The sequence below is a fragment of the Clinocottus analis genome, unplaced genomic scaffold (assembly GCF_023055335.1).
Source record: "Clinocottus analis isolate CAN_PGR_092001 unplaced genomic scaffold, fCliAna1.0.p SCAF_4, whole genome shotgun sequence".
NCBI classification, from domain to species: domain Eukaryota; kingdom Metazoa; phylum Chordata; class Actinopteri; order Perciformes; family Cottidae; genus Clinocottus; species Clinocottus analis.
Genome location: NW_027176153.1, coordinates 6678543 through 6750631, shown reverse-complemented (window position 1 = coordinate 6750631; position 72089 = coordinate 6678543). Strand labels below are relative to the sequence as shown.

The 72089-nt window shown below is 44.1% G+C and overlaps 1 long non-coding RNA gene across 1 annotated transcript; it reads left to right on the top strand.

Moving 5' to 3' along the window:
* Positions 1–47360: 47360 nt before the first annotated feature.
* Positions 47361–69052, top strand: LOC137800803 (uncharacterized). Its single transcript, XR_011079666.1, has 3 exons — positions 47361–47609; positions 48419–48491; positions 68426–69052. It is a non-coding gene; the product is annotated as an uncharacterized lncRNA (long non-coding RNA).
* Positions 69053–72089: the final 3037 nt, after the last annotated feature.

The following is a 72089-nucleotide window of genomic DNA, read 5'->3' as shown; positions in this document are numbered from 1 at the left end:
GAAACAACTTAGTTCAGTTCAGGCAACAACATGACTTAGTTATGTTCAGGGAAAGATCTGGTTTGAGTTTAGGCAACTAAGGAACTGATACTGAAGTATGGAAGTTACTTGAAAGACCATATTTTGTGTGACTCATCCACCTCCTTTCCCCAGCATGTTGGTGATTACGTGGGTTACATGCAACTTAATGTTGTTGCTTAATTTAGTAAATAATGGTCCATTTGGACCATAAAGCAGGGTATGCTTGAGGGCGGGCTGACTGTGATTGGCAGGTTGCTGACACTACCAGAAACAAAGACGGTGTCACTATGTCAGTCCTTGGCTCTCTGAATATGGTAACTTCAGTTCATTGGTTGTGTGTGTGTGTGTGTGTGTTGGTTGGTCACAACATGGCGACGGTCGTAATCCAAGACGGCGAAATGCCCAACCCGAAAATTCAAAACATCAGTCCACAAACCAATGAGGTGACGTAACGATGACCAGGTCCGCCTCTTCTATGCGGTCTGTGTGTCGGATACTGGGCCTGGCTTAGCGGCGCTGACACTGGGCCGCGGCCAGTGATGACAGCCAGCAACTCCGACACGACATACGCTCCGTCCAGATGAACATCTCTCTCTCCGTGTCAGCTCTCCGTCTGCGTCCATCTCTCTCTGCCAGGCTGCCTGTCTATTTATGCTCTCTGCCTGTCACCCATCCATCTCTGTCTCTATCACTCCCGTATCCTCCAACTCACTCTCTCTCTCTCACCCCGCTCACTCTCTCGCTGTCTGTTTTCTGATGTCCTCCACATCTTTGCCCAACTCTTTGTCAAAGTCAAGGTTTTTTCCTGCTCTCGCTCAGTTTTAGCCCTCATCAGTTGAGTTTCATTGATGTTTTCCTGGACGCCCTCTGCTTCCCACCAAGGTCTTCCCTCCTCCGCCTCTCTCGCTCTTTCTCTCTCTCACACTCTCTGTCTTTCTCTCTCACACACTCTCTGTCTTTCTCTCTCTCACACTTTCTCTCTGTCTCTCTCTCACACACTCTCTCTGTCTCTCTCACACACACATTCTCTCTCTCTCTCTCTCTCTCTCTCTCTCTCTCTCTCTCTCTCTCTCTCTCTCTCTCTCTCTCTATCAGAAGTAAACACGCAACATGGTTTAAAAAAATATTAATGTCAACCCATGCACATCAAATAATACAAGTTTTAAATGATTTAAGTAGTGCAGAAAAGCAATACGGCATGAGACACATTTCAGCAATTCATATCAAGTGTTTTATTTTCGCTCACAATAATTGAAGAGCATGATGCATAGAATATATACATCCTACCATGATTACATTTTCAGATGAGCTCAGCTCAGTGAGCTGAAGTAATACGGTGGAGTCTGGTGGTGGTGGTGGTGGTGGTGGTGGTGGTGGGGAGCATGGACGGGGACTACTCCCCATTCTGAATGCAGCTAAACAAACCAGTAATATTGCAAAAAACACAACTTCTGAAAAAGGACTCATGAAAAAACATGTACACACAATAATATCAACATATCTTGCAAACACGTCCTTCAAAACTGCAATAAATCTTCTCTTTTACTTCTAATCACTTCTACAAATTGTCATTTCGCATCACAACTTTATATTTGTTACAAAACACTGTTATCATTACCATCAATCTGTGGCATGGTATTGATATGGAACATGAATGCAATGTGTTTATTTTTCAATCCTTATATACTCATAACAGAATCAGACCCTTTCTTTCACTGAAGATGACAGGAATATTTTATTGTATTGGACTGTAAAGTTTACAGTTTAAAATGTTTTCTTCTACATTAACCTTCTTTGTGGTGCAACGATTTTATTTAATCGATCACAAGTGTTTCACAGGTGCATTATGGGTGCAGGTGATTAGTTATCAAGTTTAGCTATTTCAATGGCAGTGTTTAGCAAACAACACGCCCGGCTTTTACTGTCCAATGACGTGTCTGATGTAGATAAACGTGTGTTTTACAATTTCCAACTTAATGTGACGCAAACAATGTGCTTATAGTTCAAGAGACAGACACACAAACTGTGTCAAAGCATTGTTTAAATATGTGTGTTTGGTTGTTTTTTGCGAGTAAATGGGTCCATGCGGGATGCTCTGTGTTCTCTCTCTCTGTGTGTGTGTGTGTGTGTGTGTGTGTGAGCATGTGCACGCCTCTGGGGCAGTATATAACTGCATTGGCTGTTCACTGCATTGCAGGAGATCCGTCCCTACTGGCGAGGGCCGCAGCGTCCCGTGATCGCCCCGTGATCGCCCCGTGATCGCCTCGTGATCGCCTCGTGATCGCCCCTCTAGAAAGAAGACGTGGAAACCTTCTCCGTCCCGTACGAGACAACAACCCCCCCCACCCCTCCCCCCACCTCCTTCGGTGATTATTAACGGAGGGGTCGAGGTTATAAACGAGTCGTGGTTCCACAGAGCGGTGACGGAAGTGACAGCACCAATTGGCAAACTTTTCCCTCTCACTCAGCGTTTCTTGTGCCTTTGTTGCCTCTGTCTCTGCGTCTCTGTGTCTGTGTGTCTCATGCTGATTGTCTACGCTCGGTTTACTGCACTTGCTCACACGGCCCCGGAGAGGTTTCCCTGTAGTTATCTTTGTTTGCACACACACATTGTCTCTGAAGTAATTATGACAACAACGTGGACTATAAACGGAACACTGTCACAGCTCCTTTGTATTTGTTGTGTGAGCACACTTGGTTGAACGAGTTGTAATGAACATAACTGACCCATTGTTTATTCTCCATGAAATGACAAATAACTTCTGTTCTCTCCCTGAAAGTAAACTGATTATACACTATTATATATTCTATATTGCAGGTTCGCATCTTGGTCACGTCTCACAGCATGAATGCGACTTGAAATATATATTTAGTATTCAAGTCAATTATTTTAACAATATGCATACGTAAACCTAATACTGATGCCCAATAAATAAGCATGGAATACATGTATATCTGTCTATATTTAACAACCTCTAAGCAGAGAGCAGTATGAGCCGTCTCTGGCTTACGATTTCGCGGAGATGATATTTATTATGATAAGTAAAATTTTTAACAACTTTTCTTAACATCACTTTCTCTTGTGTAACCTTCTCGTTATTACAGAAAATCTATGTCTTAATCAAAATAAGAGGCATTTCCCATTCAGACTCGATAAGCTGGTTTGTTGCAACATATGTTGTAAAAATGCAGAAAACATCCAGTCAGCGCATGGAGAGGGACTTGAGCACCAACATCATGGGAATCATAATGACAATAACTGGTTTACATGCCTTGATTGATTTATATTTCACGCTCGGGGTGAGACGGCCATCGATCCATCGATCCATCCCGCTTATCCAGTGCAGGGTCGTGAGGGGCTGCAGCCTTCAAGCCCATATCGGGCTGAGTTAAGTCTTGTCCAGATTAAATGTCATCGCTATTTGGTGTTTGGCGGGACGGTGATGTTGGTCGATAAGTGGAATTGGAGATTTTATTCAAGGAAAGTTGAGAATGTCCTCTTTGATAAAAGTTATAGTTAGGGCTAGCTCAGGTTTACCCTGGACCAGAACTCACTATACTGATCTGCTCGACTGCTGCAAGACTTCCAATGATACCTTGAGTTTCTCCCTCTCTTCCTCTCCCTTTCTCCTTCATTTCCTCTCCCTTTCTCCATCACTTCCTCTCCCTTTCTACCTCTCTACCTCTCCCTTTCTCCCTATCTTCCCAACCGTCTCTTCCTCTCCCTTTCTACCTCTCTCCTTCTCTTACTCTTCCTCTCTCCCTCTCTCCCTCTCCCTCTCTACCTCTTCTTCTCTACCTCCATGCATTCATGTCCCATTAATTCACATTACTAACTTGGCCTCTTCCTCGGAGTCTTGCTGCTCTTTTGTCTCGCAGGTCTTCGTGGATCCCGGTTCCAGCTGGTCCGTGATAGCATCTGCTGCCATGGCCCCGCTTGACACTCACTGCTACGATCATCATTATCATTTACATTTCTATTGTTGCTACTGCTCTGTGGTCGTTCGGACGCAGCTCTGTCTTTTAAAACCCAACCGGTTGAGGCAGAAGGTTGCCCACCAAAAGCCCGACATTGCCCAATGTTTCTTCCCATTAAAGGGGAGGTTGCCGCCAAGTGAAGCCATTGCGGAAATTTTTCAAAACATGCATTCTCTCTCTTTTCCACCAGGGGGCGACTCCTCATGGTTGTATATAAGTCTATACAAATTTACTCTGCTTTTCTCTTGATTTCTTCCCTCAATAAACATTGTAAACCTGAGTTCATGTCTCAATCTCTAGTTTCAAGTCTTCTTCAATACAGCATGATGTTCATTTAGTAAATTATGGTCATTTAGATTCAAATAGATATGTTTATAGTATACTTTAGGGCGGGGCTTACCAGAGACTCATATGATGTCATTACATCACTCCTCCACATTCCATATATATATATATATATATATATATATATATATATATATATATATATATATATATGTGTGTATATATATATATATATATATATATATATATATATATATATATATATATGTATATATATATATATATAATTTCTGTTCATTAGTTGTGAAAAAACAAGATGGCAACAGTAAAATCTGCAAACTGTGGCAGTCCACAAACCAGTGGCCAATGACCACGCCCACATCTTAGAAACAGTCCACGCTTTCGGCCCAGTGCTCGCTCGTGAAGGAACGTACAGTCTGTGAGATTTGACCTGCTCGATATGAAAAGTGTCTTCAAGTAGCTGCTGTGAAGAGAAGTAAATAAATGTAATTGACAAAAGAATGACCTGGCAACTGATTTTAGAGTCATTCCATTCAATGTGTGCAGCTTTCAGGGAGCCGTATTTGAACGCTGCATTGAAGACGACACAGCAAAGAGAAGTCTTAAGGGCCGATCACACCAGACGCGAGTTTTAAAAGTGTAGCCGCTTCAAAAACTCCTTGACAAAATGTGCCGGGCAACACAGCCCAGTGCGCCTGTGGAGCGGGGCTGCGCGCGCAACCGGGAGATGAGACTTAATTTACAAAATGGATTCAAGCAGACGTTGCGCTCTTGCCCTTGATGTGTTGTGGGATGAAGAGGAAAAAAGAACCAAAGCGGAGGTTTTGGGTTCAAAATATTAAAAAAAGAAAAAAGGAAAGAGTATGGTAAATACCACCATCTATTCCGCAAATTGTGTCTCGATGACAAGTATTTTTAGTTGTACTTTCGGCTGGGCAGGAGTCAGTTTGAGCGCCTTTTGAGCAGTTGAGTGGTGTTTCGATCTAGAATTGTAAAGCTCTTTGTAATTAAATGCGGCTAATTTTAGTGCTTTGTCGGAGGTTTCCATTTGCTTTTGAATTCCCCGCTGTTCATACCACACAAAAACAGGAAGGAATAAAGCCCGCCTCTTGCTCGATCCGATTGGCAGCCTTGGCCGAGCGTGAAATTGATGAGCTATGCGACTCCGCGCATTGCGCTTAAAAGTTAAGAAAATTCACTTTTAAGCGCACCTAAAGAATGCTTAAAAAAACGCAACGCGCAGCATTTAAAAGGCATGCATGAAAGGCCGTGCCGTAGGAAAACAATGGTTTTGCTAGCGGCGCGTTTTTGACAGTCGCGTCTGGTGTGATCGGCCCCTTAAACTGCTGAAGAGTTACCAGACTACAGTGTTTGGTTGATGCGCACCATTCCCACCAGCTTATTAATTTTTGTAGTTTATGTAGCATGAAACCACCTGGGGACAAGGTCACATGGGCTTTACCAAGCAGCACTTTACTTGGCGCTTGGCCCTCTTGGGCCGTTTTCCTCCGACTTGGCACTCTGGAACGGGAGCAGCCGGATCGAAGCATTAACATTCAGAGGGAGAGAGAATGTGCTGCGTGTGCGCGGAGGAGAGGAGCGCCGCTGAAGGTCTGGTATCAGTCAAACTGTCTTCTGCGTGCATGAGCGATCGACCTCGCCTACAGGCCTAATGTGGAAGACCGACAGAAGGAAAGGGAGCAAAGGGATGGAGGATGAGGACGCCGGGGTTTGAGCGGAAGAGAGAAGAACAGGGAAGCAGAAAGAAGAAAAGGCGGGGGAAGTCCACTCCGTCTCATCACCGCCACAAGGGGACACGAGTCAATTCAACAGCAATCACTTGGCTGATAGCAGCCGCCCTGAAACCTGTTACTCCCTCAGCGACTCCCTCTCCTGCCCTCTTCTCTCATCCCGTCTCTTCCCATCTCATTCTCTTCTTGCCGGGCCGTCCACAATCAGTGCTGTTTCTTTGTTTTTCATATTTCCTGAAGTTTCTTCTGCTGTTTTGAAACCGTTTTCTTTCCACTGTTTGGTGCAGTCTGTTGTTCATCTTTCATGACTAATAAGAAGAAGAAAAAAGGGTATTTTTTTCTCTTTTACACACACAGACACACACATGCTCAAATTATTAACTCTACCAATCGGCAGGACCTATTTTAGTCTCCTGTGAAAGTTTAGTAAACTCAGCTGGCCCTTTGGCCCATATCCTCTTGCTGCCTTATCGTAGCAGTGTGTGTGTGTGTGTGTGTGTGAGAGAGAGAGAGAGAGAGAGAGAGAGAGAGAGAGAGAGAGAGAGAGAGAGAGAGAGAGAGAGAGAGAGAGAGTGTGTGTGTGTGCGTGTGTAACACGGCCAGCTACATCACACAGGCTGACAGAGCCCTTTCCTTTTATAGCATGCCCCCCGAGTAACCAGCCCAGAAAAGGGAAGCGGACAGGGCGGGGAGGGGGGCGGGGGACTCAAACCGTGTCACATTTTCACACACCTGCTGGTTAAGACGCCCCGACACACACTGACACACACACACACACACACACACACACACACACACACACACACAATCTGCAGCGCACTTGGATACAGATATCGCTTGTATGCGCACAGCAATTCAAATTGTGCCCGCGTGTACAGGAATATTTAAACACAGATGCGCACGTAAATAGCAACATGTAAAAGTATACTGTAACCTCTTGCTGGGATACACACACACACATACAAAGGTCACACACATTTGTGTGGCCATAACAATAAAGGTGATCTCTGCTCTGCATTAAGCTGAGATATACGGCTCCTCTTCGTGCTGCTGATCTACATGTTTTCTAATTAACAGCGATAATTCCTACCGCTCCTCTGTTTACTGCTGTGGTAATAGAGGATATCATGACAGGTATTAACCCAATTATCATGAGAATTATAGCCCCCTTCATGCCCTAGCTGTTTTCCAGTGTGGAACAGTTACCATCATCATCCATCCTGCCTCGATAACAAAGCCTATTAGAATGCTCACGGCCACAGTTATGGCCCGGTGGATGTTTGCATGAGAGGGATTAAGCTTTGCCTAAACAGCTCATGTTGAGTTTGGAAGTATCTAACTTTTATAAGGTGTTCCTGTCTTTTATTATGCCTAAATAACCGTTAAACCGTTAATATAAGAGTAATATATATATATATATATATATATATATATATATATATATATATATATATATATATATATATATGTATATATATATATATATATATATATATATATATATATATATATATATATATATATATATATATATATATATACGAAAGTCAGCAACAGGTGTCTATTTCCTCATATCCAGTCTCTTCAAAATAAATATCCGTCTTGTGGAAGTACTTTGTTCACTTTAGGTTTTGGAAACAATTGGGTTTGATTTTAGTGAACAGAACTTCAGAAGTGTTGTTACTGAAGTACATAAGTTAGGTGACAAATAAATGTGCGCTGACAAACAGATGGCTGCTTGTGGCAGCCAGCCTCCTCCTCTCTCCCTGTGTGGGCTTTGTTCTTCCTCGTTCATGATTACATGGATAATATCCAAAAACATTTAGTGGAATATATGAATCATGGCGTAGGTAATGATATGATGAGACCAGCTTGTGCAGGTAGATGGTTGCTGGCCACACTGATTTGACGAGTCGGCTCATCAGCCTGTGAACATTGTTGCGTAATGTGTTGCTAAAGTTCAACCAAATAACAAAGCAAACTGAAGGTGGACGGTTTGAAAGAAATTGGCATTCATGAAGCACAAGAGCCTCTAATGGGAGGGGAACTTTGATAAAAAAAACAACAACCCGGACCCTATTTTCCCATGTTTTTGTCTCTATGGGAACAACAATCTTTGAACTGGTCCAGTATTGAGTGAGAGCGCTGCATCCGGCAGCCGCTAAGCAGGTTACAATGTGTTCCTCACCGTCAATGTACGTCCATTCATTCCATTATCCAAACCGCTTATCATTTTCAGGGTTGCGGGGCGCTGGAGCCGATCCAGCTGACATTGGGTGAAGGCAGGGTTCACCTGGAGAGGTGTCTAGTCTATCTCAGGGCTCATATAGAGACAGAGAACCATTCATGCTCGCATTCACACTTACGTGTAATTAAGAGTCACCGATTAACCCGGCTGCTGTTTCTGCGAGGTGACAGCGCTCGCCACTACAGCACCATGCAGCCCAATCATAATATACATGTATTTTGTTTGCTGTTGATAGGATGAGATTGTTGTAAGTGTCTGACAACATTATGGAAAGGACTCTATGCTGTGTCCTTACCTTTCGCTTGTCCAATCTGTTTAGTATTGTGTGAAACTCAAGGAGAAGTCTCGTTCTGAATTCTTGCAGGAAGTGACATGTTGGCTAAAGATAACTAGGTGAGAGTTGTCGAGAGTGCCAGGAAGAGTTTGAGAAGGCCTACCCTAAAGGTAAAGAAAAACCTTGTATTTCTCCGTTGGGTCCTTTCCATACTGTTGTCACGTATAATAACCATCAGTTGCAAAAACCCAAGTTACCCTTTAACTGTAAAACATTGTAAGTTGATTTGCCTTAAATATTTTATTTAACTGAACTGCTGTGGAGAGTTTCTGAGTTATTGTAACAGAATGTTACATTTCCAAACTTTAAAAAAAGAAGTAATTTTAATTGTCCTACATCTGTGTGACTACAAAACGACTTGCTGTGTTTAGCTCGACATGTAGTTCACGATGCAGTTTTGTTGTACGGAAAAGCCCTTTTTAGTTTGAGCCCATATTTGGGGTTGGTATGTCATTCAAGTCAAATCATCTCAATTGTTTTTGTTCATTGAACAAACTGTACATATTAACTTTGAACTGAACTGTACACAAAACATTTACATTTCCACTTTCAGGTATCTCTTCTATTCTATTGACTTGAGTTATTATCACCATCCATCACTGTCTCATGAAAAGCTCATGTATGAACGTATGAACTGAGAGTCAGCTCACACTGTTGAGATACATGGCATCCTGTGTGCCTCCCCATCAGGGTTTGATATATGTACAGGCCTGTGTAGTGCATGACAACATTAGTATGAACAGTAACATCAATCTGGCCTCTCCAACATATATGAGCCGCGATCCGCTGTAACATATGGATGAAGGGACAGCGAGGGAAGAGGCAGAGAGAGAGGAGGCAAGTGAAGGATCTGATTGTTAGGAGAGGATGGATCTTTAGAGGAGAAAGTCAATTACGGCCCACAAAGCACTTGGTTAAAATATCAAGGTCGCCATACGGTGATAGAACCTGTATCCGTGCCGTGTCAAAGTGCCATTTTTCATTGCTTTGTGTCTCTGCTGGAGGTCAAACCCATTTAGGGCTTCATTTATTAACCCTAAAGTGCTGCTGCTGGCAGGAGCCGGCCTCTCAGCGCTCAGGGGGCCGGGTGGTGTGGGGGGTGGGTGCAAGGCGGAGGTCGACCCGCACCGGCGCATCCGTGCGAGTACGTCTGCATGCAGCAGCCGGTGTAGGCGAATGTGTGCGTATGCGCATGCACACCTTAAGTGATACTTTCTGTATTGGAGTAATTCTCGTGGCGATGGAGCGAGGGGACACTGGCATGCACATGAACTCAATCTCTGCTTATTGTCAATAAACATGAGAGACATCATCAAGGAAAAGCAGGGGACTTTTCTCTTTTTTTGTTGCAATAATGACACAGTGCTTTAGGAGATCAAAAATCAATGGGGCCCTGCAGCTCGCTGGGACGCTGTCTTTAGATGTAGAGTGCCCACACGTCTTTTACATTCCCGCCACGCAGGTCAGAGGTCAAGGTGACTCCATTGCTCTGTCAATAAGAAGCAGCACTGAACAGATGTGAAAAGCATTCGGTTCATATATTTATATATATATATATATATATATATATATATATATATATATATATATATATATATATATATACTAGGGCTGGGCAAGTTACCGCGTTAATATCGAGTTAACTTTTCAATCGATTAACGGTGTTAATTATTTGATCATGCGTTTTTTTTAAAATGTTTTTTGGGCTTTTACTTTGAAGGCGATTAATTTAGGTCCGCCCTCACGCTTCTGTAGCATTATCGGGCTATTTGCCGACTTGAGCCAGACACGAAAGCACTTATTGTTCTGTAGTTTCTGTCCTTAATGAGCACCGCGCGAGTGCGTTGCCTCTCAAAGCTTCACAAGCGGTCACCGGCAGCGTCCCCGGATTGAACATTAATCGCGCAAAGCCGCCGCTGATACCTGTCAGCTGTCCTTCACCTCTCCACCTCATTCAACCAGACGTCAGTGCACTTGTTCAAGACAACACAGACTGGACTTTTCTCACTGAGGAAGAAAATATGAACAGAAAACATGAAAAGCACTTATTGCTTTTGTATAAAGTTAATCAACTGCTGGTCTTCAACATACATCTTTAAGGTAAGCAACAGACTGAACATGGACAAAAGAAGGAGTGGCTTGTCCCTCACAGGAACCCTTACTACTAAACAGTACCTGTTCAGAAAAAAGCTAAAAATATTTATAAACTAGATATGTATGTATGTTAACTTGCTGTTGCTCCAGAGTGCTGTTGTTATGATAACATTACTTTAAAATAAAAGCTGCAATACACTAGTTTTTACTTCATTCTTGAATTTGGCACATAATCGCAGAAAAATCATGCGATTAATAAGTTAATTTTTTTTAACTTTGTCCAGCCCTATATATAAATGCATTATGGAAAGGCTAGCAGGCAATCAGATTAGAATTCGTTAACAATGTTAAGTTAAGTGTTGCAGATTGACCTACAGGTGGTCATAAAAGCACATAACATGTGTATAGAATACGTCACCATTGGGTTTGTTGACTGCCTTTATGAAAACTCCAATTTAGAAATGTTGATGTCACCATCTTAACTTTTTTGCAACTGATAACCAAAAGTTACCATATTTGGAATGTGGAGAAGTGTTGTTGTAGCAGCAGCGACCTGTCAATCACAGTAAGTCACACCCTAAATGTGCTTTATGATTTATTTTTTAAATGGATGATAATTTACTCAATGAGCATCATGCTGTATTGAAAAAAAACCTAAAACTAAAGATCGAGACGTAAACTCATGTTCACAAGTCATTGCAATTCAACCTGGATAGCTGTGAATGTGGGGGTCAAATCATGGCTCTCCATCCACTCATTGGCAAGAAATGTTAGCTTCATAGCGGTGGTAGAAGAACCAAGAAGGGATCACCAAAGTACAATCAGTAGAATTCCACCTCAAGGGAACTCTCCCAAGAGTTAACGACGCTCCCGCACTGTTTCATGGCAGCTATAGGATTTACGACCCCCGACATGCCGACACGGCTTCTGCAATCAAAAGAACCGCTGCCCGTTCCATCTCCATCTCCAAAGTCTCCAAAGTCAAAAGAAACTCAAGTTAAAAACTTGACATTGTGTGTGTGCATGCTAGCCTCTTTGTGAGGCTATACCTCGAAGAGCTAGTTAAATGCGAACAATGTCAGTGTTCATGCTGATGTTTAGCAAGTATACAGATGACCATAACCATGTTCCCCATCTTGTTTTAGCATATTAGCGTGCCTACATCGGGACAGAGGATGTTGTATGTGTACAGATTGTAAAGCCCTCGGAGGCAAATTTGTGATTTTGGGCTATACAAAATGTTATGTTTCTGGGGTTCAGGTGTAGCCAGCTGCTATCTGGGCCAAGACTTCCTTTTCTGTAAGCTACTCTTTGTTTACACTCTGATTAGCAACTTGAGGTGCAAGATGTCATGTTTGACCACAGGATTTCACAAGCAATCGGTTAACAAGCAAAGTTCGAGCTAATGTGCTCGTAGTTCAGAACTCGGACCGTGAGCCTGCATTCAATTGTCAATTGTACTTTGACTTCAAACAAAAAACTAAATGGAAAATGGCAATGCAATGGCAAATGAACATTTCCAACTTGTTTTGAAACTTGCCCTCAGATACTACAAAGCTCCCAGTAAAGCTATAAATCAAACCTACCTCACACATTAGCTGCATTGTGTTTATTTAATGAACCGGTTCATTGCCACAAAAGTGATGACAATAATGGTGACTCCTTTCTGTTTGACTGCCAGGGGAAAGTGTGGACAAATCAGGTAAAAGTCCTTGTATCAAATCAGGGAATTAGCTGTTGATAATTGATCCGGTGTTAATGGTTCGGCTTGCTTCAGTCTTTTGTGTTCATTGTGAGTGTTGGCATGTTTGATTCATGCGCTGCCAGTCTTTGTTGTCCGATACAAAAGTATACATGAGCTCACCGTAAGGAGCTGTGATTGATCAGTCCATGTACTGTAGCTTGTGCTTTATTGGAGTGGCACTTAGTTTTTGTGTATGTGATCAATGTATATTTGTATTCAAGTGTCACCTTGAATTTCTGGCATGTCGGTATGAAGTCTGAATTGAACAGAGTCCATTAACACCTTTCTGTCTAAAAGGTGATCCGCTGCTGACTCAGGTTCCGAGAGGGAGGAAGTGATTCTTGAAGGACAGTCCAACGATGATCAAGTCTCCATTTTGCAAACCCATAACCCCTGGAGTGAGGAATTGTGGGATTGGCACTTCAACCCCACCCCTGCCCCCTCACATAGTGAAACTGAACACCGTAAGGGAATAAAATGCTGATCCAAAAAAAATCAAGAGGATACCACTTGGGGGTCAAGGGGAAGAGAAACGCAAAGAGAGAGGTATGATGGTTTAACTCAACTATGGAGCGTAGCATGAGAGAAAGAGGGCCAAAGGAACGAGTGAGTTGAAAAAAATATGGTTGAGAGAGGGAAGAAAAGAGTCATAGGGAGCAAACAGAAGACAAAAATAGCCAGGAAGATAGATGAGTGTATGAACAAGATAACACAGAGAGTAGAGGAGATAGAGAGTGATGTGTATGAGCAAGAAATACCCTGATATTATCCCACATTTTATGTCAGTTTTTCAGTGATAAGGGCAGATAGTCGGGGTCTAAAAGGTGTTGGCTTGAGGAGAAATTTAGAAAGAAAGAGAAAAAGAGAATATGGAGGGATGGCGCAAGAGATACTCGGATTAAATGGAGAGGGAATGGTTGACATCACTTAGGAGATGAAACCAGCCAAAGAATAGTATGTCCTTCAGGCTATAGGGAGCATATTGCCACACACAGATTGACTAGTATTATCAGTAACACTGCAGTTCGACCATACATTGTAAATGTATGTTAAATAAAATAACTGATTCTGTAACGATGTATTCGTCAGCATAGTTCCCGCCCTCAGATAAGCACTGTGAGCTCTGTCCATACTGTCGCTTCTAGCCTCTGAATTCACAGTCGCCATATTGAGAACCATTGAGAGACAATATAAATGCTCACATTCTTGTTTACCATGTTTAACAGATATACACATTATTAATAGATATGTAATGTATGACGTATTTCTGTATGATCATTTATAAAGCATTAAGAAGGATCATGCACCACTTGTATTCATTTGTAGAGGAAAGCACCTCATTGCAGCCACTAATACTGATAAAATGGGATCACACATATCAGCACTCATTTTGTTTTGTTTTGCACAGGTTATTATTATTATTATCTTGAAACAATATTCTGTCCAAAACAGGTTAATTGCAGCCACAATAAGCTATTTTTAGTTTTTAGTTTATTTGCATTGTTCTAACAAAGTGATTACACTTTTTATGTTTTTGTCTGATGGAGCAATCTCGTTTACTTTAAAGTGATTGCAATTTTTTATTTATTCCATTATTTGAAAAACCAGCGATAGAGGAGTCATAAAAAGTTATTAAAAATAAAATTAAAAAGACGATTATTAACTGGACCATCAAGGGGCACTTTTCAACACTTGCACAGGTTGTCTGTAAAAAAGAATCCACACACAGACATAATTCACTAAATGTAAAGCTTTACAGAATTTTGTTGTTTTTATGAATATTATTTAAGATTTAACAGCTTTTGCAGACACAGTTATTAGCATTTAATATATATATATATATATATATATATATATATATATATATATATATATATATATATATATCAGGAGTAGGCCTATGATTAAACAATTGGAATAAAAAAAAGAATCATAAACGTACGGGTGGGAAGCAGCTTATCATGCTCATTGAAGTATGGTACCAGCGGTAACATCAGCTAATGGCAGCTGTCCATTCTCCAGCACTGTGCCTGAAGAACGTTGAAAGATAGCGATTGTTGAAGGAAGCCATGCAGCGAGGCTTAAAACTGCCACAGAACACATTAAACCTTTAAGGGGCAACGGGACGCTAGTTGTCATCTTTGTGGAACCAGTGATTTGGAACAATTACCAGTTCAATCAGGCCTGGACTTCATTCAGCCCGTGCCACAAGTGATTAGAGGTGGGACACTTCATGCATTCACTACAACGTGTTCTAATCAGAGCACTTTATTGGCCAGTCAAACTGCATTACAGTGGTCACAGTGATAATTACATCTTTACAAATGATGTTCTCTGCTCATTTACATGAATTGATAAAGTCATCTAGAATATGGATTTGTGTAGATACACGAGTAACAAATTACAGAATTATAAAAACGTGCGTTATTAATTTGAACTCAACTTAATACTGAATCAAGCAGCACATGAATCACTTTCTCAAGATGGTTCCTCCCCTAATAAACACATGCTAAGCCACTTGGGCCCCAATCCATTCCCACCCACAACAACAACGATGGAGACTTCCGATTCATTCAGTGAAAGTAATCAGTCACTGTGAACTTGCATTAATTGGATTTTGAAAACTGCCATATGGACATTAATAGTATATCTGGCTGAGCACTTTGAATGGAAGTGATGTCTTTCTTTACACTTCTCTGATTTCTGGCAGATTTCTGGTATGAGACATATTTTTTCCTTGCTGCGTTTGTCTTCTATTTGAGGACGATTTGCTTTGTGTAGACTGAATACTTTTTACTGGCTTGAACTCAAGACAACAAACCAACAGAAACGTTTTTTTTTGGTTGGAAAGTAAAACCAAAAAACTAGAGTAAATGTTTTCTATCACTTTAACCACTTTTGGTTGATCAGATTCTGGGGCAGTACAGTTGCATCGTGGGAAATCAAAAACCTTGCACTCTCATATCATGCTGCAGTAAGAACAGGACTTTTTTTATTTTTACAAAATTATAATTTAATTGGGTGAAGCAACTATCTTGAAAAGACACTTTCAGGTGAGGGGAATACTAATGTTATATTAGTATTGTTATTGTTGTTGTTATACATCCTATCTTGTTAAAGTACGATCAAAGCGTATGTATATTCATTTAGTTTTCTCTCAATTTTGAGGCTTCAAATAAGCCCAAAGGCGTTTCTGACTCCTTCTCCACTGTGAAATGATTTATCTCTGTTATGTTTGTGTATTTTTTTCATTTAAATAACGTAGACTAAAAGAGGGAACGATAACATGCTGGTTAAACGGTAACTTCTCCAAGTTGCCTCTCAATTTTTTTCCGATAAGACTCCAGGAGGTCACTGGCTCAGCCGAGACGTAGCAGGTAACTCCCCATGCTGGGAGGCCACATGTCTTCACCCTTGCAGAGGCTAATGCTAACTGGGGCCCCTTGCTTCCTGTTTGTATGCTAGGTTTATATGGAGCTAACCGGCTTTAGCTCCATATAAAGGAGAGTGCTGTCGACCCCCTCATTTAACTCTCTGAATAAGTTCCAAACATGTTAAACTATTCCATTTTAACAAGTAATGTACAGTACTGTAATTTAGTAACTAGGTCCAATTTAATTGTATGTAATACGTAGAAAAACTTTATATTTGAGAACACACTCACGAAACTGCCCAATCTTCAGGACCATCGATTACATCCTCCTGTGATTGTGATCTTGTAGTTTTAATAGGAGAAACTAGGAAAAGTGTTCGGTCAGTTGTTTTTATAATGGAACTTGAACAGAAACTACAGCAGAGTTTATAGCAAACACGAAGGCACTGATACTGTATGTGATGAACGCATCCAAGGCCAGCAACACCAGCTCATCTCCTCCAGCCTTGTTCCTCTCTCTCTCTCTCTCTCTCTCTCTCTCTCTCTCTCTCTCTCTCTCTCTCTCTTTCTCTCTCTCTCTCTCTCGTGATTTATGTTTCTGTTTTTCTGTACCCCTTTGGTTAGTAGCTCCGGTAGACCTAACATTGACATTTTTCTCAGGCCTGAGGACTCCGATCAGAATATTCATAGACTATTGATTACTTCAGCTGAGGAAATGCCGACTGCCCCTTCGCACTTATGTGGTTTTACACACCCCTTCCTCAATCTTCTGTGAATGTTGTCTGTGAAGGGAGAGAGAGCTTAAAGGTTAATTGATAAAAAAGAGCGGAGGCTGAGAAATAAGTGGATGAAGCTGGTTGCAGGAGTTTATTAGTGACTCCATCTGTCTACTGAACTGATTCTGTTTGTTGATGTTGGATTTCAGATTCAGTCATTGTCTTGACCTGCATCCCATTGGTCAAGAATAGCTCATTTCCATATATTTATTTGAAAAATTGTACTACATCTAACTCTAATCAAAACCCTCATCAGTCGCTTCCCTTAACCAGGAACCATTAACTGAAATCACCTCCAGGATGACTTTTATTGACAACCTGCAAACACTTCATGGCAGATCAGTAAAAAGCTGTCAGGTGGCGGTTTAAAGGATGACTCAAACGCCGACAACCGTATAAAAAATATTTATTTGTCTAATGAAAAAACAATGCAAGGTTTCAGCAGACGGGATCAAGAAAGGGAACAGGAACTAACAGGGTACACACAGACTTATGCTGTGTTCACGCGTATTTTCCAGCGGGCAGCATGAACAGCATGTCGGCCACGGAACTTCCAACGCGCGTGTCGAAACAGCAAACAGTGTCCGGCAGCAAAAACGCGTGAGTCATTTCTTCCCGTTCGTAGCGCTTATAGCGGCAGTCATTCATGTGCTGTTGTGGGACTACGGATAATATTATGAACCCAGACGCAATGGAGTTTGATGTTCAAGTGTCGAGAAAAATCTTGACGCCTTCGGTGTGAACACAGTATAACACGCAGTAACACACAGCAAGAAACAATCAGGGACCAGGGCAGACACAAGAGTGGTCTCCTGAGTTAAAGTCTCATGTTTGTTTGCCCACCATCCCTCTGCAGACTTTATTGCTCTTTACACTACATCAGTTTCCCTGAATGTCTAAAAATAATGCAGTCGGGTTTAGATTGGAGAAAGCCCAGTGTGTCTCATACAGACGCCAAAGGGTGCCTCCTGCATTGTATCAGAAGCAGAAATGCACTGACCAATCATCGATAGCTGACAATGACATGAGTCTATGTTCTCAATCTCTCGATTCAAGTCTTCCTCAAAACAACATGATGTTAATTTAGTAAATTATGGTCCATTTAGAGTCAAATAGACCATAAAGTAGATTATACTTTAGGGCGGGCTTACAGTGGCCTCACAGACATTCCTGCCTCTAACCGAGCCATATCCGGTGTCGTTACGTCACTCCTCCACATTCCAAATATGGTAACTTTCATACATCGGTTGCAAAAAAAAAATATGGCGCCGGTGGTCAACAGACAAGACTCCTGGTGTTTACTCCAAGATCACTCCCACCTACATCAAAACCAACCGGCAGGAATCAAGGAAATGATCTCTCATCTGCTGCCTAGCACTGCCAATTGTCTACATTGGCTCTACTATCATGGGTTCACCACCCACATCTCTGAAGTTGGACCGGCAAAATAGAAATACAAAACCTGTGCCCCACCTTGTACCCAAACACATAATGTCAAGCTGTATTATAATTATGAGGCATAACAAAGCAAGAGACAAGAAAACTTGCGGAACTCTCCCCGTGCTGACGGTGGAGTCTGAGACACACAATCTCACATACACACACTCCACCATTAAAACAGACAGTCTTTTACAGCTGTAATTCTGACCAGCTCTGTGATTATAGTTGACAAACCGCTTTCAGATGTCAGAGAGCAGTGTAGCATGTGACAGGAAGACTCCCAATGCACTCTGGGATCTTGCAGAAGTCCTCTCCTCATTACGCCCATCCCTTGATACTGCAGGCAATGTCAATAAGTCCATAGAGTTGTCAGAAATGTTCTTGCAGTTGTGGTTTTGAACTAAAAAGAAGGGATCTGTTCCAGATTGTCTCCAATGGGACATTTGGTTTATTGCGTTGTACAGTTACAGTAAAATGAACTGCCTTTTTGATTGAGCCAGTCCATCTGTGACCTGGACGCATCAATGAAGAGCAAAAACAAGAGGAGGGCGACCGATCCAAAGTAGTTTTCAGATGGATACATAATTGCACAGCGATAAAGAATTAAAGCAAATATTATGGGGCAGTGGCAACCCAAATGTACATTGCATGAAGATAGAGTTAGTATATTTTATACTTAGTGGAAGATATCAAGCATTTCATTTAAAAGCATTCCTAAGCTCCAGTAATAAAACACTTCCACTTCAAGCCATAGTCTGGTGTATGTCCAGTATAGGTACGCTACTTAGTCAATCCTGGGTCATTTTCTCGATTTTACATAATTTCTTTAATTCACCTTTTAATGGCACTCGCATATTAGATACGTACCCCTGTTTTACATCATGAACTGCAGAACAATTTCAGCTCTTTATATCACGAGGCAACGTTGTCATAAGGCAAAAGTGTAAAGAGAAAAAAATATGACTGAGGCTTAGAAATTTAATTTAGATTTTTGGAAATTCTTCATCTTGTAAAAAACATAACTTTACTCAGCGGGTCAAACGGTTTTGGTGCTTGAAATTGGTTTACCAAAGGTGTTAAGTTCACAAAAGCATTTAAATATATGAATAAAATGGTAGATACATGAAAATGGGCGACTGTGGCTCAGTGGTGAGCAGAGTGGTCCTTCAATCAGAGGATTGGTGGTTCAATATCCCTAAAATTGCTCTTGCAGCTGCGCCTATGGTGTATGAATGTTTGATAATCCTGATGTGGCACCTTGCATAGTAGCTCCTCTCGTGAATGATGTCATGTAGTGTTCAAGCACTTCGAGTGGTCGGAAGATCGTGGTGGTCGGCTCACCTCACACAGTTCAACAAGTGTACATGTGCAGCTGAGTTGTGTAGCTGGTGAGCAGTGTACAGGTCAGTCTTCCACGGCAGTGTAGGTGCTGGTGGCTGGAGCTAAGCTGCATGTCGTCCACTGCTGCAGAAGTGAATACTCAGTGTAAACAAAATAACTACTGGGGTAGTTATTTACAAGCAGGGAGTCTCTTTTATTCTGTTAGACGTCAAATACTTTTTCTGCATTACTATTATTGCAAAGATATGAATATTTAATAAACTTAATCACCTTGCGTCGGCCGTGTCGGAAGGGTTCAAGTAAACCAATATTTTAAGGATTTAAAAAAATGCTGGAAAATTAGGATTCGTGACAGTAGGGCTTCTCAACATGATCTACTTTGAGCCCACCGACTCAAACACATAGCCCAGATACATTTGGTTACTCTTTTATATTATTCTAATCTAATCCGATTATTGAACTGTATTATTAAATCACAAAGCTACTCCTAGAGATACATCAAATTGGATAAGTAACATAAAAACAAAATGTTAAATGTGATGAGTGTGCAAGAAGCCAACATTAAAGCACTAATGTGGTTCACGTCCATGGAATGATCCGGTTGTAAAGAAAACATTGGCTCCTTTTTATTCTTGAGTCTGTATGTCTCACACTGTACATGAAGTGTGTTTGTTTGTTTGCCAACAGCAGCCTCCACAATCATCTCCAGGGACATTTCCACAGTGGCCAGTGACAGAAACTATTTTCTATCGGTAAGGCTTTTGGGATCTGTGGTACATGTCTCGCTACCAAGTAACCGTGAATGCATTACTGAACCAGCCTGGGCAAAGGCTCAAAGGCCAAGAAACCCAGAATCCCCACAAAAAGACTCCAAAGAGACTCAGAACGACTTGGAAAAGGGTCAAATAAAGAAATGCAAAGCAACTATAGAGAAACTTAACAGTGAGTATGAAAAAAAAAAGAATAAAACAACGAGAAAGACACAAAATGACAACAAATAAACACCAAAACTACAAAGAGACTCAAAATGACCACAAAAAGAAAAAACAATGATCTAAAAAAGGCTTAACAAGTCAGTAGTCTTCTTATGTAGGAGAGGATTTTGGTAACGGCCTGATTTTAGCGCAACCAAGCGGTTGACATTTTGTGGTTTTGACTTAAATATCTTAGCATTAATAACTAACAATGGAATTCTGTGAAGGTATTCATGTTGCCCTGATGTTGAATTGCAATGCTTTTGGCAGGCCCTGTCAAGATTTATATTTTTTTTCCTTAAATGCAAAAGTGAAATCCCTCTCCTCTCTCCCTCTGCCCTTGCCCCTTTCTCTACCGCCAGCTTGAATACACTGTAGACAACATCAAGTGAATTTCTTAGCAAGTTTCCCAAATATTCCGGAGCTGGAGGACCAACTCCCCCCATTTGAGCGGGTCATAAAATTAATATGAATCTATGTGGGGGTTGTTTTTCTTCTTCTCTGACCCTAAAAAGAAATTATTACCCAGAAAGCAGTTTGTGCAGAGCCTCTCGCTCTTCTCCGAGCCACCATCTCGGGAAGTGGGAGTGAATCAGTGCATGAGGGATGGTATTCTTGACACAGCTGTGTGAATGGTTGTATTGTCGATTTATGAATATTAATTGAGGTTTGACACTATTATTGCCTGAAAAGCAGGCTGAAAGATGGCATCTTGCCCGAATCATCTACACCGCAATAAAAACTTAAATTAGAGTGCCGCATCGTATTCTTTATCTATGATTTACACACTTTGCTGTGACTGAAAATAGAATCTAAGGATCTCAGGACAAAACCACCTGAGTGAAGCATAACGGCATATCGATATCAATCAAGTCCGGCAGTCTTCTTAAGTGTTTTTATTTTTTTTATTTTGCTTGATTCAGAGATGCCCCTTTATTCTTCCAACTGGCATTAAGCGCTCAAGGCATGTTGCTGCAGGCACTGGCTGGACAATGCTATATGATCCAGGGAGTCCCGTTTGAGTAAGAGATCCACAAGTTTCAAGGCTTATCTGGAAAGATAGATAGATACTTTATTCACTTTATTATTCCCCAAGGGGAAATTTGTTCACAGAAACTAATTCATCTTCCATCACGACAATCATAAGGTCAACCGTTGAAATACAGCAGTCACGTTAATCCAACAGGAAGAAATCCACCAGGAAGTTAATGGTAGTGGATGATTGGCGACTGGCTCAGGTCATTGCCGCAAAAGCTTTATCTGTCATAAGATTCCGAACAGAGGCATTTTTCCATCTGAATGTTCACGCCATGGATGTATAAAGTATAAACTGGTTCCAGCATTGGAGGCGGCCACCTGATCATTCGGCTTAGAAAATCAAGCAAAACATGTTCAACTTCCGATTACCAGAACCTGGTGGCATTCTCCAGCGTCCATGGACCCATGGACCAAGCGCCCCAGTGTTTCCTTTAGCCCCACCTCCCAGCCCCTTGTCCAACCTCGTTCTTATTCACTTGAACAGAGGACGGAAGATAATTCTTCATTTAGGACCAAATTATTGAATTAATGGCTATTTGTGTGTTTTTTATTAGTTACAGACATCTCTTTCCCAATTTAAGTCAATGGGGAAAAGTATTTATGTGTCACTGGAGAGTGGACCCAAATGCTGATGCGTGGAGCAAAAGTACATTTATTCTTTCCAAATCTCAAAAACCGAAGCAGGATTCCAGCAGAACAGAACGACAGAAACAGGAACACACAGGTAAACACACGGTTTCATACAGTACAACCCGACAAGGGGACAGGAGACAAACAGGGTTTAAATGCAAGGGGAATGTGCGGGTGATTGGACACAGCAGGAAACAATCTGCAGACAGCACAGACAATCAACAGACAAAATTACCGGGGCAGGAAGTGCAGGGGAACAGGATACAAGAGGTAACGACTTTCAACATAAAACATGAACCCAGAAAAGCCCAAACTGTGACACATGACAGACCTGGAAATTGTTATTCTACTGTTTGGTCACCATGTAAAAAGCCTTGCGGTCTCCTGGGGCTCGGTTCTGGCTAAAAGTGGCTTTTCTAAACAGTAAGCAGACATTAGCATTTTTTTTGATAATGTTTTTCAGAAATGTATTGTCTAACTGTCCTTTTAGATTTGCTTATTGCTCTTCACAAAATCTTGATGGAAATATCCATATCTAAGCAGCGCAAATTGAGTTTTAGCTAAACATTTGCAGTTTACTGTCATCCAACATGTCATCACTTCATCAGCTATCTGAGGCAAATTTCTAATTTTGGATCTTTACAAAATACATGGATTTTAATTGAATTTAAAAGTCCAATATGGGCATCCTTAGAGATGCACTGATTGCCCTGCCAGGTCTCACTAAATGACATATGAATGTTGGATGTTTATTTTATTTGTTCAAGAAATTCCCTCTCATTTTTTTCTGAGATCTGTCACGTGGTAATTCACTATGAGCAACTCCTTTCCGTTACTTAGTCATTTGATCCATTGTTAATATCAAGATTAGATTAGCGTAGCCTCAATGTGGGAAAGAAGTGTCTTCAAATGCATTCAGAACAAATCCTTCACTCTGAACCAGTTGCCTCTGGAAGATACAGGGCTTCCCAGGGCTGTCAGTGAAACCTACAGTATTCACAATCTGGTTCCTTGCTTGACATGCATCTGTGAAGGAGTCGGGCCTGATGACGCCTTCATTTTTAACAGACATAAAAAAGTCCATCTGAGGCAGCCCAACAGGCGTGAAATGTGAGAGGAAGACATCCGAGGGCGGAAAATGCGGAGGACTCGAATTACACCCCTCATCGCTCCGCTACCTACCACTCCTTAGAGCAGTCACCGCTCTCCCCAGACACCAGAATGCTTTTTTAAACCGTCATTTAATCCCACCTAATGAATTAGGATCCCCCTTTTCTCTTTGCTGGGCAAGTAGGGCTTAGCAGTAATTGAATGGGTAGCAACGCAGCTCTGCATATTTATTTATTTTTTCCATGAAAGAAAAGGGAGGGGTTTAAAACAGAATGTTGAGTGAAATGAATGAGCTCACTGAGAGGAAACTGGCCTTGAGTCCACAAAACGATCCAGGGAGGAGGGGCGGTGAGGTGAGGGAGGGCAGCGCTCTATTCCTGCCTGTGGCACTCATTTGCTGACCTTTATGAAATGGACTTTAATGCATAAAGTGGAATAAAGCGGAATTAATCATGTGCAGGGACTAGGTCATGGACAGGGGTGTAACAGATGGCTGAGTGGCACTATTGGAGTGTGCGTGTGTGTGTGTGCGCATGTGTTTGTGGGCGTGAGTGTGTGTGTTTGTGGGCGTGATCACCCACTATACGATTTGCATTCTTTGTCAAACAACGCTGCAGACAAGGTGAATACACACACACACACACACAGCTCTTCCCTGTCATCGCCCCGTTCAGCTTGGAGCTTCAAAAGATCACGACAGCCGCTGTGGTCGGCTGAAGAGCTTTGTCTGGCAGCTCGGACACGCGTCAGACTGTGGCCGTATATGGCGAGAGTTAGAGAGGAAGTCAGGGGACGGCGTCTAAAGAGCGATGTTGTGTGAAGATGAGTTAAGAAAGACTTTCACTTTGGAGACTGCCATTCGTGTTCTGTATAAAAATTTAAAAAAATAGCAAATCTGTTTTGTAATGTACCGTTTAGTAAGCTAAGTAACGGACTTAGCTTGTAACATGTACGTAACGTAGCCTACTGCACCACGTAAGAAACATCCTTGTTTTTATCCAAACCATAATCTTTTCCGGAGCTGAACCAACATCCTGTGAAGTTTATCTTGACAGGACAGTGTATGCATGTAACATGCGGGAAATGACACTTGCAAAACTGATTTGTGAATCAAACACAGAACCAACTGAGCAAGGCGCCTGGGCAGGCCTCACCAAATGACAGAAAGACAACAATATATAAGTCTTTTAGTGTGGAATAACAACAGCATTTGTGCTTTTTACACAAGTAGTCTGTTCGTACTGCGATGTGAACTCACATGAATATGCTACCCAGTAGTGGGTCAAACCAAACAAACACGGGACTTTCAACATGGAGGCGGCTGTTTGAGTCCCAGTGTGTGAACACGTAAATTTGAAGTGATATTAGTGATGAACGGTTCGCTACCTCGACGACTAAAGTTGCTCTGTTTGAATAAACTGATCGTGTCCCAGTTCTGCTCTTTGACTCAGTAACTGAGTTAAGTTTCAGATCAACCTGCTTTTTCAAGGCAGAATTTTACAAAAATGTGTAACAGATGCAAACAAGAACAAAAAAAAAGGCCAGGGTCACACAGAGACCTTTATTTAACTTCCCAGTTTAACACTGAATGCTGGCTCTCAGGTGAGTGTGTGTGCGCTGCTGTATCTGTGTGAGTCAGTGCTGTCCGCGCTCTCAGTATTCAACAGCAGAAGTCGGTTGGCTCTGAGAGCGAGGAAGGCTTTCAGGTCTATCTCTCCTGTGATCCGCCGAAGCCTCTGGGATAGAGACACGAGCGGCTCGGGATCGCCGGGGCCCGTTCGCTCTCCATGGGCCAGAAGAAGGTGGACTCGACCTGGCGGGGGAGGGCGAGAGGGCTGTAACACTTCAAATAGCGTGTAAGGGTTATACGATCCTCTCGACACAAAAGAGCCACTCTGGTGTGAATGTGAGTGGCTGAGTAAGGGAAGGAGAGTCAGGTAAGGGGGAGGGGGGGGGGGTGGAGAGCGAGAGACAGAGAGAGAGAGAGAGAGAGAGAGAGGGAGGGAGAGAGAAAGATAGAGAGAGCTCATAATGAGAACAAGGAGGGAGAGAGAGTGGGGAGAACTGGAAGTCATGAAGAATAAATCACTGAGCTAAATGAACAAGGGAATGAATGAAAAATGGGAAGGTGAGAGAGAAGAGAAAGTCAGTCAGATAAAAAGGAAATAAGATGCTCAGAGAAAGGAGGAGGAGGAGGAGGAGGAGAACCAAGTGTGTGTGGGGGGGAGGGGGATGCAGAGAAGTGAGTGCTCAGCGTTGTAAGTAATGGCAGCATGGCGACCTTACTGCGGCGCTGCTGCGCACCACGTGTGTGTGTGTGTGTGTGTGTTTGAGCGTCGGTGTGCTTCGTGTGCACTTATTAGTGTGTGCTTGCATGCCCGTGCATTTGTGCACACCGCTTGTGTGTACGTGTGTGATTGCGCGTGTACCATATAAGGGCGTGCGTTCATGCATGTTAGTGTACGTGTGCTCATCCAAAGCAGAGGTCATCCGGGTGTGTGCGAGCGTGCGAGTGTGTGTGTGTGTGGAGTCTGTTTGAAGCTTGAAAGCAGCAGTGTAGTAAGTGTGCAGAGGGACGAGAGCAGCGATCAGCGCCTCCCTCGGCATCAGACGTGACAGCTACAACCAGTCGGGAGTCCGCGCTAAAATAGCCACCGTACGGCTGTTAGAGCCCCGGTGACGGAGCTCTGCTTACAGCCGCTGACAGCATCACATTTCAGCTCCGGCTCCGAAGACGCAGAGGTGGGGGATGAGGGAGCTGAGAGGGAAAGAGGCGGACTAAAGAGATAGGAATAGCCACAGAAGGGTAAAAAAAAAGAAGAAGAAAACCGAGTGTAGGAGAATGGATGAGTTTTGTTGTATGTCTAACATGATCACCTGGCCTGACTGTCTGCAGGTCATCGAACGCGTGTTACGCCCAAAATGAAGGCAAACAATGTCAAATGTTTCAGTTTGGAAGTTTAAAGTGAAAAGCCACAAGCCCATCTGTGCGCCAGTGGGCGTGTTGGTGCATAGTTTGTATTACATTACATTATAGAGGACACTTTTATCCAAAAGCGACTTACAATAAATCCATGTAAGAAGTGGACGTGGTCATTGGGACTTCCGACCATCGGTTTGTCGACTACGGTTTTCAAAGCATTGAGTTTGGCATTTTGGCCGTCACCATCTGTGATCCAGAAGTGATAATAGAGGATGGACAGAACATTTACGAGTCGAGTCAAATGTGAAAATGAACTTCCATGAGCTGAAAACAGAGTTCAGAGACAAGAACAACTCAATGATCAGACAACACTGTCGTAGCAACCTGTCACTCGCTAGGTAACCCCGGCCTAAACATTCGAATGCTGCGCTCGATTTGATTTCACAAAGAAAATTCCTTCCTCAGTCCGTAGTTGTCGGTTTCAGAAGCTGCAGAAAACCTCTTGCTTCTCTACTCTTTCAAATCTGCCATTTCAAACCGCAATGTGCCGGCACACTGAGCTTTTTAAGGAATGGGAGGCGACACTGATTGATTTTATCCATGTCAGGTCCAAAAACACTGTGATTAATTAAGAAACTTACACCTCATAACGTCTAACTTTGCACCAGATTGTGGTGCACTGTTTGACCAGCAAAAATGCAGTTTGACACTTTAAGTTTAAACCTATGGATCCTTTAAATAGGTCCTCAATAAGCGGAGTTATGGTTTAGTTAGGTCAAGTGAACATCCGCTTGATGCTGCAACAGGGGTCAGAGAAGGAGTGGAAAATGAACATAAATACTAGCTGAAGAGCAAGCAGAAATGATATTTCCCAAAAAAGAGTATTGCACAAGATTGTGGGTGGTCCATGAAATGTTTTAAATGGTGGCGTGAAATACAAATTGCAGTCTCTCCTTTAAAACACACACACACACACACACACACACACACACACACACACACACACACACACACACACAGAATATATTTCCAGCAGAAATACAGTAGTATATTGGCTGCTTCAGTAATGCAGTGGATCAGACGTGCTGTGAGCCGATTGTCAGGAAAACTAAAAAAAACTGGCTCAAAGCGCCTCTGAGGCACAGCAGTAATGGGACAAACACAGTTATTGTGGCTACCACTTTTAATAAGGCATCCTTGCGTCTAATGACTTTAATAATGATCATTTATTATTCAATATATCTAGTTTTTTATTTGATAATAAGTTGGTTCAGATCCTCAGTGGTCATTAACACACCTGTTAGACCAGTTCGAGAGATATTTACAAGCTTGCATCCACATGTTGGGCTTATTTATGGGTTATAGTCAATCTATAAAGCATTGCTCAAATATTAAGTCAGCATTAATAAAGCCTGGAGTTACATGCAAATCCATATAATAAAGGGTCATTAGCGATAACACTTTGGATAACACCCATAATGTTATGAATACAGTTAGACTGCATTACAATCTTTTTATAGTACTTCACAATAATAGTTGTAAGCACTAATTATGCTTTATAACAATGATTACAACACATCATAAATAACTTTATAATGACTCACAAGGTCAAATGTCATACAACTTCATCATTGCCACTTATTGCCCTTTTTTTGCAGGGATCCTATTTTGCAAGTGTTTTGTAATGACCCTTTCAAACAATTGAATCTCTATAGTGCATTGATGTTAAAATTAATTCTAATATGATTAAGTGAAACATGAAAAATTGGCATATTGTGTTGATATAGATTCAATAATATGTTTTCATAGGGTTAGGGTTATAATGATTATACACTATGGTCCTTGCACCAGATGATGTATCCTGATTCTTCACTGTATCAGTCACTATACAATGCTTTAGACTGTGTTATGATTATTGTCATAAAGCATCGTGGCTATTTATGAGTTATATAAACAGATTACAATGCATGATAATTATTAGGCTCCATTAAAAAGCTCCAGCGTGGCAGCGACCAGTCTTTTGGCTCGCTGGCTGACATCAATGATAATTTTGACCTTAAAATATTGAGCAGTGGATGTGATCCAGCGAGTTTGATCAGGTCTCCTGAGAGAGAGAGAGAGAGAGAGAGAGAGAGAGAGAGAGAAAGAGAGAGAGAGAGAGAGAGAAAGAGAGAGAGAGAGAAAAAGAGAGAGAGAGAGAGATCAAACACGGCTGAAGTCGCTTAAACGCAGCCAGCGAGATGAAAAACAGTGGGTTGTTCGGGCCCGTCTGCAGCGCCCGACCCTTGACCTTTAAAAGCCTCCTCGGAGCCCTTCTCCCACAGCGGAGCCCTGATAGCTCCCTCTCCTCTCCGGGGGCCTGTGTGCGCTGCAGGCGCACTCCGTAACTCCTGCAGCCTTTATTGCTCCCATACATCCCGACCCGTCAGGCCGCCAAATGCTGCTGATTCGAACTTCCCCGCCTCACATGTCCCACGCAGCGCAGCAGAGCCTCCTCTGCAGACCTTGTGCCCGTGACGCTGAATTATGCTGGAAGTCTTCCTCCCGCCGCAGCGCTCACTTCCTCTCGTCGCGGTCGGCTGACTTCACTTCGCTCGCTGTCACTTTTGTTAAAGCACCATCACGGCAGCACTTTCTATGACACCCATATCTGTCATGCATTATAAACATACTTGAAGCATAATATACGTGATAGTCCTGCTCATAGCTCTGTATGAATAGAGTTCTAAGCAGTGCTTCATAACAATTCTAACATGTATTATTGTATCTTAGAAGTTATTTGTATACATTATACAATGTGTTATAGTCATTATAATTGTAGTTATAAGCACACCTAAATATTCAAATGTCTGCATAACAATAATGCAAACACATGCTACTTGACCTTGTAAGTCACTATACAGATCTTTATATGTGTTCTGATTATTATATTATGCATATGAATATCTTAAAGGGTAAGACTTTGTCTGGCTAAAACCTTATTGCTAAGTCAGTAAACCTTAAGTTAAATGTATTTGTGTGTAATAATAATTGGCATAGTGGATTTTCATATTCAGTAAAAAATCATAAACATGAGTTTATTTCTCAATCTCTATTTTTAAGTCTTCTTCAATACAGCATGATGTTCATTTAGTAAATTATGATCCATTTAGAGTCAAACAGACCATAAAGCAGGGTATGCTTGAGGGCGGGGCTTACTGTGATTGAAAGCTGGCTGCTGCTACCGGCTTCCTTGGCTGCAAAAAAACATGACGATGACGGAAATCCAAGATGGCGACTGCGTAATCGTGGAATTCGAAGCTTCTAAATGTCCCAGCGGGTGACGTCACCATGACTACGTTCCCTTCTCTTTTACAGTCCATGGATTTGACGTAATAATTTACAGTACCAGTCAAATGTTTGGACACACCTGTTTTGTTGATGTTTTTTTCTTTCCTTCGATGATGATTATGAGACAACAAGAGTATAATTCAGACACTAAATGTATTATTTACAGTTGGAATAGTTTTGGCCCCAAAGCAAGAAGAATTACTTAAATAAAACTTGTGTTTACTCAAAGTCCCCACAGTGTTACATATCAGGGGAGAATACTGTTGTAACTATTTCCTCCATAATAACCGTTGTTTTTTAATTTGCATAAATGACCCGAGCTCATTCTTGAAACTCATCAGTGCTTTTGGGCTCTAAATGTTTTGGTGGACTAAGTGGTGTTAGAATAGTTTTACACTGTGATTTGTTTGTACATGTTTTGTACATCAGATATTCATGGGTCAAATTCCAATACTGCTAAACCTAACTTAACCTTTTATTTGTATTGTGATGTTTAAAGAATAGCTATTAATATTATCACACCTGTTATTATTCCATCTTTTTCCTGGCATCTGTGTGCACTTCAGACAGAAACAGGATCTCATTCCTTTTTGATGCTAATCTTCCAGTTACCAGTAACCAACAATTCCTTATACTCTTACTGGACTGTGAGAGGAATGTTTTCTCTTTCTGCCCTTTCACGTGTGTCGTGGTGTAACCCATGTTTTGTTCTGCATGCTCAAAACACAACTTTTGTTTACAAACCCTTTCATAAAAAACAAGATGCAATTGTGAAGATGACTTTCAACAACCTAAAAGCATGACAAATACAGAACAAACATATACTTCTAAGAGATACATGAACACTGGGAAAGTGTACTTTTTGTTTCGCTCAGATTTGAAGCATAACTTAAAGGTTTTGAATTGACTTTTAATGTTACTGTATAGGGTTGAATATTAAATTAAAACCATACGGCTGTAAAACAATATACAGGGCCCCAATTCACAGGTTAAGCTGGCTTTGAAGTAAGTAAGCAGGGAGTACAGTGAACACAATGGATGTCTTATAAGCAGAGCCTTATGCACCAAAGAGCCAGCAGTAAGAAAAATATGAAAATATTTCTCAAATAATATGTCCGTGCAGCCGAGGGCATTCGCTGAGACATTGATCGCTCCCTTTTAAAGAGCTGCACTCAGACCTGCTCAGTTATCACCCAAATCCCCTGAAACCTCCCCACCCTCTACCCCCCACAGTGCTGTATCCTCTCCCACTACCAGTCCTGTAAGGTTATCTATAATGAATGAGGTGTGTGGGAGAGACACCGCACATATTAATAAAGCTTTATCTCCCATACATGGAGGGGAAGGAGAAAAGAGTCTACGGCGGGTTGTGAATAAGTAAAAGCTCAATTAAAACCAATTAAGTATTATATTACAGGCGTGTAAAGAGCATGCATCGTCTGTGATTGCTGTTTACCTTTTTTTTTTACTCACGAAGGTTCCGTTTTAGGACGGGAATTACATGATGTGAGGAAACCGTAAAAGAAGATTTATGGAAAAGTTTTTCCTTTTTTTTCTTTCCTTTTCCCCTCCTCTGCTCTCCGTGTCTCGCGGGGTGCGGCACTCGCAAGACAGAGTGTGCGGCAGAGGAGGACTCGCTGTGCCGCCGCGTGGACACGGAGAGTCCATGAAGAGGTCAAAAGGTTCCTAATGAATGTTGTTCTCCGTCCTGCAGCCCCGTCGTGTTTAGAGCTGTCAAGTGGCCGGCACAACCATCGCGGCCTTGGGGATAAATACAGAGCACTCACAGTAGTCCTGTCTGTGTGTGCGTGTGTGTGTGTGTGTGTGTGTGTGTGTGTGTGTGTGGTGTGTTGTTACTGTACTGCAGAACCCTCTGTAAAGGGGCTGATGCTGTCAAAGTCACTGGGCAGCATTTTGAGGGCACAGAAATTGGGTTAAGTCAGGGGAAATCTATGATTCACAAGTACACTAACAAACACACACACAAATACACACACACACACACTGCAGATTCCCGCTCTCCTGCACAAGTTTGTGTGTGTGTGTGTGTATAAATACCCACATCATCAACAGTGCTGGAAGACAGTGTCTGAGAGTGTTTTGGAGCTCTGGGCTCGTAAATCATACGACCGAGAGGCAGAGAGAGAGAGAGAGAGAGAGAGAGAGAGAGAGAGAGAGAGCGGTGGAGGATATGCTGAAACTTGGCAAGCTTTTTTTTTTTTACTGTTTCAAACCTCCCCCGTATTCTACTTTTCTCTTCTTCCACAACCGTCCTCTTCTTCCTCCTTCCCTTCCCTTCCCCCTCCCTTTCATTCCCTCCCATCCCTCTCCTTGTCCTCTGAGCCTCCTCTAACTCTTCCTCGCTCTTCCTCTCATTGTCTTCTCTCCAAGCGTCCACCTCCTCTCTCTCTCTCTCTCTCTCTCTCTCTCTCTCTCTCTCTCTCTCTCTCTCTCTCGGCCCTCGTCTCACAACTGATAGCGGGTACAAAGCGGCCCGGCCAGCGCCGATCCATCTCCACACAGAACCTGCAATCTCTGATATCCGGATTTACCCCCACTGCACCTCGCCCACTGCACTCCCCCTACTCCCACAAGCCGCTCCCTCATTTACCTGCCCCGCCCGTCCTTCCCACCCTCCATCACTACACCTCGGCTCTGCCCACATACTTCTCCGCACTTCCCTCTCCTGGTGTCCATTAATCTCTTTCTCCCAGCACCCTCTGCTCTCGCCCATTCCTGTACAGCCAGGCGGAGAGAGAGAGTCCGCACACATCGTCCGCACACATCCATATTTAAATGTTGTGTTTTAGTTTACAAACGAGGCATGATTCTGTCACATTTGATGAAGCCAAATGTCCTGACTGATCCACGTAGTTCTGAACATGTTGTCTCTGCCGCTGCAGCTGCACCTTGTATGTGAAACAACTGCAGGAGGAAGTTACTGTGAGGTCTTCTGTCTGTAAAGTGTCCTGGGAAACTTCATTGACAATTAGAAATGGAATGAAATATAATGCAGTGTCCTGCATTTTTTATTTTATATAGTTCTACTTCTCTCTTTTAGCACATGTCGTCATGACTCCTTCTTCTCTTCTGGAACTACTCTCTTGTGAATGTGCTCATGGCAGCCGCTCACCTCCATGAGCCGTGCTTTCCTTTTGATTTATTCATAAACGTGTGTTTTAGTAAGATGTCTGCTCCTATTGTGTTTTCTGTTTCTGTGTGGGACAGAGAACATAGATCTGTGATCTCTGAGAAATCCTCTGATTTAAACAGATAAGTGATATTGTGATGCAAAAAGTTGTACATCAATGTGAATAAAGTAGTGGTGGGCCATCAGGGCCTGCTAAGCCTTCTCTGGCCGCCTAAACAGAATCACAAAGTTATAGCTATATATTTTGACATTTAAATCTTTTTTTATAATTAAGTTATATGTATTTGAACAGCTGATCGACTGAGACTGAATCGCAGGTAGAAAATCCCAGGCCCGCCACTGGAATAAAGTGATAATATTTCAAAACAAATATCGAGCTGACATCATTGCTCTGCTGTGCTCGCGTCACACACCCTTCACACTGTCACACACCCGTTGGGGACTCGGGCTCTCCATAGGACAACCTTAATGCGAGCAGCTGTGTGCTTGTCTTCATCAGAGGTGGTAAAAGACATTATCTGTCTATATCGATGAATCTTAGTTAGTTATGTTATTGTAAATGTAATTTCAGGCTGCCATCAAAAAATCTGGCCAGGGGCAACAAATCAAAATTAGCCTCTTTGGCTCACTAACAGTTTTACTGTTCATCGTCCCTGCGAAATAAACAAGTAAATAAAATAAATCTGAGCATTTGTGCCGATTCTGTTTCTTCCTAAATGCTCTGCGGCAGTCCAACCGCTGCATTCAAAGGTTGGGGACGGAGCCCACAAACAGCAACATAGAGAGCGTTGCTCATCCAGCGGGAACACGAGCAGAGTTGACCTGCTGAACGCAGGAGGGTCCGTCTGGGCCGGGATGTTATTGTGTGTTCAACAGCCGGGACAGCCATGCTGGTATTGGTTCCACCTTTTGAGTCTAATTGTGAGTCGTCATGACGGGGTACCGGAGGAACCTCCTGGTGCAGGAAGTTCGGCCAGAGAACTTGTGTTGATGAGAACATCAGCACGCAGCAGCACGGGGAAACATGCGTGGATCAAGTGCCGCGCAAACCACCAAACATAATTTTATTACATATTGTAAATATGTATGTTATAACTATTTACTGTTTGACTTGCTTCCCAGAGGAGCAGAAAGTGAGCGTTGGACATAAATGTAAGTGGGAAGAATCTTGCACTCTTTTTGAACAATCTTAAACTTTTTCATGCGAAGGATCTCAATAATAGTTGTACAACAGACCACAGACCATGGATGCATATAAGAGCCTTGCTTGTGTCCAGTGTGTTCATGGATAACCTACAACTGATAATGGTACGTTCAAATGTGTTTATGTTGTGTTATTATAGATGGTTGTTTTGGAACAGAAACGTTAATACAGCTTTATGACACAGAACTCCTGTGTATTGTACATAAATGTATCCAGTAGCCGGTATACAGTTAGTGTTCATTATGCAGAGCGAGATAACTCCTCTGCTGTTTGTGAACTTTACAACTTGCATGACATAATGATTGAAATTAGGGTTACTTAAGTTTTGTTCTGATATACCGCACACAAATTGCCGAAAACGCAGAAAGAAAAAAGCTTAATAAAAACCTCCAGATTCACTTTGAAATCGAGATCAAATTAAATAAATACATATATTTACAGTGTGAGCATGAGACAATCGATTTTCCTCTGAGATCGTCCGCAAGAACAGAAACAACTCAGCATTTTATTTGTTGACAGGTTAACCAACCTCGCTGAAGAGGACAATAACTCCGGATTGGGCGACAAGTGCAATTTACAACTTTAAGGGCATAATGATGAGCACAAAAGCTCATTTGGCTCAATGACCCCCCTCCCCGCTACACACACACACACACACACACACACACCACAGTACCCCCGGTAGCGGAGAGGAGTTCAGTCTGTAGAAAGGCACTTTATATTATCTCACGGCCTCAGCCCCGGCAGCGTCCGCCCTGAGCCTAAAGGCCTGCTGTATCGCACCTATATCTCAACAAATTCTCCCAGCCAGTACCCTGCAGCCTTTTCATCAGCGTGCCCGCTTCCACATAATGTCCTCAGGAGCAACACCCCCGCCCCCAGTCCCCCGGCGCTCTCACCTTTCTCCTCTATAATAGCCTCAGTCGGCTTCGCTCTGTCATTCTGTTAATATTTTGTTCGTCTTCCGGGGAAGTGGATGTGTGCACCTTGAAGAAACTTTTGTTCCGTGGGTAAAAAGTGTTTCCATTAGGTTTGTTCATGGCTGCTGGTCTGGCTGCACTCCTTCGCCCGGCGGCAAGCGTTAAGAAAACACAGCGAGACTCCCGCTGCATGCAGACTTGAGCAACCCACGCGCGATGAACACATTAAATGCGTGCACGTAGAGAGAAGCGCTGGACACCCAGTTTGTCACCATCTCTGAAGTCGGGGTTTCCGTCTCGTGGAGCGACTTACTAATTTCAGGACCTTGAATAAAGTGTTGGTGATAAATCAGGGCTGCCAGCGCCAAAATACACACAGATTCATCACTGGATTAGCGCTCTACTTTTATTCATCTCTCTTTCTCTGTCTTCGTCTCTCTTTCTTCTCCCCCACACAGACGCACTCAGGCACATGGATGTAATTAGCCTCTCCCACTGTCCGTTACCTTCAGGACATTTGAACAAAGTGACATTTGTTCAATTGCAATTTGCCCTGAACTGTGCTGCAACTGAAGAACCTGGGATTCCAGTGAGAATGTGAACTTTTTCATTTTGCTCTGCTAAACACTTGAATTAATGTAAACATTTAAATTATTAGCTACCTATAAAACTACGATGTTCCATTATATCTATAAATGCATGTTGGGGAAAAAGAAGCTCAACATCAGTCAACTCTAGAACATTCTCGAGTAAGTTAAGATATTTAAAGCTGCACTAAGATCTATTTGTAAATAAGTGTTTACTTCGGTTTTGCAACCACAATTTAAATATTTAACTATGTCTAATTAAGTTTTTAAACTCCAACAATCAATTAAATCCTGTCTTCCCAGCACCGCACTGCGAGCAGACCAATTTTGCAAGAAATTGGTTGACGTGTTGCATTTCGTAACTAAAAAGCCACATTATTTTCAGTTGGTGAAAACAGATCAAAAAAGAAAGTAGATATCGGACTTATTGATCATGTTAATGCTAATGAGTATGAATATTAGGCTAAGCCGATCAGAGGCAGTGTAGGAGGGTCAAGGCTTTGCCATACTAGGAACAAAAATACTGCAACCGGGAAGGTACGTCGATGTCATCCTGCATAACAATTAGCCATTAGATGTTCCGATGTTCAGAAAACCCATTGATACGTAGAACACCGGTAAGGACATCTCGGAATAATGATCTTTCGGTCCATTCGGGACATTTATAGAACTAATGGTGTTTCGAAATAATCGACCGTCAGAACAATGGCATGGCACCGCCGGAGGTATTTATCTGATGGAACGTAGGGCTGAGGAAACAAAGAGTTCAGAAAACATAGGGCTGTGGGAATTAACGCCACAGACCAGTTTTGTGTAAGACAATATCTTCAGCCACCGGCCTTCACGGTGTGGTCGATTAATATGACGTAATAAATATGACATAATAAATATGACGTAATAAAATGATACGACCGGCATAAAAACAATTATAAAGTGCATGAAAATACAACTCACAATTATGCCAAATTAGTGGGAGCCCTGAGCCGGTTTCTCTGCTACGAGCCGGTCTCATCTCGGTGTGATGGGAGACAGCGACCCCCGGCGAACGGTCTTCCCTTCGACTCCGTAACGTAAACCCAATTCACCAAGACAGGATATTGAAAATTGAGGCAGGTTTTCAATGTTTTTTTGGCGATCTTAGTATATTCTGCCTTGATTTTAATCCAGAACACCGGCATAGTTGAAACAGACTTTTAAGTTTTATTTTTGGGTAACATATTGCGTAACCTCTTAACAGAAAAAAACAGTAAACTGATTTATATACTATATATGTATGTATGTCAACTTGCTGTTTGTCCAGAGTGCCTGACATTTTGTTCTAATAACATTACTTTAAAATAAAAGCGTGCAATACACTAGTTTTTACTTCATTATTGAATTTGGCGCATAATGCGATTCATCGCAGAAAAATCATGCAATCAATCAGTAATTTTTTTTCAACTTTGCCCAGCCGTAATTTATTTATTTTGTTCATTCATTCTTTTTGCGTGGGCCAGTACCAAGGTACCCACGGACCGGCCCGGTGAGAGGCTTGTAGAACCTAGAATTGAGGCAACGTATGGCTGTGGGAACATAGACACCCTCCGGTTATCGTTTTGCACATGGCGTTGCAAGATGGCCGACTCCGTGGAAGAGGACCCGCTTCCTATACATAAATGGCTTTTCCTGAGCTAAATAAAACACAACGATTCTTAGTTTCAGCTCCATAATGAAAACATAGTTTTGCATATTATTCCTGACAATTATTTTCCCTGAATGTTACACACTATTCCTAAGATACTTAAACATTCACGTCAACGGGACTATAAAGCCTTGCTTCAGTACTTACCAACCAACCAGCCTACCAGTTGAAGACGAGATACCAAATGCCTCGGTGGTGCAAAGTAGCACAAACAGGTACAGCTGACACTGGTGGATATGAGGGAAATACAGCTACTATGTGTGTACAGTTTTTTTCAAAATGGTCAATGTAAAATTACAACATTTATAGATTAGAGCAAATACATAAACTAAGGCCAAAAAGTACACAACAAACACAAATTGCTATACGGCATTTTCAATCAGTGTAAATTGGCTAACTAATGCAATTGCTCTAAAGCAGCAAGACGTGGGAAAAAAACTAAACAAGCATCACATTTGTAGAACGCCGCGCCGGCTCTCGGCGACAGCCGCTACTTTGTGTGCGCTCGCTCTCTCACGCTCAATTGGTTGTGAGAGACACTGATACGCAGCGATCCGCCCTAATGGACTGTACTCTGCCGGGAGTCCTAATTCACAGAGAAAATGATCACCTGGCGGCGGCCCGGCTGCGAGCGAAAGGGGAATGAATGAACAGATGTACGAGGGGGGAGCGCGGTAGCGTGTTAACACAAGCGGTGCTATCGCGAGGCACAGCTGCGGCTCTGATCTCTACCAGCCCTCGACACGCTCAGCTCCCTCGGCCCTTCTTTACAAGCTCTCTCTCACCCTCTGACTTCGTGCTCTCTCTCCTTCTTCACCGTCTCCCCCTCTCCCTCCCCGTCGCTTCGTTCGAGTGCTTTGCATCGCTCAGCTCTCTCTGCTCTTCTTCCCCCCCCGGAGAATAATGCACCGCTTGGCATTCTGGCTTTCTCTCTGCTTCTCGACCGTTTTCATTCCCTACCTCCCCCTCCTCTGTTCCCCCACTCTGGCTTTCTATTTCCTCTGTCCGTCTCTTTGTCTCCGGCCTCTGTCTCTCTCCCTCCCTCTCTCTCTGTCCCCGAGTGGCCAGGAGAATGATTATGCGAAGCAGGAGCGAGATCCATCAATGTGTCACCAGCTTGTTCCCCAAGTCCCCTCTGAGGCCCCCGCCCGCCACCCCCCACTCGTCGCCCTCCTCCGGCCCACCGACCGGCGGTGCATTAGCATAGCGGTGCATTAGCATAGCGGCGAACGGCAGCGAGAGAGACAAGGCACACGTTCGCTGACATCAGGGATAATTGAAACTTGCCTTGATTTAACATTGTTCTCATTGGTTGTTGTCCTGCCGTAATGCGACGGCACAGCTGAGATCGAGCGAGGATGGGCCCGAAGAAGAGAGGCGCCGCGAAACTGTCACATGACCTTGGCATTGAGACAGTTATATATCTGGGTGAAACAAAGGGCAAGTCAATGCTATTCTCAGCCTAAGGAAGAAGTCCTTGTAGACACACAAAAAAAAATCAGTTTGGCCCAAAGCCATGGGCCTCACCTGACTGTTCAAACCATGTTTCGTGTGTGTGTGTGTGTGTGTGTGTGTGTGTGTGTGTGTGTGTGTGTGTGTAGAGGGAGGGATATTCCCTTTATCTCTACCTTTCTGAGTGATGGCTCAGTCAAAACCCAGCAGTGCAGCGGCATCATGAACGCTCATCGTCGACCCAACTGTCTCTCTCTCTCTCTCTCTCTCTCTCTCTCTCTCTCTCTCCCTCACACACACACAGACACACGCACACACATTCTCTCACACACACAGACACACACACACTCTCACACACACAGACGCTGCCGTCGGATGGCTGGATTTTTATTGAAAAAAATAAAACGGGATGACAATTTTGTCAGCGTTACATGAGACAAGTTTATATTTAGATGTGTCCATCGATTCGGCGCTGACACACTACACTGGGGCTGTCTGCGGCCCATAACTCTGCCTGTGCCACAGAGATTGGCCAAATCCTGCAGCCACTAAATCATATGGCCGGTCCACGGCACACGGGAGGACAGAAACAGGCTGATTTGAAATGATCTAATTTAGCTCGTGGTGCATTCGCTGCAGTCTTAACGTGATCAAAAGGTACTATTGTTAATTATAGGTCAAAGAAATTTTCTTAAAGTATCCAAAGTAGTCATTATGTAGCAAAATCATTCTTGTTATATTAATGGATTGGTTGATTTTTTTTTGTTACTGATGCCTTAATGTTTAATATTGTAGCCAGGAGGCAACCTCTGGGTCTGAAAAGTGCCCTAAACCTGCATTCTCCTTACTGACCACCAGGGGGTAACTCCTCTGGTTGTATGGAAGTCTGTGGGAAAATGACTCTTATTTCTCTCTTGATTTATTCCCTCAGTAAACATTTTAAACATGAGTTTATGTCTCAATCTCTAGTTTCAAGTTCTTCTTTAATACAGCATGATGTTCATTTAGTAAATGATGGTCCATGATAGACCATAAAGCAGGGGATGCTTTAGGGCGGGGCTACTTTGCCAGAATATCGTTAAATGCTTTCTCAGGCAAACAATGTCCAACACAAAACATGTTTCACTGCATAATGGAATTTAAAAAGTCTGATTGACTGCAGAATTGATTTTGCAGGGCTTACCATAGTATGTTGTTCTGACCTTTTGCAATTTTATTTGACTATTTGAACTATAGGCGTTGCAGTTATGTACTGCAACCATTCCGCTATTCTTTCAGCGCTTTCTTGTGCAATACTTAATCATAACCTTGAGAAGATGTTAGTTAATGGCTGAGACAGTTTCAAAATACTTCTGCCTTATAATTAGGGATTGAGGAACTCAACCTCATATATTAGACATACACTAACTAACAAAACACTGACCTAGTGTATTGTTGCTCTCATTAAAGTTTCACTATATGATTGACACTTCTGAGACAACGTCAGTGTTTGTGTTCATATGAGGTGTTGGGAGTTCTTCAGTCTTGGAAGCCATCGGCTGAAGACAAATAAGCATCTTGGGGCAAGGGACTATATTATTTTGGGTTACGGTGAAGCGACAAGCCTTTCATCCTCCTTGGTGTTGATATATAGTTTGGTCTTTTTTGTCAACCACATTTTGGATCTGCTCTAATTATCTTTGTTACAATTAGGACCCGCCCCGCTTCGTCCCTTTCAGATAGACTCTCTTTTTGAGACAAAACATGTATGCACATCGGGTTCAGGGATGTTTCTCATCCTGTGTGGACCTCCAAATGACAGGCCTCCAAATGACAGACCTCTGGCCACTAGAAGGTCCTGTACAGCACCAGTCTCCTGAGAATAGAGCTTTAGACTTATTATCACATAATTTAACAGCAGCAACGGTCTACTGTCCACTCCCAGTTCACCAAGCCTGCGTCCTTTTTGACAGAATCACTGAACTTTTATATGGGAGGTTCATCAAAGAGACTCATAAACATAAAACTGATGGGTGCTATCCTGTTGGGAAAAAAAAAAATATTTACGCTTAATCAGTTACTGTTTCACTGTTATATTCAGACTTCTCATTGAACTGTCTCTGTTTAATCTTACACACAAACTCAGCATGTCTCCTAATCGCAAAGAGACTGGAGAATCTGTAGGTTTCTATCTAAAAGAACGTGCAGTTCCTTTGTTATATGACCATTTCTTACAAACCACTCTATGGGACGAGGGGAAAGGTTCACGGTTAGGCCAAAGACGTCATGAGGGTTTCTGTTAGTGGGTCATGATGAGTACTGTGCCATTGACTTAGTAACCCAACTAATAATGCCAGGTTGATGTTCTGTTGCAGGATGCTATTGGGACGTCCATAGTGCACTCACTAACACAAGCTGACGTAGATAGTTTGGATGTGTGGTTGTATGAGGTACTTCTCACTAAGTCAGAGTATAACTGACTATGGAGTCAGTCTACAGTAGATTGGGCAGCAGCAAAAAAAAATTATGAACATCCAAGTGTACAATATAGTTTGTATATTTTCAGATTGTGAACTAAACTAAAAGTGAATTGTATACTTTTACAGGATGACAATCGTCAAAACCGTCTAGTCAACATAAAGTAAGCACTTTGTGTTCGTTGCTCTTGGTTTCTTTCTGAAAAGCAGAACCAGACCAGGACTAACATATGATATTTATGAACCAGATTTAAAATGTCAAAATACACAACATTTATAAGTTGACTGACCAGTGGCACCAGAATACTTTTTCTGCTTATGAATCGTCACAATCAATTGTAGTAGGCATATGATCCTTGACATTGACTTCAGAATGCCACACATCCATGCTTACCCTTGTTTATTCATGTCAATCCCACAACCTCCGTAGCCTCGCCATTGAAGAATGGACCACCATACTCTCCTCGGCCGCCTGTGTATTGGGTGGTGTAGTAAAGTTCATCAAGCTCATCAAAAAAAGCTGAAAATGTGTATAACTTTGCAGAGCAGAGCAGGTTTGTTGATGTTGCATATTGTTCTCCGTCCACAATGAATACCAATCAGCACTCTGGCCTGCACCCGCAGGAGCATATTTTCTCCCTCCATAAACGGAAGATTTTAATTCAGCCCGAACTTCAGAACCACACAAGGTCACTGGCTGCTACACAATGGCTGCTAAGGACAATATGAGCATCATCCATGAGTCTATTTGCTATTTAAACCACTACTTAACCAATTGAGTTGGCCATTGACCTCTGAGAGCATCTGCTTCCTCTGGCTCCCGCTCCTCAGCATGGACGAGGACCGTTGTTTGTGGGCCCCCTCGCCCCCGGTCTGGCCCCCCCCTTGTTCACGAGGTGCTCGGGACAGACGTCCGCTGTCCAGCACAATTTAGTGTTGCAGCCAAATTGAGAGTATTTTTCATTAGCATGAAAAACCTGTAAAGCATCATCCAAAGTCATACGTTCAACTTTAGTCTCCGGTGGTACTAATTAAAAGTATAATAGCACATCTGCCGTCCCTCTTTCTGTCTTTTTTTTTTTCCGTTGCCTCCTCGTCTTCTGCCTGCTAGCCCCTATCCTCTCTTTTCACATTTTTCAATCCCGCCGCTGGGTCGGATCAGAGAGCTCTCTCTCTCTCTCTCCTCCAGATTAAAAAAGCGTCTGCAGGATCTGTACACTGTATCCATTGCTTCTCCCCTGCCACCAGGTAATGCAGAGAAAGCATTCATCTCCGAGACCATTTCACACGCCAGCTAAAGTAATGGTCCCCTGGGAACTTTAACTGCATCACGGGGGCAAAAACCGTAGGTACAAAAAAACTAACGTGGAAATATTTTTGGTGTTAGGTCTCGGCGGCTTGCAGTTTGTCTCCGACGGGACCGCCCCGTCACAGAGAGACGGAGTTCGAAGGGAACTTATTGTTTTTTCGTCCTACAACACAACCTCATTATTCTGTCTGCTCGCCAGGCCGGATCAGATGAGCGTACAGACTCTAAAGTGCAGCGCGCTTAGACACACACACACACACACACACATGCGCACACACACACACACACACACACACACACACACACACATACAGCACTGCAGGTAGGACTGGTAAGAGGTAGGCATGCAGCAGAACTGCTTACGTACACATAGACACACACACTCACACACACACACACACACACACACACACACACACACACACACACACACACACAAGCATAAATTTAAAATACATGCGGTCTCCAACACTTCACTCACTGGGTGTTTGTGTTTTCAGAAATTGACTGGCAAAGCACCTCACCTCAGAGTTTACAGAACCCCCCCAACCCTCCCACACACACACAATATATATGACTTTTATTTTATTATGAATGTTATATATTGACCCTACATAAAAGATGAGGACTATTTAGGACGAATTCTCGCAAATTCAAGGACTCAACATAACAAAGTTAAAGATGCAGATCAAGGCGACAGTGATAACTAACGCTAAATAACAATAGTAGTAATAATAATGTTTCTATTTACATTATTGCATACATTATTTGTATTATTATTTTTAAAACTTTGAAGGCATTCACAAACATTCAGGGATTACACAATTTGTATGTCCTTTTTTATTATTTGTGAATGAAAAACACATCCATCACTCTGTATTCTTTCTCTTTCATTCATATAAAATGTGCGTTTGTTGTGTTGTTCTACACTTTAATTGTTTACCCACATTAAAGCCCCAGCCAGTTTTCTCAAACATTCCCAATGGTTCGCATGCTCTTGGTTTCTTTGTGAAAAGCAGAACCATACCAGAAGTAAAATGTAAAATTATTATGAAACAGATTAAAAATGTGGAAATACCCTACATTTATAAGTCGACAGTCATGACCACTCCCAACAGAATGCTTTCTTTTCTTTACATTTTTACATTTTTGATAGCTTATACATCATCACAATCAATTGTAGTCGGCATTTGATTCAAGTGCAGTTTGTTTGTGTGGGGGATGTTATTTTTTATAGAAACAGGATTTGTTTTTTGTTTTTTTAAGATGTTTGTTATATACCAAATAGGATGGATGAATAGGTTGATGGTGTTCAAGAAAATGGATCACCAAACACACAATATCTCCTTAACCACAAGGGTTATTTGATTCATTTTTCAAAGGTGTAATATACAGAAAACACTTGTGAGACCAGTTAAGACAATAAAAAAAGTGTGTTGTCTGCATACAACAGAATACAAAACAATAAATATTTAAAAACTCTTGTGTTACTGGTTTATTGGTTGATGATAGAACACAGAAAACAAAATAAATTCTCTTTTTAATTATGCATTTCATTGCTTTTTATTCTATAAAATAGCTCCATGTGTTAACAGTATCTCTGCAAAGTTTGACGTTGAATAAGTAAAATTACAAGATTTTGTATACCGTAGATTTATGTCCACTGAAACAAAAAATGCCCTAACTTTCTTCCTGGCCCTTAAACACCTCTGGTTCCACGACAGAGGGGCTCTGCTCAAGCAGATGCACCAGTACTTACCAATCAAGTATCATTTAATCCATAAGTAAGTCATATTTCAGGTTTTGGGCTGGGAAAAAATGCGATGTGGTTGATATCTTGCTGACGCTTTGTCTGATAGTGGTTTTGACGCATTTGCTGGACATGTGTGACATCAAGCTAGGGATATACAAATTATTATTCCATAACTTAGGGAGCTCTCTCAAGTCACTTTTGAGTCCTTCGAGTATGGTGCATGTTAATATTTAATATGCTCTTGTAAGGCTTTGCGGGTTTTTTTGTGCAATGTCACATCAGTGGCTTTGGTATCGATTCACGGGAGTACGAGGACTTGGAGAGTGGGAAAGACCTCCTAATGAAGAATTCTACCCCCCTTTTGGGGCACCTGCAGCATTTGAGATCTGTAAGTCTCTGACTTACATCTGAAAAGCAGATGAGAAGTACAGCTGTGAGAAGTCTCTAAAGAAGCAGAGGAAAAAAGGAAAATAGGACTAATTGGAGTGATGGGACGCCTGTGGAGGAGCCCGACTGGAAAAGTTGTTAAATTTTGTCTTTTTCTCTGCTCTCTGTTTTACTTTTTTACACCATTGACATTCCAGAACTCTGAGTGTGTGTGTGTGTGTGTGTGTGTGTGTGTCTATGTGTATGTGCGTGTGTGTGCTTGTCGTCTCCAGTCTCAGCGTTGATCCCAGGACAGATCATACACTCAACATACACACACACACACACACACACACACACACACACACACATACAGGAGCGAAGACACACACTTTGGTCCCCGGAGCTCCTGAGAAGCGGAGATTGCCTCTTTAAGGTGGAAATCAATATCCTTTCTTTCCCCGTCTCTCTTCCCTTCCTCCCGTCCTCTCAATTCCCGGGTCCTCTCGCTCTCTCTCTCTCTCTCTCTCTCTCTCTCTCTCTCTCTCTCTCTCTCTCTCTCTCTCTCTCTCTCAATCTCCACGCAGATACATTCACCTCACCTGAGAGTCTTCATCAGCTCTCAGAAACACATACAAAGTGAACACCTCTCGCCATGCTGTCTGTATACCCTCTCTCTCTCTTTCTCTCTCTCTCTCTCTCTCTCTCTCTCTCTCTCTCTCTCTCTCTCTCTCTCTCCCTCTGGGTTATGCTTTCCATACATACACAGCACCACTATGCTGGTGGAGCTAGTGTGTGTGCGTGTAGTAGGGCAGCTGTTTGACTGGAGAGAGGCCTGCACCTCTTTATTTGGCCGGGCCAAAAATACAGAGTGGAAGATTCGGCGGAGGGCCACCGACGGGTTGGGTAGCTTGTTCAGTCTTAAAGAAGCTCGAACCAAAAAACTGTTGGACTCTGAAGGGCAAGACTTTGGAGGTGGAGTTTCAGCTCTCAGTCACATGGGTTCAAATGTGGACGTCCACATGCATTTTTAATCAAAGGCAAGAATATCATAAAATGTGTGTGTTGCTCTATGTTCACCTACCCACTACCACAAACACCTCACGAAATATTGAGATGAAAATAGATCATTTCTTTCCATCCATGGCTATGTATAGAATATCTAATAACACAAAGAGCTAAGATCATTTTTGTATTGGAAGCATTCGTGTTTCCTTCCGTAGCCTGAGTCGTACTAGTATTGATCGCATTCGATCAGTCTCTCGTTGAATGCAGATAAGAAGTCTGTGCGTAGAGCAAAATAAGCAGAATGCTTTGGCCGAAATGCAATCTGGGATCCAGTTAGTGGCTGATAATGATTTGACTTTTTATTGGTTCAAAATTCTGGATGACTCACATCTCAAGTTGCGAATCGGACTGTCAACATTGAGGAGCATGTTTAAAAAATATCCACCAGATTTATGTACATTCTGTATACAATATAAACAATAACGAGACAGAACTATTAGCAATGGCACACAAATAAAGAAGTGAATAACTTGGATTACATTTTCATTAATTTGTGATCTGATACTTGTGAAATCCACCAATGCAAATGCAATCAAAGAAACATTTGTCGTATGGTTTTTTTGGATACTTTTTAAACAATTCTGCACGGTTTTATTCTACTGCAGATTATGTTATGTATTTCCTGGCCACGAGCAGGGTTTCCTGAAGTCTCCACTATTGATGCACAACTTGTCTAGCCGCGTTGTACATAGATTAAGCAAATATAGAACATATAATTAGTGAGCTTTATGCTAGCACATTTGCTTAATGCTCACATGACACAAGCCAAGGTTTCCTGGGTGAAAGTCCTGTGTGTGTTAACAATAGATATTTGTCATATACCAAATTGGATGGATGAATAGGTTGAAGGTGTTCAAGAAAATGTAAGAGATGACCAAAATAGCAACGATTCATCCTAAGTAAGAAATAAATGTCTGTACTAGTTCATGGCAATTCGTCCAATAGTTGTTGAGACATCTCACTGAGAACAGCAGATATCGGCCTCATGGCGAGCACGAAGGTCAGGCCATCCCCTTAAGCCGAGAGCTTTCATCCTCTGGGGATCACGAATGTCTTCATGAATCCATGGCAAGTCATATCATGCTTATTGAGATCTGAACCGGCCAACAGACCAACATAGCCAGTCCTGGAACTACATTGATTGCGTTGCAAAAAAAAAGAAGAGATGCATTAAATGCAAATACATTCATGACATTTTCCTCTCACACCACTTAAAATCAAAAGAGCCTCGTGGCGCCTTTTGGAGTTTTGGCAACCACCACTTGCTACTCCACCTCTGTTTGGGAACCAGTGTATTCTCTTTGCTAAACGCAGACCTATTTGATTTGGTTTCTCCAATCTGGCTTGGATTCTAATTTCTTACTGCTGAGAAAGCAAACAAAGATCAGTCACAACATCCTACATCTGCATTGCATGAATATGCAGAGCTTGAGATTGACCTCCAGAGTTCTATTTTCAAACAAGGACGATTTGACCTGTCATTTACAGACCTGACATATGCATGCAAAAAGACTAATCTTGGATCGTTGTCAAAGAGCTGAGCTCAGGGAAAAGCATGGTGGTAGAAGGGGCGCTGTGCAGATGGACTGTAAGTACAGTAGATTAAGTAACCGAGGAGGCAGAGGAGGACATGGGACGGTAACGTGACACACCGAGCGGTGGCAGCAGGAGAAAAAAAGAGGGAAGTAGATGCATGAGGAGGACGGGTAAATCAGGCTCAAACCACACTAGTCAATTGGTGGAGAGGATGATTAAAAGTGACAAGCATCACCATCGTCGCCGCCATCCCCGACCTTCCTCGACACCTCCCCGTTCTGGCCCTCCCCCCGGCAGCACTCGGGGAGGACTATTTTTGGCCACGCTTCACTAAATAAGGCCGTGGAGCATGGCCGAGCGGGCGGGCCGGTGGAGTGGCGCGCGTGTCCGGTTCTTACCTTAGTATAAAAACCCTGGGATGGAGGGGGTTTCCTGTGATCGCTCTGAACCTTGCGCTCGCCAACCCCCCACCCCCTCACGGTGCTCTGATTTGCTCTTGTCTATTTTTTGACACTTTTACATAGCCAATGCACAACCACTGCCGGTGTATTCCAGAAGCTTCGGTTTGATATGTAATTGCTCTTTTTTTTTGTAGTCTATCTTTCAACTCCTTTGATTTTTGGAGGATTTGCCTTTTTTTCGACTGCTGGACGACATATCGGGGGAAGTGACTGAGTGGAATATGGGGGCGAAAGGACAGGAAAGACGGGAAAGAGTAAGAGATAATTCAGTTAAAAAGCTCCCTTTATTTCCTTGTTCTTTCTTTCTTTTTTGTCTTTTATCCATCCAAACTTTCCACCTCCATCCTTTACCTTTTGTTATTTTCCTTCCCTCATTCTTTCCTTCCTCGTTTCCAGCATCCTATACTTGCTCTCCTTCTTTTCCTTCTCATCTTCGTCCATGAACTTTATTTCCTCCCCATCATTTCCTTCTTTAATTATTTTTGTTCCTCCCGCTACTCCCCATTCTTACTTCATTCCCACTATTTGATTTGATATTTCCCCTGCATGGTCTTCCCTCACCCACTGTCTCCCCCCTCACTCTTCCATGCTCTCAACCCTTCCCCCGCCCTCCCTCCCTCCCCTCTTCCCGATTTGTCCTTCAGCCCTGTCAGCACTCACTACATCGCTCCATCTCCTTCTCGGGCAGTCTGATCAGCTGTCTAACTTTACATGGCCCGGCGTGGTGCCGGCTGACGCATCCCGCTGCCCAGTCATCACTTCAAATCCAGTCCTCTTACACAAAGCCCCATTCTTTTTATCTTGGCCACTATTTTTTGCTCTCTACCTGCACTGGGGGTCCTTTTTTTCTTTCTTAGGCTGCCTGTTTTTTTTTCCCCTCCTTTTTTTCCCCCCTAACCAGTATGAGAGAGAGAGAGAGCGAGGGAGAGAGAGAGAGAGAGAGAGAGAGAGAGAGAGAGAGAGGCAAGGCAAGTCCCGTGACCCTCTTCTTTTCTCTCCTCCTCTCACTCCTCCTCTCCACCTCCTCCTCTCCGCAACCTTAAACTCTCCATCGCTGATTCAGCTCCCAGGGAGGAGAGACTCTGCCTGCAGCGGCTGCTCCACTCCGCATGGGCCGCCATCCCCTCTGCTCTACGGTAGGTGTCCTGAGTCTTTTACTGGGAATCACCAGCATGCTTACTACTGTACTATATATATATATATATATATATATATATATATATATATATATATATATATATATATATATATATATATATATATATATTCTTGTGAATGCGTGAATGCATAAGTGTGCTTTGTCCCATTCACCTTCACACACACACACAGACAGTTTGTTTCATCAGCTGCTCTTTTGACACAGATTGAGTTTTTTTTTTCGAGGAAATACTTCTTCTCATGTATTCATCACTCCACTGGTCAGAGTTGTGAGTCACACGTTGGCAAAGAACCATGCTAATACATTCACCCCAGGTGAAAAGGTCAAGGGTTATCTGTGAGGCGCTCCACTCCGCAGTGTTTTCTAATCAGCTGGCTGCAGTTATAACCAGTGAAAAGCAATTAGAACAATAATGTTAAGTAGCTGAATGTTTCCTTTTAGTTTTTTTGACTGAAAATAAGATAAAGGTCACATGAATGTACACAGTGCGTGCGTTAATTCAGTAATTTAGATTGTTGCTTTTTTTATGTGCAGGCTACATTCATTATATATATATATATATATATATATATATATATATATATATATATATATATATATATATATATATATATATATATATATATACTTTTTTTGGTGTAAATATTCAAGGCAGCATATGGGCCACTACATTTGTTCTTCCCATGAGGCCGCAGGAGAAACGCATGCCGTGCTCTATATGCAGCGCAGGACAGGTGTGATTCATCAGCAGAAACACCAGCATGTTCTAATGTGCAGCGGCGCTAAGATGCAGCGGGACCTGGGCTCTATCTATAGACGGGACACACACACACACACACACACACACACACACGTGTCACTCCAGAGAGAGAGAGAGGTTCAAAGGAGGGGCGAGTTTTCTAAAAGTGTCACGCATGTGCTCCTGTCCCTCCATCCTGCTGCCCGGGGCGGGTTTCTTCATCCCGTTAGCAGATACCAGGGGGATCAGGGGCGCTCAGCTGTCACGGCAGGCGTCCGGAGAGCCCGAGGGCCCGAGGTGTTGGGTGTCCTGGCCCCTATAGGAGGTTGTGGCGGTTACAGCAGACACGCAGCTGTTTCAGAAGAATCTATCTAAGACATCCCGTCGGGTGTGAAACTTTTGCTTTATAAGGCATTAGCTTTATAAGGTGTTAGCTTTATAAGGCGTTAGCTTCACTGCAGCGGCTGTGAGAGTGGGACCCGGTTTATTAGAGAAGGAGAACTTATACGATCTGGTTTGGAGGGATGCTTTTCCGATACGGCGCCCAATTGTAAGGATTACTGAAGTTGCGCCGGATGTCGGCCAATTCCATCCACTTCCTGCCCCAATGCACGGCGCCGCGTCTCACCATCGACAGCGCTCGTGTCACGGGAGAATTGTAAATCCCGTTCGGAATATCTGGGGAGTGGATGGGCGGCTTAATTCCTTGCAATGTGCCAACGTCTAATGCTGGGCTGGAGTGTGTGTGTGCGTGCGTGTGTGTGTGTGTGTGTGTGTAAGTGTGTGTGTGTCCCTCGTTTACCAGCCGTGTGATTTACAAAACCTTCCTTTTCATCGCTGGGAGAGAAAAGAGGGGGGGAATAAGGGAGAGGGGGAGAGAGAGAAGGGACGAGTGTGATTTATGAAAGAGACTTTTAGTTTAATTACTGGGCGGGCACGGGCGGCGTGCACAGCCCCCACGGCGCTGGTTACACGGCGGTGGGAGCACGCATCAGGGCTGCAGAGCGCGACATATTCGTGTCGGCTTTTCATGCGCGGGTGCAGTGGATGCACTTGATGCAGCGGTTAGAAATGCAGCGCACGAGAAGTCCAACGTGTGTGTCATGTGGGAAGCTGTCCAGCAGCGGCTTGAAGAGCTGCGATTGTCGCTCAAGGTTAAAGGTCGACAGCCAAAGATAAAAAGGAAAGACACTTTTGGCAAAGCCGGTGCTTCCGGGTGCAGTGCATGCTGGGGAATGGCTTTTCCCACGACTTGTTCATATGAACAGTTTCCGTTCTTATAACTGGTTTTGTATTTTTTTGGGCGATTTGTTCATTCAAAAGGGGGACATAAAGTATTTGCTGCTCATCCGTAAACACACACACACACACACATACACACATGCACGCGGTAACCAATAACCCTGACGTGCTTCCTGCCGGTTTCCCTCAACGCCTCTCTCAGAGTCCTTCGTTAGTGGCCCGCCGTTAGCGATGGTTCAATTCATTAAAAGCGCGACTCAGCCTTTGTGCATTTGCTTATAAATTGGTATTGATCTCTGGGAGGGGAGAAGAAAGGGGGTGCCGGGAGGAGGGGGGGGGGCGGGCTAGTGGATCAGGGACTGAGGCTAATGGGAGGGGGCAGGGGGTCTCAGGTGAACGGGGTTCACTCAAGCAACAAGGGCGTTTGAAGAAGCACATGCTGACACACATTTACACGCACACACACACACACACGTATCGGCATTTCTTCAGTCTTGGGTGGCTGTGGCACCTGTACATTCACCCTCCTCATCTTCATCATCATGACTGCCGTCCGCTCAGTGTGGGACGGTAACGTCGTCGTAGTCTGACCGAGCGAGAGTGTGAGCTGAAGAGAGAGAGAGAGAGAGAGAGAGAGAGAGAGAGAGAGAGAGAGAGAGAGAGCATGCGCTGTATGTGGGGGGGAGTGGTAGGGGGGAAGTCGAGGGGGGAACTGCATAAGCATGGTAGCCTATAGACTGCATGGTGCACAGTGAAAGAGAGAGAGAGAAAGAGAAATGAGAGGAGGAAGTCCTCTCAGCGGTGAAGGACCGGTGGGACGGGCGGCTGTGCACCGGACTAAAAGTTTTCAGTGTGAGCATGAGGGGAGAGATTAAGAAGAGGAGAGGGAGGGAGGAGGATCCGAGTGAGAATGTTCGAAAGGGAGAGTGTGTGTGTGGCTGAACACAGAGACTGCAGAGGCAGCACCTGGGACATAGACTATGTGAGAGAGAGAGAGAGAGAGAGAGAGAGAGAGAGAGAGAGAGAGAGAGAGAGAGAGAGAACAGAGTACTTCTTCTTCTCCTTCCTCCTCTTCTTCTGCATCTCTCCTTTTCCTTCACCGCTACTCGCTTTAGTGCTCCTCTCTTTGGTGCATCGGCCCGGCTGAAGCAGGAGAGAAGGGGAGGTGAAGGTGGTGTGTGTGTGTGTGTGTGCGTGTGTGTGCGTGTGTGTGTGTGTGTGTGTGTGTGTGTGTGGTGTCGGGAGGGGGGGGGGGGGGGGGTTCTTCCAACATCTGCCTGTAGGTAAGTGCAACATCTCCCTCATTTCCCTTCACCCCCCCCCCCTGTCCCTTCCCCGCGTCACCCCTTTCTCTCCGCCGCTGCCTCTGAACCTGCAGCCTGTGACACTCAAGGTGAATTGCGTGCTTGGTGTGTGTGTGTGTGTGTGTGTGTGTGTGTGTGTGTGTGTGTGTGTGTGTAAAACTGCTTCATAACGTACAGTGTGTCAAAGCGGAGCGGACACATGGCGGCAGGAGTTCTGCTGTACTGCAGCATTTCTCTACACGTCTTCCTTCAGGAGTGAAATGTGACTTTTTCAAAGCAGCTTCTTCTCTCTCAGCTGCTTTTTGTACAACAACGGATAGAAGTTTGTCCGGCATCACGGCGTGATTTTGGAATTTTTTTTATTCCAGTTTTTAATGGTTAGTTGTATTTTTTTTTCGCGGTGCAAACCGCTCGGATGCTCACAGGAACATGCTGGGCCCATATAGCAGTGGGAAAAGTGCTTTCGGGGCGCCGTTTTACTGCAACTTATTATTTTCAATATGTGTGTACAGAAATGACACAGGAGGTTATGTACATTCTTTGGTCTGCGCGGATCCTGATTCAACATTTTTTCCTTCTCGTTGAGTGGGCGTGTGCCGGGGGGAGATGTTGGGTGAAAGGGGGGCGGGGCCTGATGCGCCACCAAGGACAGTGGCCTGCTTGGGGGACATACTTCTTTATATGCCCATATGAACACGAGCAACTATGGAATGTAAAGAAGTATGTATCCCAGGTTGGGAAAAATTACAGCGCAGCATCTGCAAACAGCAACAAAAAAAAAAAAGCAACCCGAATGCAAACATGTAACCGCTCTGGACCCCCATTGGAGAAGACCCTCTATGTGCACGCCGCGCTTCTTCTCCAGCCCCGACGTGGCCCGCTTGAGTCCAGTTGGCTCAGCACTGCAGACGGTAGAAAATTGTGGATGCAGCCTCGACTCCAGTCAGTAGTTTTCCGGTCGGCCGCCATAGATTTTTAGGATATCGCTTTCACTCTGTTCTTATTATTTATGTAGGCGGACGTGTTTCCTATATTCTGATGCCGATGAGTTCAAGTCCACCTTCTGCTTACTTTGGGCGTATTTTTTTGTTTGGGCTTTTTGTACGGGACAGTGTGAACTGGCTAAAAGTACACACATGCACAGATACACACACACACACCCACACACACACACACACACACGCACACACACACACACACAGACTGACTGACAGACAGCAGTTTCCAGTAAATGGTGCAGTGATTAAATGCTGGCTAATGGATAGTAATAGGTCCGAGAGTATGGTCAGAGAGAGGAAGAGGAAGAGGCAGAGACCGGCCCGCAGGACTCTCCCACCGATTGTTGTGTTCTTGGACGCCTGTGTGCAGTCGTGCTGTCTGGCTTCCAGTTGTGAACGCTTCAGATGTGATTGTTTTGTCAAAATTTGGTGGAGTGAAAAAATATGATTTTATTCATTTTCACTGATCAGCTGTTGTTTCTTTTCAAAGACTGTTTATAAGGAAAGTAAAAGTGGAACATTGGTTTGTGGACTTCGGTTCTAAAGCCTTGAGTTTGTCATTTTTGCCGTCGCCATCTTGTTTTTTTGGCAACAAGAAGCGACGGGGGAGGGTGGAGCTAAATACTACCGAACGCTGAATCCTTTTTATTTTTATGGCAATTGAGATTGAAAACACTCTGTGAAAGGGTGAAAGTTGTCTCATAGACGGTCAGAGGAGTCGCCCCCTGAAAATGCTGGTTGAAGACACTTCAGCATTGGCTTGTCTTTTCTTATACTTATACTTTAACTTTTCAGGAGCAGTGGTTATGTTTTATGGAGTTTACTAAATACTTTAAAGAGACAGAAGTGTCAAAAATAATGGGACGCAAGAATAAGAAAATGAGTTATAGCGTTGCTGCCACTGTACCATCACTTTTGTGCAAATAGTCTTTCACTCTAATACAGGAAGTATTTATACTCCGGGTGTGGCTTTGGGAGCAGGTATAACAACCGTGTCAGGTTTTTAGTCTATGGATGTTGGCCTACTTTGTATACAAATACTGTATGTGACCCACTTAGTGTGTACTTGTCCCTGTTTAGGTGTTATTTGGGGCAGTTTCAGTGCACTAATTTGGCCCAATCAGGTGCACACCCCAGGGGTCGTTGTGCCGGTGTGGCGACCGCCGGACCGACAGAGATCCGCAGTTGGATTACACTTCCTGCCAATCTTATTTTCTTATACAAGTAAAAAAAAAAAGAAAAGAAGAAATGTTAACAGGGGGTATCATGAACGAGGAGAACCGCCTCATCACAGTGCGACGCAGCCAGACAGCGTTTGGAAGCTAATTAACCATCAGTGAGAGAGACAGATCTAATCTGAGCCGGCGCGTGAAGAGGCCATTGAGATAAACCGGCTTCAGGAATGTCGACTTCAGCGCGTGTGGAGGAGGGAGGTGAAGACATATTCATAAAGCCGCGCCAAAAACACAAAAAAATATCTTCGCGAGTCAAGTGTGTGTGTGTGTTTTATGTTGGAGGGATTTATTGAGGTGATTTGTAAGAGCGGGAGGGAAAGGTCGAGTACTGTTCGAGAATTCAGACGGAAGGGCACGGTGCTGAGGGTGGACTAGAGGGGGAGGGGTAGGGGGGGTAAAAAAGGGAAAACGGGAGAGCAGCATGGACTGGAAGTGAGAATCGGAGCGGTGGGAGTTGTGGCGATTGAGCGTGTGAGATGAGGCGAGGCTAGAGAGGCAAAAAGAGAGAGAGAGACTGGATTGATGATGGCGTTCAGGGCTGGTGTGTGTTGAGGGGGGGGGGGGGGGGGCTGGGGGCGGGTATTGTTCTGTCACTTTGCCTGTGTCAGCAGGTGGAAGCTCTCATCAGGACATTAAATATGCAACAATGCTGACTGCGGCACCGTGCTGAGACAGCCAAAGCCGGACGACTGCGGGGTGGGGACGGGGGGCCCCCCGCTAGAAGTAAACCAGCGCTCAACACTCATCCATCCATCCACCCTTACACACACACACACACACACACACACACACACACACACACACACACACACAGACCTCCGGCTTCTTCTCGGGGCTGACCCTCCCTCCCTGCTCTCCTCGGCTGACTCGCTGGTTCAGCCGGCTGGTTGACTGGTCCCACCCCCCCCCCCCCCCCCATGCCCACCCCACATCAGGGAGTCCACACAAGGGCAAACGGCAAAGCTAGTAATCCACGGGCCCAGTGAGGGATTAGCGGCAGTTACATAGAGATCAGTCATGCGGAACACTGACGCCCGGAAAACATCTGAAACGCGGAGATTTTATGTAAAACCTGCGGAGCGGCCGACGTGTGAATGGATGCTTGGTTCGCCGCTCTCTGCCAACTGCAGATAAACTCACTCGGTCTCACTGAACCATTTTAGATGTCCCAAATGTCAAGGGGTCGGGGGGTTCAGGTGACGAAACTTCACATCAACGTAGGATTCACGAAGCCGTGCTCACACTTGCTTCTGAGTTTTCAATGAATTGAAACTACGTTGCGTGAGGTCATTCGGCAAAGAATTAACGCCGGCGTTCAAAGCGCACGTTCCTGCTAGAAGACATTACTACCATCTCCTGTCCGTGAGTATTTCAAACCACGGATGGATGTGGATACGTCCTGAACTGTCCGTTTGTGTATCACGCCGGCCCCTCCACTCGTCAGACCTGTCCATGTGTTACCTTTAAAGCAGCTGCGTTCATCATTTTGTTCACAGTGCTGATATTGTATCAGGCTGAAAATACAGGAAATAATAGAAATATCATAACTTAGGGTATACAATGAATGATTTCATGTATTTGTGGTGTAATTTTCTTACGGCACTACAAACAGAAGAAACAAGGTGTGTATTTCATTTTTTATCAGCAAGTGAGTCTTTGAGGCTTCATAGTGTAGCTGTGTAGTAATGGAGGAATATGTGTGTGTGTGTGTGTGTGTGTGTGTGTGTGTGTGTGTGTGTGTGTGTATGTGTGTGTTCTGTATGTACCCATGCGCTATACACCTGTCCTTTATTTGCATGATAGAGGACACAGAGAGGAGGAGTGAGCATGAAGGAGGGATGAGATTGCAAAGTCAGTTTTATATTAAGTGTCAAGAGTTTATTGCCTGGAGTTGTTTCTTTTCTCTCTTTTAATCATGTTTATAGTAAGTGTGCATCAGCAGCATATCCACAGAATATAATCGGGGTAAAGAGTAATGGAAGCGGAAACAGAAGCGGTGGAGTGGTAATGTATGTGTCATCTCGGCCGGATACAAGGACACACACACGGCCGATTATACCCCTCTATGTTTATGAGAGTGGATCTCAGGAGGAATGTACATCTGATCTGCCCAAAGTCATTCCTCAAACAATAGTTGGATACATAAAATACACACACGCACACATACACACACACACACACACACACACAGACTGCCACGTGTTTTTGGTTAGATTAAATATAAATTCATTTATCTGGCTGTCTGTGTTTTTTGAACACTCGGGTAGTTAACGTAACATGTTTCGTTACGTGTAGTTTACGTTGTGAAACTGTTGCGGTTCTGACCCCTCAAAGCACATTTACACTACATGACATCATTCATACAAGGGGAAAAGTGTCCCGCCCGAGGACACATCGACATGGTTGATCCTCTGATTGTGACTCACAAAAAGGCGTTGATTTGGTTTAGCCAACAGAACCTCTAAGTCAGGGTGTGGAACAAAACATCGTAGTTTGGCTTGAAGTAGTAATGTTTTTAATTTAACACACAAAAAAAATCACTGCCAACCAACATTTGGTTTCGCATTGCACCCCAATAGCACCGTGTTGGTCCGTCCCATTCAGCAGCCCTCCATCCCTCCATCCCTTTGAGGACTTCCTTGCTCCGTCAGTTGCTCTTCATCTGATGCTTTACATCGGAGTCACTTGACTTGTTTGGCGCGTCTCATACAGGCGCTAAAGGGTGCCTTGTGTGTCTGCATCAAAACACAGAGGGCCGCTGCCCAACAGTCCGTGTTTGTCTCTTTTCTCACGTTATAATGGACATAAGGTATCTGGACTGAGAGCACTGACTTCCTGCAGCAGCTTGTATTTGTAGCATATTGATGTGCTGAAGCCAAGGTAAACGCTGGCAAACCGCTCATGCTCAACTGCTTTGTGAAAAGGTGCCGGCTTTTTAGAGTTGTGTTGTACAGGAAACGCCTCAACGAAACCGCGGCTGACAAATTGCTCTGATGAAAGAAAAAAAAGCAGACGGAAGAAGAAAAAAAAGATAAGGCCTTGATAACAAACGACTTAGGAAAAACCTAATGAATTACTCATAATCACGAGCCTTAAAAGTCAATTAGTTAATTGGCCCGGCGAATTAATGTGAGAACGATGGCGCTCCGGATCAAAAGGAAAGTGGGAATCGATGAAGACAACACACAGAATAATGAGAAACCAAATGACCATTTATCATTTAGCGATTAAGTCATACATTCTCTGCGAGTGGGTTCAGCGAGGAGCTTCACCCTGCCCCTCAACACACACACACACACACACACACACACAGACACACACACACACACACACACACACATACATACAAGCAGTGCACCTCTGAAAATCCGATCAGTCCCGGGACAGGGATCAATGTTGAGGTAATTTGTTTCGATCAATTAAACAGACATCTGCTTGAATTAGACTCCAATAGACTGCAGAAGGCCCAAACCCTTCCTATCCGCCTGAGGATCTGTGTGTGAACATGTGTATGTGTATGTGTGTGTCTGTGTGTGTTTGTGTGTGTGTTCTTTTCCGTGGATGTGTAAAGTGAGAACACACAAAAGGCGAGGAATCTAACATTTCCATCAGAGAAAAATTGATGATAACCGGTTAATTATGACATCGCTTTGCAGCTAATGTTTCCTCTTATCACACGCTTCGCTCCTGAGACGCAATGCGTGGAGGAAGAAAAAAACGTCACATCTGGACCGAGCGATGCCGCGGGCCACTTTGCCTCTTTGCCTCTTGTTCACGGCGCAGGGAGGTGTGTGGGGGAGGAGAAAGGGGAGGGGGCAGTTTGTATTTGCCCGAGTGTAATTTAATGGCTCCCGCTAGTGTTCTCTGTACGTCGAGTGATGTTGCTGACGCCGGAGTCTGTCCATTACCGTACGGTATGGCGAGGGAGGGTCTGCTCCCTCTCAAATGAACACGCCGGGTAATTGTTATGCAGTGAAGCTGTGAAGCAGAGGGAAGTCATTATGAAAGGAACAAGGGCACCGTGGTGGTGGTGGTTTAGGTGTAGTGGTGGTGGTGTAGTAGTGGTGTGGTGGTGTAGGGTGGTGTAGTGGTGATGGCGTAGTAGAAGTGGTGTGGTGTTGCTGTAGTGGTGGTGTAGTGGTGTAGTGCTGGTGTAGTGGTGGTGGTGTGGTGGTGTAGTGCTGGTGTAGTGGTGGTGGTGTGGTGGTGTAGTGCTGGTGCAGGGCCCCCGTCCTCCACTGTTCCCCAATTCCGCTGCTCGCTGGAGATTACACACAGTTTCGCGCGCAGGGTCCCACCTTACGACGCCCTCGCAATTACTGCCGGCGTTCACAGTCGATCCTAATATTCTAATTACTCTCCGTCTGTGTTCATGAGGTCATAACGGTTTTACAATTTTACGACACAGTAGTTCTCTGTTCACCAAAAAAAATGAGGGGTGAAAAAAGAGGAAAGGCATTTCCCCGCTCCCGGCGTTCCCTCTGATGACGCCGTACTGTGCGCTGCCACTTGCGCCGCAGAACAAACACTCTGTTTAATTAGCTCAACATACATTTGTGCTGTAGAATGTATATCGCACCACACACACACACACACACACACACACACACACACACACACACACACACACACAGCACACGCATCCTCCTCCTGCCTCGTTTCTTAAATAAATTGCCCAGAGAGGGATCGCAGGGAAAACATAAAGTGGAGTTTCAGTGATATATATCTCATAACTCAGAAAATATAATGCATTCCTGTTTTTTATTTCCATTATGAGAACAGTGACTGCCTGACGGAGCGGTGTCATCCTCATTTTTTGGGGGGCGGGGGGGCTACTTTGAATCAAGTGTTCATGACTAAATCAAGCACAAATTAAAAAAAAAAAGTCTAATGTTGTCACAACCCGGTCATAAAGTTTGCCTCTTTAATTTGGTCTTTGTTGTAATTGTAATTTCTACACCTCACCTCATCAAATAAGTTATTGGATTGAGGGTTCTTTGAGAATTTCAATATTTTGTGTGGGGTGGGAGGGGGTTATGCAGCTTTAGTGGACGCAAAAGCTGCGTAGTCTTGTTGCAAATGTACTTTTTTCCACTGATTCATTTTCTTTTGGCCGATGAATCGGCTGCTGCTGCAGCTCTCTCTGAGGCATAAAGGAATAGGAACACATTTTTTCATTGTAAAATGTCATACCGAAATAAATTGACGTGCGACTCCACGACCCGTTCATTGGAACGAATGTCTTTGGCCTGCACCTCCAGAAAGAGTGTAATTGGGAGCAGCGTGCAGGAGAGTCGTCAGTTAGGAGAGTTAACTGCTGATACGCAGGACGATGGAGGAGGAGTGAGGAAATAGCGGCGAGCCCCGCCCCATCCTGTGAGCGCACATTTATCTAAGAGGAGAGTGCAGCGTCAGGACAAGGCTAGTTAGCATTCCCCTGTCATCACGACCGGCGGGGGATAGAGGTTGAAGTTAGAAGAGGTAAAGGACAGAAGAATGGAAGAAAGAAGAGAACCGTGGTGACACATTAGAACCATTATTAGTAATCTAAAATGTGGTTCTTGCTTTGTTTTTTCTGAGGTTTATTTTAGGTGGAGGGCCGGAGATGACAATAAAGGACAGGAAGAATGATCAATAGACAAAATAAAGGAGAAACTAAAGAGAGTTGGATCGTAAAGAGCATGAATGACGCAGAGAGAGAGAGAGAGAAAGTTAATCTTCCCAAACCCATAAAGAGTTATGCGTTGTGATCTGTTCCACCGATCGTTGTGTGCTTTAAGATAATTGCTTCCATTTTGTTGCGCCGAGACTATTACAGTGTATGATAGCCGGATTACCATCTGTAACAGTTGGCTTTACACGGCAGCAGCAGTAAAGAGCCGCTGGAGGAGCTCTGGGTTTAGTGAGTGGGCTGCGTGCGGCCCTCGAGCCCCGGGGCCCGTGTAGCGCCGATGCTCTCCTTAGGAAGGATTTCACCCGCCAGAGTGGACACGGTCTTTTTCTTTTTTCCACCCGTCAGATTCCAGCGACGTCAGCACATCACCTTGATGGGACTGTGTTCTCAGCAGGAAAGGTGTCCGTCAGTGTGACTGCCCAGAATCAGGCTGGTTGTTTTTAATCTTTACTTTGATGTTGTAAACAATTTATTTTGGGATTTAAGGAAATCTCAGGAGATAAATATCCTTCTAAATGTCAAGCCAGTGTGGGTCATGCATGTCATTTCAGAAGGCTGGAGATATTCTAAATTATAACTACACAAATCCTGACGTGACGCTACTTAATAGTAAATAGAGCAATTAAACAACTTATGCTCAAAGTTCAGATCACAGTTACTACGACATGCAAAGCCTTTTAGCTCTGGGTTAACAGATAGAATCACCACAATGTCTCCAATATAAGTAAATTAAAAATAGTTAAGCAAACTTCAATCAGAGTAAAAAGTGCACTTGTTGTGAGGACTATCTTCAGCCACAGATGAATACACATTCGGTGCACTCGAGCTGTTTTGCAGTACCAGTGTCTGACGGTCAATGTGGGACTGAGTCACAATGAACTACAGAATGTTTGTTCATGGGGATAAAGAAACGTTTTTTTCTCCTTTTTTTCTTCTACTTCACTATACGAGAAGCCAGGAAGCTTTAGGTGTTTCATTTCTTCCTTTGCCTTAATGAACGCTTCGTGGTAAAAAATAAAATATAAATAAAGCCGCCAAGATAACAAATGAATAGTAGAAAGCGTGTGGTAAGGCAGACTTGAGTTGCTTCCATGAGTCTCCAGCTACACTGAGAGCACTGCGAGCGCTACACCGAGAACGCGACACCGACAGCACTACAGCGAGAGCGCTACACCGGAAGCGCTACACTGAGAGCGTTGAGAGCGCTACGTTGAGAGCGCTACATTGCGAGCGCTACATTGAGAGCGCTACACCGAGAGCGCTACACTGAGAGCGTTGAGAGCGCTACGTTGAGAGCGCTACGTTGAGAGCGCTACATTGAGAGCGCTACATTGAGAGCGCTACATTGACAGCGCTACACTGAGAGCGTTGAGAGAGCTACATTGAGAGCGCTACACCGAGAGCGCTACACTGAGCTTCAAGAGAGAGTCAGAGCGCTAACCGAGAGAGAGACTTTGGAACTTGTGTGGTTTGTTATGGGAACAATAACGCTCCGGGGCAGCGGGGCGTTGTGGCCTCGGCCACACGGCCGCTGAAAGAGGAGGAGAAGAGGTAGTGGAAAGAACAAGGGGGAGATGGAAAAAAGGAGGAATATCTTTAATAACATATGTACCTCAGAAAGCAGAGTGGGGAAAGTATCGTCTGCTGTAAGTGAAGGTGAACGATAGTGTTCTACTGTTGCAGCATGTTGGGGTTTATTGTACCTGCTTTATATGTTAAGTTGGTTAGTTTCATCTGTGATCATATCTTTTAATCTGCAAGGTTTGACAGACGTATAAACCTGGGGAAGAGCCTGTGTTTGGTCGTGTGTATGTGTGCGTGCGTCCGTCTGTCCGTAGTTAATCTCCCATACTGCTAAAGTTATCAGCCAAATATAATGTGTGCTCATGTATGCCTGTATGCTCAAGGTCCTCTTGTGTTTTTGGATGTTAGTATTTTTTTATTGACTGTTTTATACTTTCACTCCTGATTCCTTTCAACCAGCTGGCAGCATCAACTGCTTTGCTAGTAAGATCAGAGATTTTGGCCTTGTCTACGCCAATCAACACCTGACATCAAAAGAAAGGTTTGGTCTTATTTTAACCTGTGTTGATTCTTAAAACAACACAGAATTCTGAAATATCATGAGAGTTAAAATTTGTATATGAAAAACAGTTGCTTAATTCATGTTTAGCAGATACAGAGCAACATTAGTATTCATTAGTGTATGTTGTGTTCGTATCACCTGAAGAACGTAAGCCCAATATTCACTTTCCCTCTGACTCTGTTTTGGTCTCCACCAATGCCGGAGAAAGAAATATCTGCTAAGCTGCTGATGCTCACCAGCTATAGCCAATAACTCAGTCTGCTGTTTGGTCAGATTCAACTATTATGTTGCCGGGCGTTTAGAGTACAGCAGGATTTTCAGAGCTTCCTCTTAAAAAACGCTTGCTGTGAGCCATAAGAGACATACCAAAGTGAACTGCAGAGTAAAGTGCAGATCCCCGTTGGATGTCCCTGCAACTGCTGTGATGGTTGATGGAACCAAATTGTGCAAACCGCGAGGAGTCAGCAGCCAATGACGGGACAAAACAGTCAATAAAGAATATGTTTTCAAATTGTGGAACCGCTGCAACCACGAAAGGTCCTTGAGCAGGAAGTCATAAATGAGCACATTGATTATGAGTCTCTCGGGTCCAGCGATATGCCAGATTATCCGTGGACAGACGCGGAGATGCACACACGCACACACAAACACAAACACAATCATAATTTCCAGGATAATAACGACGTAGTCCGAATGACTGGTGTTGCATTTCACTCTGTCACCAGACTCCTTTTGTTATTCAGCCCTGCTATGTGTAAATGTTTAACCTCACAGCGATACTCATCTCCAGTCACTAGAATAGTCTACTCTGCACTTTAGGCTCCGCCCACCTCCGTCGCCTCGGTCCTCACTGGAGTCCAGGCCGCCTTCAAGCCGAGCGCTTTGTTGACTCACTTTAATCACACTCCCCCGTCCCCGACACGCCTCGTCTTTGCACAAGCGGGCGAGGCGCTCATCTGCCACAGATTCTAATCTGGGCGGCTCTAACTAGCCAAAGCCTCTTTTTTTTCCTCCGATCCTCATTGGCCACCAAGTGAGGACAGAGCAGAGTTGTACTGAAGCCTTTCACCCTCTGAGTGGGGGTCCCCCACTCCCCCATTGGGGAAGACAGTGTGGCGGCCATCTTTTACGCCCCGAGATCCTTTCTGACTTCAACTGCATTGGATTTTTTTTTGTTTTTGTTTCGCGACAGAGCGTGTATCACGCCGCCTTTGTGGCCTCCGTCGCAGCCTGGAAATGGAATGCACGGCTAAAATACCTAAGTGATGGCGATGGTTCGTTAAGGGACGGGACGGGAGGAGGGGGGGTTGGGGCGTGCTCAGAGTGAGAATCAGAGAGAGAGAGAGAGAGAGAGAGAGAGAGAGAGAGAGAGAGAGCGAGGTTAAGACAGGAGGCAGGCCTGCTGCGGTTTGGCAGCCACATGGACCGTGACATCATTCCGCAACAAGACGGGATGACGTCTTTAATGTTGAGTCCTTTAGACCAAAATGATGTTGAATTGTTTCATTTAACTTGCGCTGTGCCCTCCATTCTCTTCATCTCCGCTCGCTTGAGAAACCGCAGCCTTCTCCCGTTGGCCTCCCTTTGTTCTGCTTTGACAGGAAGTTCAGCGACAGTGCAGTGAGTCACCGGCTCGTGTACATTTTTTAACATCCTTATGTTCGTTTACGGCCGCATAATTACGGCTGCCGTCGGCCTCCATTCCAAGTTTGGAAGCCACACCTCAGCGTTTTCCAACACATAAAAATCCCACACTGCACGGCGGCTCGGGTGAGCTCGTTTCAGTTTTTTTTTTATTTTTATCTCATTACAGTTATTGATGGTGTGTTACTGTGGTGAGGACAGGTCCCAGCTGGTTAGCCGTACACGTGTTTGCTGAACAGTGTTCCGGCTTGAAGACTCTCTGGATATATATTTGGTGAAATTACGGAATAAAGTGGTTCATTAAGGACACTCATAGTGCCATCCTTCTGGAATTTCACCTCTGCAAAGCCCTAAGAAAAGACAAAGTCCCTCAGGGTCCAGCGAGGTTCTATTAGCGGAGGATCTGGAGGCTGGTTCCCTCTTTAAAAAGGCTCCAGAAGAGTCAGTCAAGCTGTTTGTGTGTTGCACTGGCCCACAGAGAAAGCAGGGGAGAGGAGAGGATATAATTAAATATATCATCCAAATAGGTATTGATCGTCTTAAGGGTGTTGCCGTTAGATTAAAAGGTTAAGGAATAAAACCGCTTTGGGGATTAAATCATTGTGAGGTAAAATCAAGAGCGGCGGAAGATAAACGCCGCAATAATCGCAACGAACGAGCGCCGCGGACGCGCTTAACGCCGTCCTGCAGAGGCATTAAAGATCTGGTCGAGATGCGCTTAAGGACCACGAGCGGGATGACAACCTGCGGAGGGACTTTTGGAAGTATGAACACAAGGTCGCAGGCCGTCATCGTGGCCGTCGCTAACGCTTAGGAGATGCTTATCGTCGCAGGCCTGCGGTGACCCTGAGAGGGCCGGCTGATAAAGAAAGAGAAGGAGAAAAAAAAAAAGGTTCAGCGTCGTGGCTGCCGACGCCAGGCCTGTGACACCTGAGCCGAGCGGCGGCACAAGGTCAGGAAGCGCTTTCTAACCGACGGACGTGTTCTTATCTTAAAGGGGGAAGCGGCTGAGCCGAGGATATAGGGTCCCGTTACGCTCCTGTCTCCTTCCATGATCAACCCAATCGGGGGAATAGTGCTGAGTCAGCCGCTGGGAGCTGCACACGTCTGAGTGCAGGGGGGAGGAGGGTGTGGAGGGTGTGGGGGCAGGGGGGGCGAGGAGCCCAGCCAGCCGGTGTCTGCAGTGGACTGCCGCAGCGCTGAGCGCCGCGAACCTGCACGACGGAGGGCCTCGCTGGCTGAGAGGGGCCTCACTGCCCCCAGTTTTAATTTCATCTAAATGTATTTTGTACGCCACTCTCTGCAATGCTCGCCACAACATGCTGGAGACACTGGCAACACCCTGCATGTCTCGAGCGTTCAAGTTTAATATACACGTCTCCCCCTCCGCTTCCAGTCGGCGGGTAATTAGCAGGAGAATAAATACGGCCAGCCACAGGAGATAAAGTTTACAGCCTGACCACGGGTCAACTTGTTTCATTACTATACCGAGCTTTGCATTAAGCTAATTACCAACCGGCAAACATCTCCATCATCAGACGCACACAAGGGTGGGGGGGGGCGGGGGGGGTTGTGTCCGAATCCACTTCATTTGAGGGAGATTATTTTAAGTCAACCGGCTATTTTTGCAACAACCGGTCGAGGGCACGTGTCGTCGGAAGTCTGTCTCGGTGGCGCTGACGCGACAGGGGGAGGTGGCGCGGTGGGGGCGGGTTCAGATGTAGAGCAGAGGCCCTGAGTCAAGGCAGCCGCTGAGTGAGAGCCACTTGTCCCGATAAGGACAGAGAGAGAGAGAGAGAGAGAGAGAAAAAGAGAGAGAGAGAGACAGGCTCCTCTCATGCCCCGAGGGATGCCTCGCACCCCCGCTGACCTTCCACTTATGACTCCCTGACTGCCTCGCCCACTACGTCTATGACTCCAGCTGTCCCTCACCCCCTCCCCTCCTCGCTGTCTCCAATATAAGGGCAGGAATGCAGCGGGCAGCACGGTCCCAGAATAGACAAAGGAGCCGGTCCTACCTCCACCCAGGCGGGACAGAGGGCACCTCCAGACCCACAGGCTGAGGCGGACGGCCTTTACTTCATCTGATCTCTGATCCGGAGCTGCCCCCCCCCCCCCTGTTGAAAGAGCTATCGTGGCAGGCGAGGTTAACGATACCAAAAAAAACCTCTTGGGGTGTAATGGTTCCGTTTGATGTGGGATCTGAGCGGAGGTGCACCGGGGTGGAAGTGGTACCCGTTTGATGAGCGCGTGTGGGCCACGGGTTGACGGAGTGGAGCGCAGGGATCCTCTCGCTAATCTGTTGAAAATCCTGCTGTGAAAAGGATTTTGCGTATTGCGCTCTCTCTCCTCTGAAGTTGATATTCGCGCTTGAACACACACACACACACACACACACACACAAACATACACACACACACACACACACACACACAGGGGGAGAACATACACACACTCGCACGCCCCGGCTGTTCGTCTCCACGTGGACACTCATAGATCATTGTCCGCGGAAGTGCCACATTCACATTCGCACCTCGAAGCATCGGGAGTATCTGTACAGCTCACATGCTTGAAGGCACACAACACACACACACACACACACACACACACACACACACACACACACACTGCAGTGCTGCATGTTGCAGAGGTAGAACAACAGCAGCTCTGGGACAGGTGGAGAATTCAGGCCACGCCAGCTCCATCCTCTTCTCCTTTTCCTCCTCCTCCTCTTCCTTCTCCTCTTCTTCCTCCTACTCCTCCTCCTTCTCCTCCTCCTCCTCCTCCTCTTCCTCCTCCTCCTTCTCCTCTTCCTCCTTCTCCTCCTCCTCCTCCAGTGTGCTACTTCCCACTTTCTATGTTTTTTTCCCCTCTCTCTTTTTTAGGCCTTCTTTCTTTTTTTCATTTTTTTATTTATTTATTTTCTCAGTCATGGATGCATCACCCTCATCAATTTGCCTGTATCTCAGGTGACAAGTTTATTAAACACAAGAGAGAGGGATAGAGAGAGAGAAAGAGAGAGGATAGAGGGAGAGAGAGAGAGAGAGAGAGAGAGAGAGAGAATGGCCTTGTCTTGCTCCTGAGCTTGCTACATGCACTGCCAGTATTTAAGCATTTCTTTTTTTGAATGTGATTTGTGTGCAGTGAGGCTGATGTATTTGTTATCTACAGAAAGGGTGGACAGCTTTGATACAGGGCTGACAGTGTAATCTCTCTCTCTCTCACACACACACACACACACACACACACACACACACACACACACTGAGATGTGTTTAATACAGACTTGAATATTTACCTATTTACCCATTTCACATTTACCTTTTTTAAACAAACATTACTCAAACTAGAGGAAATAGTTCAGGGGACTATTTTCAGCGGCGGATTAATCAGCACGTGGCACTCCAGTGAGTGTTTGTGGCCGCGGGACCATTAGTAGGATCAGAAGTAAAAGACGTGTTGGTTTTGGTACACACGGAATACTTTTATTTATTGTCATGAGATTTGTTGACAGTTAGAAAAATATAGGGAAAGTTTCAGGTGTATGCAGGAAAAATATGTTTTTCTAAAAAAGATTAAAGCAACTGAACGCATTCAAAACCCCAAAATATGAGTATGAACCTGAAAAAAAGTACGACACGGGACCGTTAAACAGTCGTAACAGGAAATACCGACTAACGGGCGCTTATTGACACAATATCATCCGTCTCGCACCGTTATCATTCATTTGTAGTCGTGTTCAAGGCGACGGGATGACGGTAACTTCATTCAGGCCCTCTCTCACCAGCGACTATAATATCTGGCTCTTTGGCTGCTCAATACACCGCTGTGTTCTCCAGCTATGTGGCATGAGGTAGCCGCAGAATACAGTGAGGACTTTCTTTTTTTTTTGTTTAGGTTAGAAAAACAGACTTGAATAATAGCTTTGATATTCAATTCAGTTTATTTTGTAGAGCCCAAAATCACAAATACAAGATTTCCCTCGGAGGGCTTTACAAGCTGTACATCTGATATCAGGGCAAAATCTCTGCTGAAACAGTGTTGAAAGCATTTCCTTTTACCTTCCACATAGTCTATTATTGACATGCACAATAATTAGAGCATCTTTCAGCTTTTAAATCAAATTTGAGTTTACTAAAGGGGAAGGTCTGATTTTGAATTTCATGCGCAAAAATGCTGGGGGGTTTCTGTCAGATAACAAAACAAACAGGCAACAATACCAATAGCTTGGATTCCAGGGCCAAGCCTCTGCTAAAACACTTTATTTCCTAACGATTAAATGATTAGTCGGGCTAATTGAAGCAGGAAATGAGCGAGTTCCACCGAGGACGAGCGGCTCAGCAGGAACACTGCTGAGCGCATCGTCCCGGTGGCGAGCGGAGGGGCCCAGCGGCCCCCGAAACGGCAGGGCCCCCGTTAAAAAAAAAAAGAAAAAACGCTCGAAGACACAAGCGAGAGCCCGAAGGGGTGTGGAGAGGGAGCGTGCTCGCTCGCGTGGAGGGAAAGAGATGTTGTGCGCGGCGCTGCGGAGGTCAATGAGAGTTAATTTTCCCCGCTGTCCTATCCGCTGGCTTCATTAGCGGTATTGGCAGTCGGGTGATGAATTCATTGTTTTCTCAAGTTTGTCTGCGGCCATCGCTTATGTGCTCCTCTCTTATCTATCAGGGCCCTGCGCCCTGTTTTATTCTCATCTCCTCTTCATCAGCCACATTGTTCCTGTATCCCTCCCTCTCTCTCTCTCTCACACACACACACACACACACACACACACACACACACACACACCCTCTGTCCTATTCCTTCTTAAAACGCTTTTTACATTTTTGCGTCTTCAATTCAGCGACATTCTCGCTTTCAAGGGCGACGTTTCCTCCGATACTATGTCTGCATGTTTGTGTTTGTTGTTTGTGTGCGCAACTATTTGCTGCTACTTGTGGACTCATGGACAACCCCTTTTCTTATCATTTCCTCCTTCTCGCTCTCTTTCAGGTCCCACATTTCTCTGTTCACGTCCTCCTGTCCTGACCCGCCTGGTGACCCGCCCGGTGGCCCGCCCCTCAAATGCTTTGCTAAAGCTGGTAAAATGGAACCAAATCAACTGTTCAATGGATTTGGTCCCCTTCAACCAGCTGTAGCTGTGCATTGATCACTCATTGGGCACGCACGAGCGACCCGGACAGAGCGGCGGAAGGACCTAATTCCCTGCAGAGACAAAAACACTTTAAAAATGTAAAACTGAAGCTGCATTTAGCTCCCTCGCAGAAAAAAAAATTGGACTCAGACGGAGACACTAAATACACAGCGTGCACCGTTACCGTGTGGCTTTATCTCCAGCACAGAGATTACCCCAAAGACATTGAAGTCAATAACACATGCTAGGTAAGTAATTATAGATAGTACTGTATCTTGGTGAATTTGTATTTTTTTTTTGTTGTGTGCCGCAGTAATTGCATTGTCCTTTGGAGACTTGTATTATTGTTCTTTGCCGATTTAAAAAGTTATTAAACATTATTTGTGTGTGTGTGTGTGTGTGTGTGTGTGTGTGTGTGCTATCAAGCTATCAAGCATGAGAGCAGATTTTTAAAAAGCAGTTGTGTATATATATATATATATATATATATATATATATATATATATAGATTTGTATGTGTTTGTGACTCCTAATGCACAAGTCTGATTAATAAAGCTTCATCTTAAAGCTCATATCAAATGCTGAAGTGGTCTTTGCTTTGAAGGGGGGTCTTACTAGAGGTTCAAATGGTTGGGTAAAAAAATAATTGCTGTTTTATACTCGGAACCAATTACTTCTGACCCAGTTTGGGATGCGTTGGTTTTCAATTGGGTGATAGAAAGTCTAATAGGTTCTTTACCCAATTACTATTATCGTTATTGCAATTTAGTGTGAGAGACAAAAGTTCTCTCTAAAACTCTTTACTTTCACAAATGTCCAAAGCGATGTGCGTATGACATTAAAGTCTAGGTGGGTGATGTGTTTTGTCATATTTGATTTAATCTCCTTTACATCCTGACAGCAATCAATAAATAAGATGCTCTGACAAAAAAACATCTGGTATCTGTGGCTGTCACAGAACTGTAATAATCCCAACCAAGCATTTCATCTGGGCCACTATAAAAAATAATTCATCATGATAATTCTGGTGGAGCGGCTTTGGAGGGAGGCCTGAAGGGACGTCACTGTTGCCAACTTGACGACTTTTTTCCTACTTTTTTTCCAGAATAAATGGTAAAACTGCACAGGTTTTGGTTGGATCGATTAAAAAAATCCATCTTTTTGACCGACGGTAACCTCTACTTCCGCCGAGTGAAGCTGATGGTGAAGTATATTAACATTTGCATTCTCTCCACTGACCACCAGGGGGCGACTCCTCTGCTTGTATAGACGTCTATATAAGTGACTCTACTTCTCTCTTGATTTATTCCCTCAGTAAACATTGTAAACATGAGTTTATGTCTCAATCTCTAGTTTCAAGTCTTCTTCAATGCAGCATGATGTTCATTTAGTGAATTATGGTCATTTAGAGTCAAACAGACCATAAACAGAGGATGCTTTAGGGCGGGGCTATAAGGTGATTGAGAGGTTGCTACCAGAGACGTATACAGCGTCTCTACGTCATTCCTCCGCATTCCCGATATGGTGACTTATGTTCACTGCTTGTGGAAAAAACAACATGGCGACGGACGTAATCCAAGATGACAAAACCTCGAACTGGAGGCTTCAAAACGTCCACAAACCGTCAGGTGACGTCACGATGACTAACTCAACTTCTTATGTACAGTCTACGCTTCTTACTGGTGTTCACATGGTACCTGACCCAAATTTAAACACTTTGTTTTTATCAACAATCAGCGACAAAATGAGAAATGCATGTTTAAAAGAGCAGAGTAGATTACCACAAAACCAAACTGTGGCTTGATTAAATAACGCAACAGTAAGGCAAGAACAATACTTCAAAACCACCACTTGATTTAGTGATTGATTGTATAAATCAGATGTAATGAACATGTTAAACGAATACAAGTGGAAGACTAAAGTTAGGGGGGATTAAAAAGGTTAAAAAAAAAGAGTTGCAGCAGACATTCGAACGTTCCCACGGTCCACACCGGCTCCTAGACCTGCACCTCCTCCTGTGTGGATTGAATGCACTCCTCGAGTATCGCCCGCTGCGCGTGGCTCCGGAGGTGTGACAGATGTTTTAATGTGGCTGCGATTCCTTATCACCACTCAGCTGAAAGCTCCATTTGCCTCGGTCCCACAGTGATGGATGGGAGGCCGAGGCTGAGCGGAGAACGGCGGCGCGCTATGCTAACGAATGGGAGCCGCGGCATTTTCAGAGGCTGAGGAGGCGGAAGGAGGGAGGGACAACACACGATGAAGACGACACACACTGCTGGAAATGGTAGATGTGGTCATTTTCTGTTTCTCGTGTCCCGGCCGTGATGAAGCTAGTGAGTAATTATAGGCAGGGAAGGGGGTTGCGTATGCAATTACGCTGGGATGAAACAGTGCTTGTCAAGACTCCGGGAGCACCGCCACAGGGATAGAGAAATCAAGCAGAACGTACACGTTACAAATAAACTCGCGGGTAAACAAACAGAGCGACAGCGGTTTTGATTAAACCTCCGCATGTTTACAACCCATTAAATCCGTAGGATTATTAAAAGTCGGCGTCAGTCTACGACTCCTCGATGTTTCCGGATAGCACGAGACGGGAATAAAGGGCAGAAGTGATCCATCAAGGTGTCACACCTGGACCTTGTGAACCAGAGACAAAGGACACGTCCTCTCCCATGGACGATGACGGAAACCGATTTTCTAAGATGGTTTTAGAAATGGTAAAACTGCTTCCAAATTACACTGGGAGTATTTTTTGATGCCAAGAAAAGCTTTTGGATACATTGACCTTGACGTACTACTCACGAAGGAGATGTGGCTTGAGAAGGTGACGTACTCCTTGTTGAAATTATTGTTAGGAACTTTTAACTGGTTATGAAACATTCTCACTTCAGTCTCTCTATGACACATCAGAAAAACAAGAGCATCCGAGAGACGATTGTCTATTTTTATATAGTTACACTCATAATGTTTGCGTGTAGTTGTGCCAGCGGATTTCCTGTTGAAATCAAATGGAATCTTTAAGGTTCACCAGAAACTCCTTTAGCGGGGCCTCCAACAGGGTGGTGCCTCCAGCAGGGTGGTGCCTCCAGCAGGGTGGGGCCTCCAGCAGGACCTCCAGGAGGGTGGTGCCTCCAGCAGGGTGGGGCCTCCAGCAGGACCTCCAGCAGGGTGGGGCCTCCAGCAGGGTGGGGCCTCCAGCAGGACCTCCAGCAGGGTGAGGCCTCCAGCAGGGTGGGGCCTCCAGCAGGGTGGGAGTTCCAGCGGGCCCTCCAGCAGGGTGGGGCCTCCAGCAGGGTGGGGCCTCCAGCGAGGCCTCCAACAGAGCGAGGCCTCCAGCAGGGCGGGGCCTCCAGCAGGAGGAAAATATTGTCCAAGGGGAGCACCAAAATCGAAACAAAATGGAGTTCCTTGCCAAAGCTTTAAGTTCCTTGAAAACAGCGGTCATTATGTCCAAGAATCATAAAACCCATGTTTCGTTAGATGGGAGGCTATGATATTCCATTAGCTTGGTCCATT